Consider the following 72,089-nt stretch of genomic DNA (forward strand, 5'->3'; position numbering starts at 1 on the left):
GTCTTTGTCATTAATTTTTTCCAGAACAGTATAGTTAAAACATCTTAACATCTTAAAAAGCAAATGTCATGATTGACTATCCAATGGCCTCATTCCCAAAGCAAACAAAATTATTAGACCTTTTAAAATCTTGATGGATTCTATATACAGATCGTTTGACAAAGAGTGTGCAGGGAAATACATCTCTAGAATTTGTGTGCTTTTCCTCTGTTCCAACAGACTCTCTTCCTTGGCAGAAACAGGAAAGTTTACCTGCTTGGAGTCTGAGCCTTGTACATATTATTGCCAAATATTGTTCAGCCTTTATTTACTGCACTGTTCATTTAAACTGCTCTTGAATAGAAAGTACTTTATATATAAGTCATTCTTGCACAATTCTTTTCAATTGATAATATCTGTAGTTCATTTTAGTAACATTTTACAATAAAATATGAATGTACCACAATACACATCTGTTCCATCATTGCTAGAAAGAAGTACTCCACTGTTGGAAATGGTCCCCAGAGAGGCTCTGACTATTTGTGTAGTATTTTACTATCAAGAAAAGCAACACATTTTATTTGCCAATGCCCTGAAAGATTAAACTTCCAGCCATATCTAACAGGATGGTAAATATTCAGGGAGAAGAGGATTTCAACACTAATCATTCACTGGGAGCAATGGAACCGTAAGAGAAAGAACTGATGCTGATGAGTACTAATTGTGCTAATGAAACTTATTAATATCTTCTACTGACAAGGCAAACATTGGAAAGCTGCTGCTTCTTTGAAATGGATAAAGCACAGTAATTCGATAAATGTTCTTTATTTGTAATGTAATCTTCCCAAGCAATTTCTGAGCTTGGCTCTCATAAACCAGTAACACCCTAGTAAGCAATTTCACTGTAGCAGATAATTGTTTAAGTTGTTAAGCACTTGTGTAATAGAGAACCAGATGCGAGTAAATGTCCTGCATGTAAGGGTTGTGCTAGCCACCCCAGGAAGTACAGAAATGAGCCAGCTCCCCTTTCTTCATCTTCACCTGCTGGTAATGAAAGCAATTGGAGTAGTCAGTAACATTAAGTGGGTACTATTACTCCAGCTTTTCTTAAAGCCTTTTTTACTTACAAGAAATAGATCAAAGCACAAGAAAGCAGAAGGGAGGATAGTAAGGAGAACAGGATCCAAGGGAGATAATCTGAGGGAAACTAATCCATGAATGATTTTTTCCAGAATTGTCTTGAAGTCTGAAGAGGTTTCTGGGTTCATTATTGCTCTTCACTCTGATGCGATGACTTTTCTAGCCCTGACTATGAGAAATGTAGAAAGAAGAAATTTTCCATCATGGAGTGAATGCACTGTGATTTACCTCTCTTGCTGGCCTTCCTAGAAGTAGTTCTATACGTGTTGGATAGGAACTTTCCTTTGTCTATGGGATATTTTTAGTGTGTGTAAGTATATTTTTAGACAGTGTAAGTCTATTTTAAGTCTTTTATGTCATAATTATCCCAATTGGTTTATAAGCTTTAATACTTTATATTTCTTTAAAACTCCCACACTAGTGATATTATGAAAGCTGAAATGAAAAGATTATCTAGAAGTATCTATTCATTACATAGATCTAGTAAGATACAGCTACCAATACAGGATTAAATTGTTGTGTATTAACGAACACTTCTCCTTCCTTTTTTTTTTTTTTTTTCTTCTTCCATTTCTGAGGAAGAGTTTATGATAAAAAGTCTTCTGTGTTCCGATTTTCACTACCCTTGTTTCTGGAGTTGCTAGTTGCAACATTATTGCAAGAGAGTTGAGAGATTAAACAGTGAGTATATGATTTAAACCTATGTGGATGATATGCATTTTTTTAGACTCATATGTAATACACCATATGGAGTTTTCCTAAACTCATTGTTGATTTTATCTGAGTAACTAAAGCCAAGGTCATTAGGGAAAAATATGAAATTGTGCCTATTTCTGTGTGCCTATTATTTTTTTGCTAACTGAAATTTTAATTGTTTCTAATGGAATTAAACAGTGGACATTAGGATGCCTAATAAGCTAAATAATTTGCTTAAATCCAATTTGGATACTGTCCTAGTTACTATAGAAGCAGTATTCAGCATGCTGGATACTGGCATTGCTCAATGATGAAAAGGTTAATGCCATAAAAATTATGTGTCCTGAGACGGTTGTATCTTTTTAGCAACCGCCCACTCCATTTCCCTAAGGTTAGTTTTCATGCCAGCTTAGTGAGAATCTGATCCTGCAGCCCTTATGTTCTGTCCTCAGATCTCCTACTGCTTTTAATTTCTCTAAATTAACAGAATTTGGGGGGGGGCAGGGGGAAGACACCAAACTCTAATAATATTTTAATGTCTATTTCTGAGATATACTTCATAATTACAGCATTACCACAGTGCAGTCACTTCAAAGTAAATGAACCTTCTGTAATGTGGCGTGAGGAAGAACTGCGTGATGCTTTAAGGCCGTTAGAATAAAATCACTAGGTGGTCTTAAGAGGAGAGACACACTGCTAATAGTTCTGGCAGGTATCAGTTAATCCTTTCCAAAAAAGGAATGCTGAAGATATTTTATGTTACTTGAGTGTGTCCCAGTGATATGTCCTTCTCACCCCTCAACCGCTTGCCAGGCCTAGGAAGAGGATCTCATACGTTGCAAGCCACACTGTTTGTGCATCAAGTTCTCTTCATGGTGTCCTGCTGTCTGTGCAAGTACAATAGTTGCCACATGAACTGCTGAGCTGCTATGTTGTAATCCTTTTGCCCTGGCAGAAGCCCACAGAACGTCCCACTTACTGCATTTTCCCACAGGAAAACTGTAATTTCAACTTCTGATGTTCTTGCCAACTTTATAAGTGTACACTTGTACAATCTCTCTCCCCCCTCTTTAATCATTTTGGACATGTGATCACTTGCCACTTCCATTTTTTAGTACAGTTTGTCTGGAGTTCAGCTGGTTAGCTAGGTGAATAAGGCACTGAATAAGGACTTCTAAAAAGCAGTGATCAAAGCAAAAGACCTGTGTATTATCTAATCAAGCATCTATTTAATTACACAGTAACTTGACAGCATGCCCGAGTTATATCTTGAGCTTTATCTTAGCAATTTCTTGAATATTTTTAGAATATTCAGAAAATATTCTGAATATTCAAAATATTTTCAGAATATTTTTAGATAAGAAAGAATCTCAAGTATGTTAGTTTAATTAAGAGCTTGAAAACTTTGGTTATTAATAATTTTAACATTATTAATAATTTTAACACCAACGGTGGCAAGTTACCGCAAAGAATCTTCAAAAGCTGGTATATTTACTGTTACTCTGGCTCTTTACCTTTCCAGCTGCTCCTTGTGGTTCAGGATTCACTTCTCAAAGCAGTCAAAGCAGCAAAGGTGCTCTTTTAGAAGGGATTTTTGAACTGTTGAAGTTTATTTTTTTTCCTTGCTGCCTTCCTGAGTCTCCTTCTAATGCTTGTCAGTGAACATGTTGCCTGGAAGGTGGTTATGGTGTGTAATGATGACCAAGTCAAAGGGGTAGCCTCTCAGGTTATTATCTTTTTTTTTTTTTAAGGACCAATCCTGTAACAAGTTTTATATGGCAGCTTATTGAAGCGTGTATGTCTGTGTGTATATATACATATATACATACATGTATATGTACTTATATATACACACACACATACACGCGTATATATATATATCTTTCTCTAGAAAGGGGAAAATTAGCAGGTATCTTTGCTGCTGCCAGTGTAGGTAAGCAGATGGACAGCTTCACTGTACCAATTCACCAATTTAGAGGAAATAAGATTTTATTTTTAGATATGAATTGCAATAATCAAATGAATTAAAGTAATTGCAGTGAATCACCATTAAAATGGATTGTAGTCATTAAGATTACAAATTTGTGGGTCATAGTAAATCAACAGTAATTCAGAGAATCGCAGAAAAAAAATGGTTTGAAGGGACTTCCAGTGGTCATGTAATCAACCAATTTGCTCAGTGGAGGGCTGGCTTCAGTATCAGGTCAGGTTGCTCAGAGACTATCCCAGCTGAAGTTTTGAATATCTCTAAGGATGGAGATACCTTGATAGAAGGAAAATATCTGGATAATGATGGATGGAAGTGCATAGTTCCTCCAATGTTTGTTTTCACTGAATGACTGTATTCTTACAAATACACTTATGAGACCTGTTTGCACTGCAGGTCATGCCGTAAGCAAAGGTTGTCTCTTTAGTCCTGCTCTGAGCTTAGTCTTGTAGCCACAAGCAATATTGTAGAGGTCGCTTTCTGCAGCAGGTGGGGGGCTTCTCCAAGTGCAGAGGCATCTGTCCTGCAGTGGGCATGAACCGTGTGCTTTTGTGAAGCATACCAGTGTGGGAAATGGCTGCAAGGCACATTGTCACTGGTCTGCTGATCATGTGTGTGTCACAGGGCTGTACAAATGCTTTTTGTCTTTGTAGCTGTACTTCTTGCCATTAGACTTCAATTTTTCCTCTTTCCAGAGTTTTCTGCCTTTTCTGGTTGCTTATGATCAAGCTATAAAAGAAAGGATATTTTTCACAGCAAGGATTTGTGTGAAGACATGAATGTAACATGAATGTCTTAGTGTTGAATGGAAACATGTATTGCATGCACCCCTGTAGCTGTCTGGATCATGAATGATGAGGGCTATGCCAGGGTACAGGAGAGTTGTGTCCTGGGTGATGAGTATTATGAATTGGGCTTCGGGTATTTTTTATATTTAAAATTTTCAAAGTAACCTAAAACAATCATCAGCTTTATTTCTAACTTTATTGAACAATGACCTGTTAGTGATGTATATTGTCTGTAATTCTGTTTGGTAAATTGTGGCGCTTTTTTTCCTTTTTTTTTTTCCCTCTATTAAAACACAGGCTTAAGGTATCCTGAGCTTGCTTTTTCTATGCATTTCATATGCTTTTAATTTTATGAAAGAATGGATAATATCCAACTTGGGAATGGGTTTTCAGGTGTAATGCTAATGAGAAATGTCTGATATAATTTGTAAGAACATAAGTAGTTCTACCATACAACTGCTTGAGCTTATCCAGCAAGAAACTGTTGCTGAGAATGTATTGGACTGCTGCCAGGATGAGCTGCATACATTTAATGATAACCAGAGCTGGAAGTATGCAGTGATTATGGTGCATAATTTATGATATTAGTCTATTTGTCTTTCCCATTTGAGAGAGAGTTAGTAAGTGGGTTAATTTAATCTTATGTACAGACTTGTGCTTGAAATTGTCTTTGGAGTCTTGTATAATTTACCTGTTCATGATACTACAGTTCAGGGCCAAGCTTGGTTACGGAGAGAGAGAGAACTGCAAGTTTTAATATGCAGCTGACACTGAATCGATGACTCCTCAGTGTCAGGAGGAAGACCTCACACTTCCTTGCAGACTGCCATGCCAACGTGACAGCCTAATATCTTCTGCATGCCTCTGAAAGGCTTTTACCTTCTTCACCCTATGTATTTCAGAGTATTACATTCCCTAGATGAGGAATTAGCAAAAGATGGCAAGTGTGCAGATCTAACATTTGAAGTTGTACTTCTGTTTAAGCATGCAGTTTAAAAATCAGAAGTTGCATTCATCCAGGTAGAGTCCAGGTTATAAAACATCAACCCTACAAGCATACAGAGAATGATTTTTCACACAAGTTTTTCCTGTGAATGAGCAAAGTCTCCTTTAGTTAATACAGAAGTGTATCTCCATCTATCTGGTAATGTCAGCTGTTGTTCACACATCTCTGAGCAAAGTGTTTATTCTGTGTTTAAAAGCACTGAGTACTGCTATACTCCAGTTCTTATAGGTGGCTAAAGTGTAGGTGAGGGCAAAAATAACCACAGGATTATTGGCTGGATTGGCTGAGCATTTCTTTTCTTCATGTTTGTGTACTTTCAGACTGGCAAAAGTTTCATACTGACAACACAGAATCTTGATGAGTGGGCAAACATTCACTTTAAGTACAGCCCTGTAATGGAGACATACACAATATTTAACTCAGAAATTGTAATTAATCGGTCTCATTGTTTACAATAAAAAATATACACAAGAAGGCAAATTACAGCACAACAAGACTGCCATATTCAAATGAGTGAAATTAATTCAGTAGTATGTAAAGGGAGTTTTTTGAATTGGTCTGTAAAACCTTCAGGCATTGTGCAAATGTCTGAACTAATTTTGGACTATATATAAATCTAACTGTACAGATGCATACAGTGTACTGCACTGGGCAGGTCCATGTGATTTTTTTTTTCCACTTGACTGCTGCACCATGAATAAGTTAGTGCTCTGCTTATGTCAGCTACTGATTCATTAATCTGTTGTATCAATAGTCCAAGGTATTGCTGATTAACTCTGAAGGGGGGGGGAGGTTCCTTCATCAAAAGAATTGATAAGAAGGTGGGTGAATATTCTGGGTGAATGAGATAAGTATGTTTATGCCTAAATTTTGAAGTTATTTGTATTATTTTTATTGAACCAATTACGCCAAAAATTGCCAGGCTTCCAGACACTTTGTATAACATTGCAGTGCTGAAAATGTGTTTGCCAATGATGAAGACTTTATAGCTGTGGTAACAATTTTGTAAGTGGTAGGCTTTTTCCTGGGTTTTACCTTAGGTTAGATTGAATAATCTTTGTAAGTGTATTCAAATGTCAGGGTCTAGTTTCATTTCACATCGACAAAAGAGTATTCTGTATTTTTGTTGTTGTTGTTCTGGCAGCATGGTAGTAGAAGTGCTAATACAGGCTTTAGTTTTCAAGATTTACAGGGCTGTGTTACACAACATGCCTCCGGCATCCCGAATTTGCTGTTCTAACCTATGAGGAACTTGCATGCAATAATACTTTTCCTTAATGTGAAGATAGCAAGCAGTTTTATGAAGACTAATTATCTTATCGATGTAAACACTGACTAGGCAACTAATGTGCTGTGACTGCTACTCATTATATCTAACTCAATCAATTCATTGTTGCCTTGTCCTCCTCCTCATTTGTTTCATCTCCATCTGCTTGTTCCCTCATATATTTGTACTGCATTGTATGAGGTCCCCAAGCTTAGCAGGGCAAAATGTTGCCTTCTTTGGAAATAGGGTCTAGCTCTACATAATGCTGCAATACAAATGCAGTATTAATGCTTATGCTACTGTTACCTTGCCTTTTTCTTTTCCTCCCTGTGTGACTCATGAAAAGTATAATTCCTATTTTGGAGCTAGATTAGTGATGTGGAAGTGAAAGTTAAGAGTAAAGTTGATCATGTCTCACTGCAGACCTTTAAAAGATGGGTGCTTGTCTAAGATAGTCCTCAAAGCTTTTTTCATTATTGTGCAAGTGATATCATCAGAAGTTGGTATTTCTCAGTATGGAATGAATGGCACTTTCAGAGGATGATTCATCCTGCCCTATGTAGTAGAGCTTAGTCACCTACTGGAGTTGTCTCTGTATGTGAACTACATATTAAGACCATATGAAAAGCCTAGTTTAGGTGCTTAACTTATCCGAATCACATTGAGGGTGTTCCGGGATGCAAGATCCCGTTTCTGATTCTATGCTGCGCTCCTCCCTCTAGCAAATGATTTTCCTCTTGCATTATGATGGTCCTATAAACATAAATTTGAGTAGTACTTTTCCCTGGATTTAACGTTTTAATCACAGTTGGATGAAATTTGTAAAAAACAAAATAAATTAAAAAAATCCTCTATTGCAGATATTCCTTTGCTTCCCTGATTATTCTGTGGTCAATGCTCTTCTAAAGTTTTTATGTAAGTCTCCCTCCTGCTATTTGCCAATTTTGCCTGGATAAGCCAGGAGGTCTGTAACAATTCAGTTCATTCTGTCTCTTCCCTGCTGCTGTATCATCAATGTAGATGCAATACTCCCTTCTGAGTAGGCTGGTTTAATGTAATATGGAGATGTAACAGGGAAACGTCCAGGGGGTTGCCAGATGCTATCACTATGATAAGGCAGGAAAGAAAAAGGTAAAAACAGTTGGATGATTTGATATCAATTCTTGTTCTTCTTCCCATTGGGAAAGCTTTGAGTTGACTGTATTTCTTTACTGCCTTCTCTCATAGCAATATTTTGTAGCTAGAACATTCTGAAAAAAAGTGATGATGTAAAGCATGTGAAAGGTTAGTGAATTTGTTTTCAAATTGGAAATATATCTCTGTTATAAAGGTCATGATTTCAGAATATTACAAAACATTGAAGTGAAGGTTTCTCTTTGTCTGCACTGCTCTACATTTCTTGAGCTGATATTTCACTTAAAATTAAGTAGCAAATGAAAATAAAAGTATCAGGGGAACTTCTGCTCTGAGGTCAGTGGAACTATTTCCAAGAAAGTTAGTTTCAAAACCAGTCTGTCTGTCATCAAAGTTTCAACTGACGATTTTACCAATAGACTTCTGAAGCAAAAATTGTTGGTTTTGGGCTACTGTTCTGCTGTTTCTACTGCTCTGCTGTCATTGTATATCACCAATATAAATCAGCAGGGAATACTGTAATTGTGGAATATATTTAGCTGATTGCATTAGTCATGGGAGATTGTGTTCTTGTGCTTCTGTTTTGGTTTGATTTTAATACATGCTTGCATATTTAACTGTGCAACTAATACGTACCATGTTCATTATAATATAAAAAGTAGCTCTGGCATTACTTGATCAGCTAACTGCATATTCATGAAGGCAAGCCATGGATGTGCAGGCCATGATTACAAAGTATGTTTGCAACAATGGGAATTTGTTTATGAAAATTAAAGTAAATATTCTCATAAAATAAATATTCTCAACGTATAAATATGAAAATTAAAATAAAGATTTAATAAAATATTAAAATAAATATTATTGCCCTTTTGCCTTTCATAACATTCCAAGCATTGTTTGGAGGTTGGACCTGCCTTACCTATGTATTCCTAAGCATTTTATAAATTCATTACTGTAACAAATTGTATTCTACATAGTGCAACAAACTTCTATGAAGAGAACAGAAGCAAGTATCAAGTCCACATATGTTTTTTAACTGGTGCAAGTAAAACAGAGCCTAATCCAAATTTTAAATTATCAGCTACAAGAAACTAAGCCTTTCAGTTCTGAACCAGTCATTTGGCAATATGCAAATAAACGAACATGCCATTAAAAATAGCAAGGACAGAGCAAGAAATCTTCCCTAGTCTCTTACACGCACTATTAGTGCCTTTAGGAATGCTGCCATGGTTGCGCAATACTGCCAGAAATACCAATCTAGCACTGTATATAGGTACAAGAGAAAAGAATCTTGTCTCCTTCCAAGCTCTGAGAAATTACCCATACAGAACCACTCTGTGTCCCATGTATGTTATTCTGGAAAGTAATAAAACAGACAAACCAATCTGTAGTGTCTGTTAACATGGCAGATAGGAAATCTACATTAGATTGCATCATCCACACTATGCATGAATATCTACAGGTCCACAGTCTGATGCAATCCATTATAAAAGGAGCTATATGATAGCAGATCTTGCAGCTTGGGAGATGTTGCTAGTAGTAACAAAAGCAGATAGTAGATGGGCATAAAGTAACTTTAAACAGCTTTCTCCATGCAATTTTTAGACTGTTTTTCTTAGTCAGATGTGCCAATAGGTAAATATTTGGGGGGCAAAAAGGAAAATGCGTTCAATATGTGCAAATTCACAGTTACTAATATCCACTGCAGAAACAGTCACAGATCTACAGGGGTTTCAAAGAGGGGGAAAAAAATAAATTTTATCTACATTCTGCTTTCAATTTTATTTTTTTTTTTTTTGCATCTGGTCATCCACCCTGTAGTTGAGCCACTTGGTATTCAGTGAGGCAACCTGGCTATTTTTCACACATGATGATATTTGCACTAAAAATCGGAGCTGGAGAAAGAGAACAATTCCCTCACTTCCTCAGTGAAGCATCAAGTTGACCATCATTTCTGAATGAAAAACGGAGCCTGACTTTTTTATTTTATTTTATTTTATTTTATTTTATTTTATTTTATTTTATTTTATTTTATTTTTAAGTTTTTCGTCAGTGATCTGAGTCTCCTGTCAATGAAGCTGACTTTAAAACTCCTCTGTGACTTAAATCCTGTGTTCTCTGGTTTGCAGTTCTGTTAGCCAGTTTCCCTGTAGTGTCTGAAGCATGGGACACTAGATTCAGCCAAATAGATGTATTCCTGCCTGTTGCACACCATGTATTTGAATGACTGGAAGTCTAAATATTGTCACTTGTAGAGTAAAAGAGAAGCATGAACAAAGTCTCTCTTCATTGTAATGCCTCTTTAATTTATTTTTTTTTAATAGCCTATGCTTCATTTAATGGCATTCAGTATATACTTGATATAACATTTGTCATGTGTATCTACACAAAAGACAGAGCACTCAGGATACGGATGCGTTCCTGTACAGGCAGAAGTGTTAGTGATTTCTTTTAGCCTTAACAAGGGAAGGCCAAGGGTATTTCTTATGTCTACCAAGGCTGCAGAGAAGAAAGAGTCAGCTTCTTCTCTTTGTCTTTCCAGACACAGGAGGAGGGGCAGTGGGCCCAGGATGGGATACAGGAAATTCTGGTTTAGAGTATGGAAAAATTGTTTGACATGTCAGTGTTTGGACATGGAAACTGCTTGTCCTGGGTGGTTGTGGAATTTCTATCCTTTGAGATATTTAACAGGTTATGACATGGCCCTAAGCGACCTGATCTAACAGGACCTGCAATAGCTGGTTGGACTACATGACCTATAGAGTCTTTCCAAAATCCTTCAGTGATTTTGAAATTAGCTTCACAGCACTTTGTAAAGCAGGACTTCGTCCTCTAATTCTTATATGCAATAGTTTCCTTGGAATATCTATAAACAGAAGTTGGCTTGTAATAGACTGGGAAATTTAGAAGTATTTTATTAGCTAGATACTGGAACTTCATAACTCAGCAGTGTACTACTGTACCACAGCCACGGCAATCCTGGGGTGCTGTCAGTGCTCCTCTGGGGCACCTACCTAAATACAGCTCAAGAGCCACGTGCTGCTTGCTGCAGTCCTGCTGGTGGCTTTGGCCTTTGGATCAGGCCTCATAAGCTGGCAGTGTGGCTCATTGTGTGCAACCTGCAGGATGAAATTAAGGTTTTTACATGTATGGTAATGGGTAGTAGACTTTGCGCTGAAGAAGGGGGGAGAATAATCTCTGTGCTAGGCAGAATTCACCACAAGATGTCTCATGTCTCACTACATATAAATCACAAAGGTACGGAGCTATCCAGTTATGGTTGGTGAACGTAAGGCAAATGGCATGGTTTGGGTTATTCTGGGGAGTATGCTAAGAACACACAAAAATAGACTTAGAAGTGGAATCCAGACACGAAGACTGTGTTCTACAAGAGCCAATTAAAAATAGATACATGGAGACTAACATCACTGAAGGCGAACACAGCTCTCACAGGAGGAGGAAAGCGAACAGTTCAGACCAAAGTACTGCCCTGGAAGAATGATGACACGTTACAGAGCAGGGCTATTCGCTCCCCTTTGCCTTCAGTGAGTAAGCCAAGGGCAATCCTTCAGGCCAAGGTATCTCTTACAGGCCATGACCATCCGTAGCACATTTTGTCATGTGGAAGGAGTACCTTTAAGTAACTTCTGAGCTTTGGCTTTTGGAGGGCAGAGCAGCCCCTGTGCAGGTGGAGCCGTGTCCGCTCTGGCCACCGTGTATTCTCGGGGCCGTGCCCGTGGGGATTTCTAAGTGGAAAGCTTTTGGGGTCACTTGGGTGATTTCTCCCAGCGCTGAAACCGCCTCTTCTCCTACCCGGGGCTGCTGTTAGGGCCGTGACCGCCTGCTGCCCAGCTGCCCCTTCTCCCTGTGGCTTTGGCCACGACTCCCTTCAGCAGCGCCCCGCACCGCAGAGCATCTTCCACCAAACCCGAGGTGCGGGGGCGCTGCCGCGGCGCGGAGGGAACGCTCCGCTGGGGCTCCCCGCCGCCTTCCTCCTCCTCTTCCTCCTCCTCCTCTCGGGCCGGGTCCCGGCGGGGCGGAGCGGAGCCGCCCCTCCCGCCGCCGCGCTCCGCCCGCCCGAAGCGGTGCCGGTGCCGGTGGCGGTGGCGGTGCCGGGCCCCCGCCTGCCCCGTCCCCGCCCGCGGTGGGTGCCGCCGGGGAGCGGGGCTGCCGCGGCCGCCGGAGCCCCCCGTCCATGCGAGTGCCCTCTCCGCTCAGCAGCATGCTTTACTTCCAGATGGTGATCATGGCAGGGACCGTGATGCTGGCTTACTACTTCGAGTACACCGACACTTTCGCCGTCAACGTGCAGGGCTTCTTCTGCTACGAGGGCGCGTACCGCAAGCCCTACCCGGGCCCGGAGGACAGCAGCGCCGTGCCCCCGGTGCTCCTCTACTCGCTGACGGCGGGCGTGCCCGTGCTGGTGGTAAGCCCCGGCCGCCGGAGGGATGGGGGGACCGGCCGGGGGGCTCCGGGGAGGGCCGGCGGTCCGGGGGGGCTCCGAGCCCCGGCCGCTGCCGCCCCCCGGCTTGGCATTTATTTTTAGCGCCCGTTTATGTAAGGGCCCGGCTGGCTGCTGCCAGCCCCGCCGGGTGCAGCCTCCCTCGAAGCGTGCGGCGGTCGCAGGTACGGGGACTACCCGGGGAAGCCCGGCTGCTGGCAGCCGTAGGGTGGTGTTTCACCCAGCGCTAATTAAAAAAAAATAATCCTCTGTCGGTTTGTTTGTTTGTTTATTTTGAAAGTAGGCTGACCTGTGAAAGGAGCAAGGAGCAATTCTGCTCGATTTGGTCGTTTCCGTGTGTCACAGTGACTGATGGGGGTGCAAACTAAACCGGGGTCTCCAGTTTAGTACGATCTTCTGCCGGTCTTGTTTAAGAAGATGCATCGAGAATGAGTCTTATTGGTTTTCTTCGCTTTGGGGAAAAAAAGCTACGAGAGAATTGCTGAATGCACTATTTGCGTTGTCAGATAATGAGAACATTAGCATCATTTAATAATCCCCGACCATCCTGTGGAGCACAGACTAGGCAGGGGGGGGGGGAATGAGATGGGAGTACTGAACCATCAGGGATGGATTATATACAGACTCAGCAGGTGCACACAGTTACACATACACAAACTCCTTGTAAAGAGTTTGTTTTAATGAGCTGTTATCATTACAAATCAAAAAACCAAACCCCTTTACAGTAAGAGGAGGCCTCTTAAGGTAGTGGTTATTAGTTTCACCGATTCATTCCTTTTCAGGAAATTATCTAAAATGTGAGAACAGAAAGCTTCATCAAGCTGATACTGTGGTTAACTGCAGACGCTTCTGTTGTGCATCAATGTCTCAGATGGCATCCACTGTGAAGTCTTATGCACAGCTTTAGTGTTTGAGACATCAGGCTGCATTGGGATAATTTATAGCAAGTTTGTTCTTTTTTTTTTTTTTTTTTTTTTTTTCTTCTTCCCTCAGGAACGAACTAATCTTTAGCAAAAGATGTTACGTAACTATTTGGGTAAAATTTCCTTTCTGTTACAGTATCTGTTAGATGACCATTTTATTTATCTGTTTTCATGATCTTTTGAACCCTCAAATTCTGTTGAGATTTCCAAGTGCTTTTTGTTTCTTGGTAGTATTTTTCTGTTGCATGTGGCATTTGTTGTACTTTTAATTATATTTCTTCTGTTTGGCTTAGAACATTTTATAGAGCATGTCAGATATTTATGATGAGCATCTCTTCTTCCTAATGTGTGTCAGCAAAACGGATTGGTAGTTGCCATTCATTTCCTGGGTGTTAGATGATGACGTCAGAGAAATCTCCTAGACCTTTGGCTTGGTAGTCTTGTAATTAGCCTTGGTAAATACCTAATAATGGAATTTAGTGATGGTTTACTGTTCTTCCTCTCCCTGTTCCACTTCCTCAGGAAAATGAGATGAATCGGTTGGTCAGGGCATGGAAAGTCACATTGCAGGTGACTTTTGCACATTTTTATTTTATTTTATTTTATTTTATTTATTTTATTTTATTTTATTTTATTTTATTATTTCATGTAGACTTTAGCCTTGGGGAAGTCTCCTGACTTCAATAGCACTAAATCTAATCATTAACATTATTAAATAAAGGAAAAAATATTCAGGCTAGAGACAAAATTCTGACTCTCCAAGGGCAATCCTCCCATGCTTGGTGTTTCCATGGGATAACTCTTGCTCAGTCAGGCAGGGTATAAAAATTCTCTTTCATTGAAAGAAGCAGTGAAGGTGATATTTCTTCACCAAAGCTACTTGTATGCTTTTAGCGGTAGTGAAACTCCCTTACCAAGATTACACAGGGGTGAATTAGATTTTGTTCTATTTCGTTTCTATCTCATCTATGGAGGTTTGAACATATGTGCTCTGTGTATTTTTTTCTATAATTGAAACATGAAAACAAACATGACAAAGATGTATTTCTGCCTGTAAGGATACAAAGACAAACCTATGGAAAAATGGATTTATATGAATTAAAATATACTCTTGTTTGCAAAATCACTGTTGTTATGGAAAATTGTTTATTAAATGCTATGATTTGTGGGAGTGTTTCTTCCAAATTTTCCTCTTTCATTCCATTCTTTTGACATAGTGCTTTGGACATGTTAGTCCAAAGCTTCTAACTAGCTGTACCATTTTGTGTAATATTTATTTATTACTTTCTATTAGCTTGGCATGTGGAGTTAATGCTCTTTTGGGTGCTTTGAAATAGAGCATCAGAAAGTCTTTATCTTGATGTTCAGGGTAACTAACTTCTTATTGAATTTGGGCTTGTCAAACTGGAGCCAGGATATGCTTCAAGGTAACCCAGGCTCCCTTAATATGACTCAGTGATGGGTTCCTGTGCATTGAATTGTATTCAGGTTGCTCTAGAATGACAATAATTGGATTTTCCAAGTGACTGTCCTCTTCCCACATACCTGCTGTTCAAAAACTGATAAAATAAAATAAAGTGCCAGTAGTAGGATCCATCTTCATAAGCATCTCATCAGTAATGGGTGTCTTACTGCTTTGAGGCTGGCACACAGCTGCTCATCCAAACTCCTGTGCCACATCTGAGCTTGCACATCCAAACTCCTGTGCCACAACTGAGCTACAGTAGCAGACTTGTCCAGCCATGCAGTCAAGTGTCCACACACAGGGCAAAAACATGCACGTGCTGAGATGTAAGTAATGAGCTGGGTCATTTGACAGGGATGTATCTGCAAGCACAATGCTAATCCTGAAAGCTTTCAGGTTAGTCTTTCAAATGGTGCTGCCTAGTAACATGCTGCTGCAGCGTTGCTGCCACGCTTCCATTCTTGAGTCCATCTGCTTGGCCTTCCTTTCTGCCCCCTGTCATCCCAGGGCAGATGCAGCTGGTTGTCAGTCATAGATCTGCAGGATTTTGAGCTGGCAAATGGAGTCCTTGCACAGTAGCAGAGATTGCTTGCTGAACTGTAATGCTTGACTTGCAGGTGCTCTGCTACAGGGAAGTGAAACTGGGGCTAAAGGAAGGGAGTTTCATGCTCTGCATTTGGGGCTTACGGAATTTGTATGCGTCCTTTGTCAAATATTTCAAATATCCCTTGGGTCATGTAGTAGCTAGAGAGAAGTTAAATTGTTGAGCTATTCACTTCAATAGTAATCGATTTTATTGTCCATGGCTGCTTGAAGATCCTATAACTTCATAGGTATAACAGCAATTGTTGAAAGCCTGTAGCAGCAGTCGTTCTATAAGATGAGAAGAGCTTCTTCCTTTCCCTCTTTCCAGATGGTTTCCAATCTTTTAAGCAGGATACATTACATCATTGGTTTTCAATCTGTGTTCTCTGATGGATTATCTCTGAACGGTATATGCATCTGTTAAATCTGTAGCTATGAGTTCTTCCACTGGAGAATTTTGAGGGCCTGGATGTTTATTATTATTATTATTATTTCATTATTTTTTAGGCTGGAAATAAAAGCAGCTTGTCATGTAACAAAACACATGCTCCATTCCAATACTAGGCTATTATTCATGGAAGGTCTCCTAAGTCCTACCTTCAGGCATAGTAGTGCCTTGAGTGAGTGGATGCATTTACATCAGCAATCTTAGGCAGACTAACAGTAAAATGTTCTGCAAAATGGAGAAGGGGTTGAAATTGCTATCAGAAGAATGTAAAAGCCTGAAGTAGGAGATTCCATGGTGGAAGAGACTCCCACACAGGCAGTGTTCAAGTCCTTCCATTTGTCTCTGTGGCTCAGGTTGAAAGAGGAGTGCTGTCTGGGCATTCCTGTGCTTTTACTGTCTGTGGCAGTGATAGCTGGAATTCTCAATCCTTTTTTTCTTTTAAGTCAAATGTGAGGGTAATGAGCAATGTGCTCTTGATTTGAGTCTACTCAAATATTCAATAAGAAAGAAGTGGTAGCTGAGAGCTCAGTGCTATTTAAGCCATTTCCCAAAGTGCCACTTTTTGCTCAGTAGGCTGGTTGCTTTTTTAGACTTCTTATGACAGATGTAGCTTGGGAAATATACGTCAGTATAATCCTTTCGCTTCCAGTTAGAAATGATTTGTAAAACTGTTTCAGAATCTGGAGAGTGATCAGTTCTGCATTACTTCTTTCTGATAGATCTTACTATTTTTTACCTCTCTAAAATACTATTATCTGTGCTCAAGGATTCTTTCAGTGGCTACATACACTAATATGGATCACATAAAATGGAAAAAATATTTAAGTAAAAAATTGGTGTAAAACTCAATGTATAGGACCTATGATGTATGCTGACTGGTTCACAAAAGCCAGGAGGAGATAATGACACATTTAACTGTAAACAGTTTTATTATGCTAATGATGTTTGGTTTTATTTCCAAGTAACAAACAGATGATTGTAGTACTTATTCATAAAATATACACTTTTATGTGCTTAGATGAATTCCTAGCATATTCATATATTCTCTGTAAACCAATTAAAGAGTGATTTATTTTAGAAAATCCTCTTAATATCATCATTGAAAAAAATATCTGCAATTCAGGCAAAGTACTGTATTGTATTTTTTTTAAGTAGACTGGATGAATCTTTAAATTGGCACATCCCAAGCAAGGAATGAAGGTAAAGAAAACAGACATTCAACCTTCACATTAGCTTTAGTCAGTATTTTTTTTTCCTGACTGAACAATTGAGGAAGGAATTTTGAAGCATGGCAAAAAATGACAAAAGTGAGAAATGTCACATGTTGAATTTACTGTATCCTGATGCTTTAAGAAAAAAACAAGACAATTCTTTGAATAATGAGAAAGAAAAGCTTCCCTTTGAAGAATCAGCAGATTTCATGTCTCTCTTCTTTAGTGTCTTTGCTGATCTCTTTCCAGGCCTGAGCAGCTCAAGACTGTAGTTGTGCAAAGACCTGAAGGAGATGCGCTGCTTGTTTCTAGCATGTAGATAGGGCTGATATGATTGGGCTTGTGTCTGTTTTCCTCTTCCTTTTTGAACCTCCTAGTTCCTATTTTCCTTCTTGCACCTATGATTCCATGTGCTGTGGCATCAGGAACTGATCTGATTTTGTCAGACTGAGTTTTCAAAATGTTCCTGTCAGAGTAGCCTTTTAAGCTGTAGAGTTTACTTTGAAATTACTTTACTCTGATATAACTTAGTGTTGTACATGAAAAAGGATGCTGGCTTGGGATCCATGGCTGGGACATCAAAACATTCTGTTATCTGTTTGTTATAACTTAAGGGAAAAACACAACTTAAAGTTCTGAAAAAGAAATTTCTGGAAGTGTCCTCTGGGAATTTGCTGTGACAGGAATCTGAATTCCCTTCATACCTGAGAACTTTAAATGCTTTTCATTCCTGACCTCAGGAAAAAATAAAATAAAGTAAAATAAAATTAAAATAAAATAAAATAAAATAAAATAAAACAAAATAAAACAAAATAAAATAAAACAAAATAAAAGCAATACCTTCACAAATGCTTTTTCCATCTATTTTATGCTGAAATTTTCTCCTTCTTGGCTGATACAAAGCTACTTTAGCTTCTGTGGACACTTTGATACTATTGGGGAAAAAAAAAAAAGAAAGCATGGAGGCAGAATAAAAGACTTTTCTCCTGTTCTACTTCTTGAAGTAGAAGTGGTTTCTGTGCATCCTGAAGGAAACTAAGCTGTTTTGTCACTTCTGCCAAAAAGAAATCAAGAAAACTTGATAAATAATGCAGGGATGCACTGTTGTCAGCAGCTCTGTGTTACAGGGCAAAAAAAATCTTAGAATGTGTAGTGAGGTATTCAAGTGTTCATTTCTATATGCATCTTCTAGAGCAAAGTAAAGGAATTGGCCAACAAAAGTGTTCAGTGTGTCCAGCATTCTGTCCAGGAGCAGTGGGCACTTTTTCTATATATCTAGCTGCAATATTCCCAATAATGTCTTGGAAATTATAATGATAATGCAATGGAAGATTAGAATTACACATCCAGCTTCATATAAATTGGGTACACCAGTTTTGTCCTCTGAAATCAAACAGAAATGGTTTTACTTGTGCACCTTCTGCCTCTTGATATGTAACCTGTGTCACTAGTCCTGGAATATCTTTGATTAGTGAGAATTTAGTGACAGGACGAGGGGGAATGGGCTAAAGTTGAGCCAGGGGAGTTTTAGGTTAGATGTTAGGAAGAACTTCTTTACTGAAAGGGTTGTGAGGCATTGGAACAGGCTGCCCAGGGAAGTGGTGGAGTCACCATCCCTGGAAGTCTTCAAAAGACGTTTAGATGTAGAGCTTAGGGATATGGTTTAGTGGCTGTTAGCGTTAGGTCAGAGGTTGGACTCGATGATCTTGAGGTCTCTTCCAACCTAGAAATTCTGTGATTCTGTGTGATTCTGTGAATTTATTTGTGTACTTCTCTTGCTGGCACATTTGACAGCTGTGAAGACTTTACGTGAATAAGTGATTGCCAGAATACTTTGTTTACTCTGTGATCAAGTTGTTCCTGAAGGGCCCTTTTGTTCTCTGTCTTCATAACTCTCATTGAACCTGTGTGCACAAGTTCAACTTTTTTTCTTTGGTAGTCTTCTTCCTTCGTTTTCACATTATTGTTGTTATTGCTGCTTTTATTTTTAATATGCAAAAGTCGGGGACTTAACCACTTTTTTGGAAAGGAGGAAGGCTGGCAGAAGATGTTGATGCTGAGAGGCTATTTATATCGTGTTCTCCCTTTGTGAAGGGATAATTGCATTGCAACTTTACTTAAGAATAAAAAATAAATCACACTGTTAAGGTCTGCAGTAACTTTGTGTACCAGATGTCAGTATTGGCCTTTTGGGGCACATAGCAAGACAAATACATGGTTTGATAGTCTGATGCTGTTTTCATCCCAGCATATGACCACTAATCCAACAGAGCTGTAACCAGGAGAAACAATAAAAGATTCAGAACCATTGTGTTTTTTTTCCACAATCCTTCTTTATCTGTCTGTGTTCCTCTTGTGTTGTGATGGCTTACATGAACAGTGCCTGCAGAAGTAATGTTTCTACTTCCAATTGAATTTATAATTTCTGCCATGCTTGCTATGCACACAGCTTACAAACGCTAACAATCTCAGGTCCATATGCTTCATCCCTTGATGGACTCTCTGGATGTAAAGTGGCAAGCAGATGTGAACAAGGCGGACAGGGTTCTGTTTGCAACAGCTGAATGCCTGCTTGTCCTATAAATGATGCACTTATGTTTAAGTGAGGAAAATGTTAATCCAACTGATCCTGCACCATACGATTAGGGAATTTGTATGCATTGTTTGTAATCTGAAATATTAGGCTTGAGGTAATGATCAGTTGCTACACTGAGCAGTTCTTGCTCATTGTACATCATAGAGGATTGAAGAGATTGGTCATTTATTTTGCATCATATGGACACCAGCAAAGTAGAAAAGTAAGTAGCTTTAGTTGTGTTTTTCAGCCTTAATCAGTGTTTTTTTTTGCAAACAAAACAAAAAAACATTTACAATGTTCTTGCAGCTTCTCTCGGGTACATTGAAGTGCTTCATGGCCTTGGTTTCATCATGAAAAGGTTCTTATTTAGCTAAGATGTTGTACCATGTAGATTATAAGTAAATAGCCTAGCTGAGGTGGATATACCACATCTCCAGTACTCAGAAAACATCCCGTGGCGTGCTGTTTTAACAATGAATATCCTTTCTGAATATACTAGTCTTGATACTCATACATAGTAGCACAAATCTGCAGTTGAAGAAGAAGTAGAAAGGCATAATAGCATTTTCTATCTCTGATCAGCAGCAGCCTTGCTTTGTTCAGATCACTTCACCCAGCCTTCAGGTGTGAATATAAATATATAACGTAAAGCACTAAGAAATCTGAGGTAGAAAAATTACTGGATATAATAATGTATTTTAAAGATCTACTTGTAATCTAGTAAATTTTTCAGTAACCTCTTCAAAATTGAATCTTGATCTCGGATGCTAGTTCCTGGTTAGGAGGCACCAAAAATCTAAAACAGAAAAAAACAGTCCCTGGGTTAAACTCTAGTGAAAAATCAGTAAGCTGTGAATTAAACTTCTACTTACCATTCTGGACAACATACAATGTTACCTGTAATTTTGCATGTATTTTACTAATGTGTCATAATTACCCAGTATATTATATCATTATATATCAATATTATATATAATAATTATATGGCACTCTAATTAATATGTTATACATATTTATTAATGTACATTTAATTATAAATTCAATATGAATGTGTTCTAAGGGGTTTCATCTTATGGACAGCTTTTTTTCCTTCTCTACAAATATACTTGTTGCCTGTCAGCTATGTAGGGTCAAGGAGTATGTCTGAAAGCATTCATTGCTAAACTAATTAGAGTATTTCTGGGGGAGAAAAAAAAATAAAACTAGTAAGAACAGAAGTCAGCCCAACAGTATCCTGTTGTTTTGATTCTTTTTTTCCTCCTCTATATAACGTAACATTTTAAACCATTGGTTGTTTTAAGCTGGTATTTTTCATGCTGTCTCTAAGGGATCCGAGTCTTTTTTTTTTTTTTTTTTTTTTTTTTTTTGTTATTCAATCTCTGAATAATATTATGATAATTTTATTTGGTTACTTTGTAGTTTGTTTCTTTGTAAACCAAGAATTAAGTACACAAATGAGTATGTGGAACTCAGCTTCACAGGGATTTCTGTGACCAGTCCATACCAATTTAGAGTTCAGACATGACTGAATTAATTCTGCTTCAAGATTTGTTAATTATGGGTCAGCTGAGATGCAGTAACCAACCACGTGCCAACCTGCAGCCTGTGGGGAGGATGAGGTGAAGTATTTTAGTTTGATCTGCTTTAATTAAGACCAGCCAATACGTGCTGCCTGTTCAGATGTTGCAGGGCAGGTGCGTGGACTGTCTGTTAACGTGGCTCTGCTGACAAGTGGCGATGCCTGTGGTCGAACTGCTGCTTGCTGGTGTCTGACCACCCAGTCAGGCAGTTTTAGCACTTGCTAAAGGTTTGATCATATTTACATAGTTTGAACTTGGTGTTCAGAGCCTCTCTGCATCTCATTTTCTGCTTCTCCTGCTTCTACAGCAGGCGTCCTTGGACCCGTCAGGTGTATCTGGGCTCTGCTATGAGACTGCTCTCAGGGCTGTGGCTGTTGCATGTTCAACAGGCATGAGTCTGAGTGTCTGAGAGGCCCAAGGGAGGAGGCAGGAGCTGGGGCTGCAGGTATGCTTGTGTGAGTGATACTGAGGATAGCCCAGCCGATATGGTCCTCCTTGCCAAGTGCTCATGCTCAGCTGATACCAGCATTTCAGTTACTCACAGGGACTCTTTCCAGAACATTTAGCAAAGGCAGAAGAGATCTATCAGTAGGCAGACTGACCTTGGGGTATATAAGTAGTCTGTGGACATTTGCAGCTGGCAGAATGAATGTCCGAAGCTGGGCTGTGAGTTCTGTCAGGCTTTGACTTGTTAGAAAGATCTGGTCACCCAAGCATGACATAGATTAAGACTTTACTGCCTTCCTGTCAAGTGGCAATTGTCAAACTAGTCTTCTCTGTAAAGCACTTCAAGATTTATGTGTGGAAAGAACTGTATGAGAGCGAGGTATGTACTAACTGTTAATTAAATATTCAGTGCTACCTGGAATAGTAGGGCTTTCCTGAGATGGAACAATGTATGTGAATGAGCAAGGTGCTGATAGAATCTTTTTATGGAGCCATTGTAAGAGTCAGAATTGCAGTTTTACTAGGTATTTCTTTTGTTTATGAATTAATTTGTGATGGCTGTGTGATTTCTACAGTGGAAGAAATCATAAGACGGAGTCTATCTCTGAAACAAAATATATATATATATATTTTTTTTTAAGTATGTGTGCATGTACAACACGCAGTCAGAAAATGATCAGATTTAGGTGTTTGATTTATATCCATAATGTAATTTACATTTTTAACCTTGAATGCCAATAGGAAATAAAATGCCTGAAAGAATTCCTTTGCCACACCAGAGTAACTAAGAAGGTTGTTCTGTTACTGAACAGGTGATAGCACCTTTCAACACAGCATACTTTGAACTTCTGTTTCTAGCAAAAGCTTAAATTTCTAAAATAATGAGATAACATCCAACACTGATTAAAAACACAATATATGTAAATACATTTACATAACAACAATGTATTTTATCAAATACTCCTTTATTGTCTTCACAGAGAAGACAAATGCCAGCTCTTACAAAGCCTGCCTTGAAGAAAGTAGTGTCAAAACTTCACAAGATCTAAAATTGTTAAATAGATTCATTCATCCTTAAAACACTTCTCTCACCACTTGAGCTTTTTTTGGAGATATCTGATAAAGCCAGCAACATGTTTAATATTATTTTACAGTTCTATGCAAAGGAGTTGATCCTTGTTAAGGTAAACCAATATGCACTATTTTATGAGTGGAAGGAAATACAGGCACATATTGACGAAGAGTAGCTGGGCTTTTTTTTTTTTTTTTGGCTTGTAGACTTTGCAGTTAGATTTCAGAATACCATTGCATGCCTAAAAGAGCTGTTTTTATCCTCTGCTGTCTTCACAGCAAAGTATACAATCTCCCCTCTGTCTTGTAGGCATTTCCTGTACTAGGAATTTTTTGCTAAAATTTCCCACTCTTGCTGCTCCTGTTTCAGCTCATTGGCTGCTGTGGTAATGAGGGCACTTGGGACTTCCTCCTAATTGAAGCACTGCATTGTGTAAACTCCTAAACAGGGTCAGACAACATAGTGTTGCCAGCTGCACATCTGCAGCCATCTGGATTTGTGGCAAAAGCACTAAAATAGACATTGTGTAGCAGAGGTGAAAGAGTGATGAGAGTGGTGCAAATCATATTTGCACAAAACTGCAAAGTAAATGCCCCATATTTGATCTGCAGTATATGCAGAATCATTATTGAGATCTTGCTTCTACATTAATACGTATCAAATAAAGACAAATGGGATACGCTCTGTGAAGAAGCTTGCTGCCTCATTCCCTACAATTGCACTGTTACATGAAGAGATAAATAATCATTAAAGCCTCTGATACTCATAAATAGTTCTCTGCTCCCACTTCTATGTCTTCATTAAGATTCTGTTTCTAATAAACATTGTTATTGTAATAAATGGATATATTCAAGCACTCTTAAGGAGAAATAATTGCACACCGTCAAATTACAGCTTTCAAGACTGAAGACAGAGAGTCAGGTGAATGGTCAGGATTGTTTTCTGTCTGTACTTATTAGTTGTTTGGGGGGTGCCTAGATAAGGGATTTCTCTTTTCCTTTATGATCCTTTCTCACTGATCAGCATCTCTCGTGTCCTTTCCTGTGTGTCTCTTGAAGTCAGTTCGGGTTTGGGGCTGTTTCATTCAGTTGGACTGCATGTCATGGAACGGGCAATACAAGGTGTGGTCCCTATTTTTCTTTGCAAGCTTTTGTTTCTTCATTTGTGTGTTGGCTTTCATGGGCATTAGAAATATGGGTTTGCTTACTAGGTAGTTTTACTGCTGTTTTTATGCTGAATGTAAGTATTTTGTACAAGTGATGTGAGACAGCTCAGAATGAAGTCACAGTTCTAGATGAATGCTTTGCATGTAAAGGCTTTCAAAGTGTTTTAAACTAATTTTATAATACCACATGGATCCTTTACCCTAATTGCAGTGTGAAGACTATAAAGTATTACTTAATAACAGTGAATTTAAGGTAATATACTTACAAGTGAGCATTACAGTTTTGGATTTTACTTTCTAATTTGCCTGACTTGTTAAAACTCCTTCCCAAACAGGTAGCACTGCTCCCTTCTAAAATTGGTAGGGCTTCCTGGTTTTATTTTAATATCTTCTTGGGATGAGATTCATAGTTGAAAATGATCTTCCCATTTTGTCTGCAGTATTCCTTTTATTCTTTTTTTCTACAATGCCATTGATTTTTCACAACTAATACAGACCCTGTTAAATTTAGCAGGGATGTTACCTTCAATTTTTAACTCGAAAAAGGTAATGACCTTAATGCGTTTGTTTGGCTTAAAATAATTGTAGAGGAAAAGAAGCTTATATAGAGGTCATTATAACTGGAGTGGAGTTAGTTACATGCTTTCAAAGAAAGCTGTTTTATTGCAAAACTAGTTTTTAATAAAATTGTTTAATAAAAATGTATAAAATTGTTTTATTGAGCTATTTACATAAATTTATCATAATAGATCAAATAGCAATGGCCAGTAATAAACCAAAGTCAAGAATTACAGGTGTAGGTTTTGCATTCATATATTTTGCCACAGTAAGCCAAAACACATTTTTTTGGAATCTCACAGGTATTAATCATATGTGCAGCCTGTTTTTTCCATAGTTACATTAAAACACCAAGGTGCTTGTACTGATAGGGTATTTGGCCCTTTGGTTTCAGTTGTATGATGAATATGGCATTTCAGTGAAAGTGGACTTCCTTGAACTGATCTCAGGAATAATGTCTGCATAATGTAGCTTGCCTTGAGTAGAAGTAAGATAGAAGCAAGACAGTATGAAAAGCAGGAAATTCAGATAGTGTCCTTCCTCCGAGCCTCTGAGAACAGTTGGCTCCAGTCATATACTGACTGTAAAACCACTAGTCTGTGACCAGAATCTTTAAGAGATGCCTTTTACATGATTGGTTTTTATTGAAACAGGGATGAAAGACCATTTATTTTGAATTTTGCAATTGAATGTTGATCTTGAATAGGAAAATGGAGTTGTGTAGATTACCTAGGGTTTAAAGCATGAAGTTACATAGCTGTTGGAAGTGATTGTTGGTATGGCTAACATTACTACTGGTATTGTGCTCATCAAGGAATAATGCTTTCAATATGTAAAGAAGGGTTAAGAAACAAATCTCTCTCAACAGACAGAAAAAAAAATATTGCTTTCTTGGATAGCCAAGAAAGTACAAAGGGCCAAGGCCAGGCCATAAGGAGACACAGTCTTTTTCACATTTAGCACTTGAAGTCCAACAGAGTACCTAATTGATACGACTGGGTGCAGGGTTGAAAATCACGTTGCAGTGATGCTGTATGGAATTCATCTTCTAATAAGGAAGATAAATGATAGGGTTTTGAACATGCTTGTTTTTCCTTTGCAAATATTATGGTATTTTAAAGGTTGAAGCTGAGCACCTGAAAAAAAAGGTGCTGAAAATTTTGATGTGAAGTTGCTTTTCAAATTCCCTAATGACATAATTACATTAAAGCAACTTTTTTTTTCAAGTATCACTGATAGATCCAGAGAGTAAAATTAATTGCTCTTTGATCAGATTAAAACCCATCTTCCTAACTAGGTCTCTTTGTTGAGGGAAGTATAGAGCTTGGAAACTTTGGATAATGGCATCTTCAATATTTTTTTTTTTAGCAAAAAGAAAATAAGGAGAATTTAACACTTATATCAATTTCTCATTTAGATAACTTATCTAGTGTATTTCAGCCTGAAATAATTTTACTTTTTGGAACATGAATTGATTTTTTATGTGCTTTTAGAAGGCAGATTTGAATTGATCCTTCCTCTCCCCATCACCATTTTCAGATCAAAATAACTAGTTTTTCTTAGATGATGGGAATTTTCTCTAAATTAACATTTGTTGCTTTTGGATATTATTTTTTAAAATTAGAAAAGCTTTGTTACATGGGGAAAAAAAAAAATTCTCACCTAAGTCTTTTACCTACTACCACTTGGAAGGTGTTCATTGAGAAAACTTCTCAGTAATGTGGAACTGTGCCAGCACTTGGGTAGTTAGGAGCCAAGTGCCAGACAGTTCTTTGGCCTCCAACCAGCCATGTTAGCATTACTTAGCTTGCTTTTCTTGTGTCCTGGCCTTTTCTAACCATTTCTAAATTTCGAAGGACTACAGTACAAAGCAGCCAGGTACAGTTAATGTCTGTACAGGTAATGTACAGTGGTACAAAGCATTCAGGAGACATGAGTAGGGGATGTGGGGCCAGTGCTTCCCCCTGGAGCCGCTTGCTCACCCCTCTGCAGGGCATCAGAGACTGGTCAAGCTGTCACGCCACGGCTCGCCCTCTGCAGCGGTGGCACACGGCTGTTTTAACTGCACTCAGAATAGCAGGGGCCTGGTGACTACTTCTCAAAATGATCTTTTACATAAGCAAACTTTGCTCAAGCATTGTGTGTAGGTTTCCAGCACTAGTGACAGTGCTGCCGTGCAGATGCTGCCTGTCAGATGACGCAGGCAAACTCTAGAGGAGAAGAGATTTACACGTATGAGCAACTGCTCAGTTAGGAAAAAAAAAGAAGGGGAGGCAGAAGCCTTTATGGACATTGTACTTAAGTATTTCATTTTTATTGTGATATGATAATAAAATGAATAAGGAGAGACACTGAGAAGTGAGTGACAAAGCTGGCAAGGTCTCTGTGGTTACATGCTCCCAGGGTTACCTTAAAGCTTGCCAGTTATTACTGCTTGGTTAATATGTGCCTTCTGCTTTCATACAGCATTAACATCATTATGAAATGAGCAACTTATACCATTGTTACATACTGACTGTATGCAATGTATCACAGAGAAGTAAAGGCTATCTATCCGTGTCAGAATTAACATTACTATTTCGTGGCGTATAGCCATACTGCAAAGAAATCATTAAATAATATTTCACAATTAAACATATAACCTTATACTGGTATTTGTCTTTTGTAAATGGCCATGAATACCAAGACCTGTATTAAAATTTTGATTTTTTTTTAAAGAAGAGTATATTGTTTAAAAACAAAATTTGCTAGAAAAAGACTTACTGCCCTCCCTTCTTTTCTTGAGAAAAGCAATTTTTTTCCTATACTTTTCCCTATATCTTCAGAAGTTGATATGCAGTATGGTGCTGTATCTTTATGCTGAATGCAAGAGAGATATTTTCTATTTAATCAATAGCAGACATATTATCTAAGATTTATTTTTTCATTTTCTTCAAAACTCCTGGTCATTTTTTGCTACAGAAAATGCGCTCCTGTGGAAATCAACCCAGGCATTTGCTGTCAGTTTAAGCAAGCAAGAAGCAACGAGAACAAGAAAAAACACAAAGAAAATGGCCTCAAGGGAAAGCTCTGCATAATGAACTTGAAATTGCTACTGCTGGAAATACTGTTTCTGCTTTTCCTGCCAGGGCTGTTACCTCACACAGCAATTTTAGCTTAAAACAGGGAGTGGAGCTTATCTACAGCATCACTGAAGACCAAGGTTTATGCTGCTAGATTTTCCAAACTCTAGAGACCACTATGCTCCGTGGCATGTTGATGGCATTTTTAAAGGGAAAATAGGCCAGGCATAGCCATGGGCTTGCTCAATGGTAAGAAGAAAAGATAATGAACACGAACAACAAAGCTTATGAAAGCCACATTTTTAAAGGAAATCTACCCCCACATTTTTCCAGTGGGAAACTCGTAAGTGAAATTAATGGGGAGGCCATGCAACTTAAATGATAACAATTTGTTTGGAGATACAGAGATAATTGCCAAGATTTTAGTTCAGATTCCCAGCTTCCCATCTGCCTGTGAAAGTAGTACAAGGAAGTTCATTTTAGATTAAAAGGCAAAGCTGTAGGCTCAATGAGATCTCCTTTACCATGTTATGTCTTGCATATGGTCTCACAGAAGTCTTGGTTAGGGTTTGAATCTTGCCTAAAGGAGAGAAATACAGTGAATGAAAAGGAGACGTGAGAAGAGAAATTACAGTGCACAGCACTGTCAACAGTTCTCCACTCAAAAGCTTCAGAACACAGATGAATATTTAGTAGTCTTTTTAATGCAATAACTGCTTTTCAGTGTTACTCATCCATCTGAGCAGTTGCTGTAGCTACAGCATAACCCAGAGAATTGGCAGAAAGGGAACCATGTATTCTGCCACGTTCCCTGGCCCAAATGAAATATTTCATGAATGTTTGTATATCCAAAAGCAGATGATAGCAGGAAAGGCCTATGAACGTGTACACACAAATCCATTTCCTAAACCCAAATGCAGATGGTCATTATTATCAACCTTAGGTTTCAGAACTTTCTTGTTTAAATACATGAATGTACCCTCAGATATCTTGTCACCAAATGCATATTTAATCCTAACTTGAATCCTGGAGTTTTATAGAAAGTTATGTCATATAAGAAAGGTTAGTCCATAAAATAAACCTCATTAGTGGTTTAGTACTCTAGAAGTGCTGATTTAAGGTCATTAGTTTGTATAGGTGCTGGCTGTTAAAAATCTTATATGACTCTGGGGAAAGCTTTTTTAATGGAGTCAGTTTACTGGAAAATCAACAAGGTCAGGGCTGCTCTAGTTCTAATATTTGGAATGAGTCAGGTTTGACATTTCAAGTTGAGAAAACTCTGAATGTAGAACCAAGTTAAGAATATACTGGAAGGATGTTTTGGGGAAGGACAAATTAGATTTTTAAACTGACATGCAGTGCTAAAACTAGGAACAGTTTGCCTGGATTCAGAAAAATGACTAATACAGAAAAAATCTGAACTTATTTGGGAGGAAGAAATCAGCGTAGGGGATGTGTGCAAAACCTTTAAACATCCTGTGCAGTAAACAAGGATAGGGACAGGTATTTTGTGTCTAGAACTAAATATATTGCTAGTACAAAGACACCATGGGAAAAAAAAATCAGCTAGTAAGTTAATCAGGAGCTAAGAGGTGAAAGAAGAAGCGATATTAATTTTAGATCTCAGATGTCACTCCTCCTAAGCCGAGTTCCTGTCTGTTGAAAGGGTTGTCACATCGCCGAAAGGATATGATTGCCATGGAGATGATTAGAACTTTTCCTATGATTTAGATTTTGCTGTTAAGTCTATGGTTAGTTCTTATTGCTAGTTACAAAGAGTGTATTAATACTAAATTCAGGTGATTTTTTTTTTTTTTTTTTATCTCAGGTGATTTTTTGTGTTCTTTCTATTACACTTCATTGTGTGAAGCAAGACTAAAGGTATTCTGGACAGTATCATAGGGATGTAGTAGAACAGGGAGCTGATTGCTGTCTGTTAGAGCTTGGGCCAATGCCCACAGGATAGTATTTCTTGTCTTGCTGTTTTTTGTAACAGCTATGTATATTGCATTTTTATCTAAGGACTGGGAAAGCTATATATATATGTTCTTTAGAAAGCCTGTACTTTGTACTGTTACTGTTCAGGTGAAAATTGTTCTTTGTACTTCAGTGCTGTAGCTCTGTGTCAAAAGGTTTTCTCAGCCTTTGGGAAGGATGTTCTTTGCTTTTAACAACTGTTAAAATATCTGTGAGCTAAGAATTTTAATATATGTTACTCTTCATAAAAACTGTAGTGATATACAATAGTATGCACCTGTCAGACAGAAGAAGGTAAAAGACACCTCCAGTATCCTCACTTTTTATTTCACTGCAAATTATATTTCTGTACCTGAATTTGCATAGCTCTGTCCAAAAGGTTGTTGACAGAGCTTTCAGATTCTCTATAGCATTCCCCACTGTCAGTTTTGGAGTATTTCAGAAACTCTTTGCCCTGAGACTCATTGAAGAAATGCACATGTTATTCTCTTGTCCTAAATAACATTTATTGACTTGTTACAGCTCACATATGGAGAGCAAAGGGCAGTACTGGTCCTTGTGATAGAGGAGATAGAGAAATTATTTCCTCCTGGAATATGCCAGGCATACAAATCACAGTAAAAGGCAAGAGGGAGATGGTTGTTCCTTTCCTCTACCCTCTAGAGCTGACTATTGCCAGTGGTGCCAGAGAGAAGGGTAAAAGGTTGCACTGGGTCTCCTGGGACTGACTGTGGTTGGAAAAGATTTTCCTTCCGTTCTGAAACATCACTGGGCTGATTACTGAGATGAGCTGTGCTTGTGGAGAAGGCTGGAGGAAGGGAGGACAGCTTGTCTGAGCTGCCAGTACAGAAAAACACAGAATCTATATTTATTGCCAAATTCCAGAAGGATCAAAGTAAAGCCACAGAAGCATAGAAATGAGTGCCTGTTGTGCTCAGTGGTATATCCCACCCAGATTGCTTCTGAGGGTAGTGCACTAGGCCTGCTATAGCAAATATTTTGTCATTGCTGAATTCTGCCTTGTTCTGACCCTTGCACCTGTAAGAACATTTTTGTTCAGCTAAGAACTTGAATACTGATCCCTGCTATTCTTGGAGCGGTGGGTTTTCTTCATCCACGTCACCATCAAAGATGGGAAATGTAATAAGAGGAAATTGTTGCTAGCAGCAAGGAACCAGATACAGCTGATGAAGACAAGTTGTTGGAAGTGACCATCTCTTTCTGTATAACTGAATGAGCAGTTATTCCATTTGCTGACCCCAGCTTCCCTGCAAACCAGAAGGAAAGAACCCTTGGTCATGATCAGCAGATTTAGAGACTCTGCTCAAAGCAGGAGAGTTGACCATGCTGGCTTCCCTTTTTCTTCTTTATCGTTTGGAAATCTGCAATAATTTCACTAAAATTTATTGGGTTTGGTGAAAAAAAAAAAAAGAAAATCAGTTAAGTGAGAATGTTCAGGTTGCCTAGTCCCTGATGTTTCAAGGGAGTTGCTGTGACTCAACATAAAAATCTTAGTGTTTCAATTCTCATCTTTATGAGTCATGTTAGAATTGTTTTTGGTTTTGTTTTGTTTTTCTCATGAGAGCTGTAGGAATTATTGGGATGAATTCATGTTATCATTGTCACAATTTTGATAAACTTGGATTCAAGATTGAGTTACATTTCATAAGTGTACTGATCATTTACTACTTATAGGTAAAAGAACTGTACTTCAGTATGCAGAAAATTTTCTTGCATCAAAGTATTGAGTGGATACTTGTTAGTTCAGGTACTCACGTTTCTGTTTCATCTAATAAGGCCACAAGGATCTGAAGCCAGAGTAAAGTAATAGAAGACAGCTTTTTCTCTGACAAACTGAATTTTGCTTGTTAAACGCCACCACAAAGTTATTTTTATTTATGCCACATTATTTTTGAGAAGCACTCTCCTCCTTTGTGTGTCTCAATTTAGCCAAAAGTCATTTGTATATATTCAAGAATAACTAAATAAGGTCATTAATTGCATTCTTCTGGTTGACAACAAACTGCGTATGAGCCATTTCCCACAGTTTTCTTTAAGCTGTGTGCTTGTTTTTTTAATATATATATAAACAGTCCTGTCTGTAGAACTGTTCATATCTATAGTGATATATGAAAAGATTTATAATCTTCTGTTGGCTCAACGGTTTAGAAAACCTAGGCAATTAATCTGATTTGACAACATTATTTCTTGTATTTGTGTAGCATTAATGCTTTAATTTGCTGGTCTTCATTCCTGTTTAGCAGTGTGATGTACCTATCAGTAAACTTTAATGCTATATACACAGAAGAGAGAAAGCACCGTTTTATTTATTTATTTATTTATTTATTTATTTTAAGTCCCACAGTGAACCAAAGTTAGAATACAGTGGCCATCTCTACGCTTTTTGATTATACGTGTTCTACCTGCAGTAGAGCTTCAATATAAAGCTTAGTAATAAGGCTTAATACACGCTTATGGTTTGTCCTTGGCTATTAAGGTTGAATACCATAATTGTCATAAGTAAATTAGGAGTCATGTCTTCCTGTACAGGTAAATACGTGTCTTAGAGGGGATATTTTACATTCAAAATCTGTATTTTTCTTATTTGTGAGTGTGTGAGAATTTTTAACCAATTGTATTGTTCATGAGCTATAGACAAGTGAATTTGGTTTAATGAATAGGAAACAGACCATGCTTAATGTTAAAATATCCATGGCGACGCTTTGTTCAAGCTTAAGAAGCAAAGCTAAAGCCAGACTAGATAAACTTAGGTGGGAAAATATGGATCAAACCCTATTAAGTATCTACTGGCAAACCAATTCTCTGTTGTGACCTGGAGCTGTCTTGTGAATTTTTCTCTGCGGTCCAAAATCTGGAACCCACCCATGTGAAGTGCTGAATGTTGGGGAAAGCCATGTCGGAAGAGAAAGTGTTCAGCATCTTCCAGGATTGGCGCTTACTTTGGTCCCCGTACTATGCGTTATGAAGCTTGTTTTTCTTGAACTAATAGTTATTCTTTTTTCCCTCTTTCTGAAAACTAGGTTATGTTTTGTTGATTCCAAGTCCTGGTTAGAGAAGTTCGTTCTCTCAGTGCAAATAAAGTATAGCAAGCCATATGGCCTATTTTCCTCCTAAGAAGATTAACTTACAGAACTTGGATCGCTTATGTTGTGTTTTGTGCTGGTTTGGTTTTGTTTCCTTAAGATGAGATTGCCATCTCTGTAATACTAGTATATTTTATTTGCTGTAATCTGATGTACCATTTTTCTCCCCTTTTTCTCCTCCCCCTAAGATTATCGTTGGAGAAACTGCAGTGTTTTGCCTACAGTTAGCTACAAAGGATTTTGAAAACCAAGAAAAAACAATATTAACTGGAGACTGTTGTTATATAAATCCACTGGTGCGCAGAACCATCAGATTCCTTGGTATGAGCAAATTAATGTTTCCATTTTCTGAGTGATGAGAGTAATCAAATATGTCTTAAATCTAACGTGGGGAAAATATTCAGTGTTTCATGTGTAGTCTTAACTTGGGTGCAGTGGCTTCTTTCCTTTTGGGGAGCAAATTAAGTTTCTTGGAATTTTGGATAAAAAAACAGTTGCAGAAACAGCAGGAAGAATAGAAAAAATTGGGACCATGAGAGGCAAAAGACAACTGCTGAGCTCTGACTAGGGTGAAATGGAGAAGGGAAATATCCGTATGCCATATCTATGGTCAGTAGTTTCCTTTTGGTTGTACACACATACAGCAGCCAAAATTGAGGACGTTGGGATATAAACGTATGTCTGAAAGCAAGCACCGTTTAGGTACTTTCCCAGCCTGGAGCATGTATTATAATCATTGATAGAGGACTGAATGAAATCCTTGGTCTGCAGAAGTCAGCTGTAACAAAACAAACAAACAAAAAACCCCAACCCTCTCCCAGCTTCAGTGAGTAAGAAATGTCATGCTTTCCACTTATTTCATGGAATTGTATTTTGGGGAGGGAAGTACCACCACAAACAATGTCTGCTGAATATTCCCAGATGCTGCTTTTTAATGCATACAGGGACGTCATAGCAGGGCTCTCTGTCAGTTATTTGCTTCTCCCTTATATCTAAGAGAAGCAGCTGGAGCACGAAGCCCCGGGGCAGCTGATCCTCGGTGTGCCCCTGCTGCTGGGGCAGGAAGGGGCGTACAGCTGTGTCTGTGCAGCTTTGTGCGCAGCCGTGCCCGCCGTCTGCGAGCACGATTGCTCACTGTCACACAGGAGTGCTGGAAGTCATTCAGGGTGAGACTGTCTTGCATAGATGCAGAAGGGGGGCGGGAGCGATGCGGAGGAGCTCCTCCTGCTCCAGTTGCTCCGTGCAGGGGCTGTGCAGTCAGTGTCAGTGCTGCCTTCCCGCTTGGTGGGCCCTCCTTGCTCTCAGAAGCAAAAACCAAAGCTGGTGGGAGGGCAGGGATGCACAGCGGCCTTTGCACTGTTCCACCAGGCAAGGCATCACTACCCATTATGCTCACAGAAAGCAATGTGGCCACCTATTCTGGGGCAGTGCACATCCCCAGGGCTTGCTGAAAGGGCCCTCCTGTGCAGTGCCTGGGCACAATCCTTTGCTCACTAGTGCCTAGCTGCTCAGGGTGAATTAACGTTAGTGTGACCTTGCTGACCAGCCAGAATACCAGTGCTTGGTATTCCAGTTTTGCAGAGGAGAAAAACCTGACCTTTAAAAATGCACATGCTTCTGTGGCATCGTGTCTGCTGTGGTGTGCATCCATTAATGTCCTCATCCTCACGGTGCCCCAGGAAGCTGGGAACTGCCAGAACTCACACTATATTCATAGGGAGTTGAAGTATGGGAAGGGCAAATTGATTTGCCTATGGAAATACAGGAAATCTGTAGCTCAGGTGGAATTTAAACACACATCTGCTGGCTTAGTCTCCCAGTCAGAGCACTGTGTTTGCATTTTTTTCCAGAGCTTGTTTTCTGCTTCCAAAAGGATAGAAAGAGACTTCAGAATAGGAGAAATCTGTTTTCTTTTAAATCATCAGATACATGCATTCCTTTCTAATGAACAAGAAGTACATATGCTTAATGCTTTGCTGATATGTCTGACTAGAAATATGCTTTAGCATAAGAAGCTCCTCATATATATATATATTTAGCTCATTGTGTTGATAATATGATTAATATGCCATGCGTAGAGTTGTACACAGTAGCAGGCAGATGAAGACAACTCGTGCATGATAGTATTAAATTATTCAGTACTTCATCTTCCTTACAGATGAGAGAGAAAAGAAAATGTCCAGTACGTGTTACATTTTTTTCAAGTTTCCTTACCACTTAGACCCTGACTTCTCTGGTTCTGAAACAGACTTTTGGGGTGAAGAATTTGCCTTTGTCACTTCTGTTTAGTGAACATAGGCAAAGGCTAGATGCCAGCATAGCTAGCTACGCTGAACAGGTAGAGACATGTGGCTAGGGGGCTCAGGAAGGCAGGCTGTTTGTATGAGAGGTGAGCATACTCCCCTGAAGGATGGAGAGAGATTGGGTGTGTGGGTATGTCTCATCATCATTTCTGTGGTTGTGTAGGAGATTATAATCTCCAACATCATCCAGGATCTTTAGGGTACAGTCTTGTCTCTGTACACTTGGGAGTTGTTTGTGTTCCTAAATGGAAGGAGCTGATTTGTTACTGCAATAAATATTATAATATGTTGTCCTGGAGTGAAATTGTCAGGATATTTAACTCTTTGTTTCCCTCTTTAGGAATTTACGCATTTGGACTGTTTGCTACGGACATCTTTGTAAATGCTGGACAAGTAGTAACAGGGAATCTTGCACCACATTTTCTTGCACTTTGTAAACCCAACTATACAGCACTTGGATGTAAACAGTATACACAATTCATCAGTAGTGCGCATGCCTGTACGGGAAACCCAGACCTTATCATGAAAGCCAGAAAGACATTCCCATCCAAAGAAGCAGCACTAAGCGTATATGCAGCTATGTATCTGGCTGTAAGTATATTGTGCTATTTAATGTCACTATAATTCTGAGAGTACATGTCTCAAACTATTGGTGGGGGGAGGAATGGAGGGAAAATAAAGCAACTGTTGAATTTTGGTTTTCTGTATGCAAACCTTCTGTGTGTTACTGTGAAGCCTTTGAGAATTTGATTCATTGACTTCATTCTGACAGTTACAGATGTAGTGGTCCTCTGAGCCTTGAAAGCTAAGGAAGTGTCTAGGGCAATGCAGAGGGAGGGTAAATTGTTCAGAATGGTTATTGGTGTGTAGGATAACCATGTTCTTGGTTTACTTTTTCCTTGTTTCCAGAAAATCTGGGAAAAGGCTGTGCTAGGTGGTAAAGAAAAAAGGTAGGGATTATCTGTGACTGGTAGTAGTCCCTTTCTGTGTTTTATCTGAGTACGCATTAGTAGAATTGCATGTGGCTTTGGTGGGGTAAAGGAGAGGAGTGGGCACATGTAAGTGATCTCACAAGTTTTCTGGATCTGTGCATATCCATAGGTACCAGAATTGGTATTTATAGGTACATAGGTGCTCAGGCTCTTATACTGCATTTAAGCAGGCTACAATACGGTCCATCCTTTCTTCCCTCTCTCCTCTCTGACACGTGGAGTGATGAGCAGGGCTGGGACAAACTGCTGTTCACTGACTGGCATCAGAGCTGGTGCTGGGAGGCAGGTGAGAGGGCAGTAGTCATGAGTCTTGCTCAGATAACTCAGTGCAATGTTCCCTGCCTTAGTCTGGAGCGCATGTTGTGCCTTTCACAAGCAGAAGAGCATTTTCTTAGTTGACTGTTGCTAGGGCACCCCTGTGGAAATCTTCCACCTGACCTGGGCTTGCAATTGCGTTCCTTTATGGCCCACTGGAAGGACCCAAGGCTTCCCTCAGTGTCACTGGGGAGCAGGGCAGGTGTGTGCCTTGCTGGTCGTAGCAGCAGTCATCCCTTCTGTGCCCGGAGTGTTTCAGCAGTGGTCTGTGTTGGGGTGCATGTACCTATGTGTGCATGTATGTATATACACACATATATACACACGCTTCTGTGAGTGTGTATTACTTATGTGTATTACTTTTGAGCATATATATTTAATAAACTGCCTTAATTCTTGATTGATCTGGAAGCTGATACTTGTCAGCTGATACTCGATACATGGCAAAGATCTCAAACCATCCACAGGCAATGTGCCAATGCTGTTCTTCTGGATCTGGTTTTAGAGACAGTTGCTTAAAATCTGCAGCCCTAACAGCAACACTTATCTGAAGTTCCTTGTGGGCAATGCCACCTAGAGATTTGGATTATCAGTTAGTACAGGAGAAGTGTTATCTGCAAATAAGAGATGAGCAATTAAATTTTATTCTAACTTGAGGCAAGTGTAAGACTCCTAATAGTATTGTCTTTATTTGGGGAGATATCTGAGGCTTTGCTTCACTGAAACATACCTCTAAATTTGGTGCAAGCTATTTTAGAAAATATTCAGCTTTCTACATTTTAATTGCTCCTATTTTTCTCATCCATCTGCAAAGTTGGATTTCCACTGTTGCCATGAGTCACAGTAACTAAAGGAAACCAACTGTTCAGCTGCTGCAGAGCAGAAAAAAAATAGTATAAATACATTTTTCTTTTAAAGTAGGCATTGATAAGGCCTAATACCTCATGGTTTTTGTTATGAGCTACAGTACTTCAAGCAAATTTTATGGTGTCTCTGGTCAATATATGATTAACAACATCAAAAGGGGAAAACAATGTGATCTATTTAATGACTTCATAATCTTTCCGTAACTGTGGAAATGGATATATCCCATGTCACTAGTTTATCATTGCGATACATGACAGTGTCATCACTTAACCAAAGCACTGTGAACTGCAGACAGGATTTCTGAGCTCTTACGGGCTGCCTGAAGAAATTAATTACTGTGATGTATCAGCTGAGTGCTAGCCTGAAGATTTAGGTCCTTGCTGCAATATTGTCACTCTTTTAAAAAATAATAATAATTAAAAAAAAAAAAAAACAGTTGCATTTTTTGCAGCTAAAAATACTGTTTGTTACACACCAGGGAAAGAAATGCAATGTTCTAGTATCTGAGGTCATGTCCTTACACTGTCATGATGTTTATTGGGAAAGTTGGCCCTGAATAACAACTTTCTCATCATTATTCACTGGAGAGGAATATTTAAACAGTAGCCTAGTCTTTGTATGAGCTGTGGTACAAAAGTTATTGAGAGCACGGACATAAAGACCTCCATATACTACTCAGCTAGTAGCATGAGCATATCCTTTCTGATACAAAATGTGCTTTCTTTTTGGTTAACAGAAATATCTGGGGGAGAGAGAGGGATTGTTTCAGAATCTTCCCTGGACATTTCAGCCAGCTGTGCACAAAATGAAACCAGCTCAAAGACATAAGCAGGCAACAAGCTGATCCAGCGTCCTTGCTTTCTGAAGTGGTGACGTAAACAGCCAGGCTTCACTGATCAGTCATATTTCAATGATCAGCCCATTTGAAATCAAAACCTATGCTTTATCTAATAATTCCCTGGTCTTGTTCCATGTAAGTGCAGCCATGTCCTTATCACCTAGCATCTGTGCATATTGTCTTGTTAACAATAGGTTTTTTTCATCTAAGTTCTTGAGTTTTCCTTTTCCCCCCCCTCCCCTCTTTTGTGAGTGGGTGGCTGCTATGGTAACTTTGAATTCCCCTCCTGCTGAAAGTACAGGCTTTTGCAAACAATTGTACTGCTAATATTTAGGCCTCTCTGTAGTGTTTGTCTCCACTGCTTTCTCTCAGGACCTATCGAGACTCAGCAGCTGAAACGTTGAATGGCAGCACTATGGTTAGATGTTTTCTCTACCCTGCTCAAAATGCAGATGCTTTCAAGGTTCCATTACTTACCTTCTTCAGAGTTTTAGGTTTATTTATCCCTAGTGTACCAAAATCTTCATAATAAACTACCATAAATTATTCCAAAATCTGTACCTTAGCTGGCTGGATATTTTCTTAGCTGTCTGCTCAACTCATCTTAGATCTCGTGTGTGTGTGTGTGCATGTGTGTGCTGAAGTTCGGATAATAAGTTGACTGCATCAGCAGTCACTTCTTATCAGCATTGCAATTCACCCTTTCTCAGCTGAACAACATCTGCTGACATAGGTATTGAGGCAAACGTTGTGGGTTTATTAAATAGAATATAATTGTATGAGACACATTTTAATATGCATAAGCTGACACAGCCTGGATGATTAGAGATATATTTTGAAGCAGCCCTTATGCACATACTTTTTTTTTTTTTTTTTTTTTTTTTCTCCACAACTGACACGAAAATGAGAAGTCATGAGTCTTTTTTTGGTAGGATTTTAAAGTGGTCTATGAAGATGTAGTCAATCTATTTCCATGGATTTAAATATGAGACTATGACTAACAGTTGTCCTTTGTTGCTGCAAACCTAGGGGATTGATCATTGCTGGCTGTAGTTTAAAACAAATTTTGTTTAATTCTACAAAATGTTGCTTTTTCTTACTGCGTTGGATGAGCAGTAGGCAACTAACCTATCCAAAGCATGATTTTTGGACTTGATGCTATCAGATTCATTTCAGACCTGTTTTGGATTTGTAATGATAGAGGAGCAGATGTAATGATAGAGGTTTAATGTTTTTATAATAAACATAGCCCTTAGGTCCATGGGCTGCTTTTGTTGCTCTGTACAGTGAACCCCTGGCCACAACTACAGCCTCAGGCAGGGCTAGCAGATGAAGCTGACAAATAATTCTTTCCCATCTGCAGAGCTTTTGTTGGGACCTTGATCTTCTGTTCTGCAAGGTTCTTGCTTCTGGACGTTGCTGTATCATCCCTGTTGTTTAATGTGTTTATAAGTCACTGGGAAAAGACAATGCCGTCTGGGTTACAGTGCTGGCAAGGTGATGATGACACTGCCCAGTGTTGCTCCTTGATCCAGTCTTTAGGTGCAGGTCTCTGCTCATCTCTGAAGATCTTTTTCTTGAAGTGCCCATTTGGGTCCCATTCAGTGGGTAGCTGACAGGGGCATGATGGGCCTCTGATAGGCTTTAAGGGACTATTGAGTTGCAACAGAATCTTGGAGTCTGGTTTGTTGTTGCCTTTTTAATTTTAATTTTATTTTTTGAGAAGTTGAAGGATTAAAGGATTTTGGAAGCTTTTCAGGGACAGTGTTAGGAAAGTGGGATTTCTTTTTGGTATATGGCTCAGTGAGTAAAAGTATCTGCTGACACTGATTGTACAGCTCTTCATATATTGGATGCTTCACACTGGATAGCAAAGTAACGTTACAATTTGGTTTGGGGATTTATCTAAAGACCTCTGGAGATTTCTTCTCAGTCAGTTCTTCATTACAATTCAGTCACTCAAGATAATGACCTCTGTAGACTGAACTAGTTCTAGTTAATATTTGAATGTATCTTACTGTCTTGATAAGTTGAAGAATACCTCTTCCAGTTGCTTAAAATTACAACTGTGCGGAGTTCTTAGTGGGACACTTCATAGTAAGTTCCAGAATTCCTAGAACTTCCTTTTCCTTTTGCCAACCCAGGCCTCTGACTTTGAAACCCAAGTTTCGCCAAGGGTCTTCAATAATTGCTGCAATGCATATCAAGAAAACTGGAGAAGTCTTCAAAATAACTAAAATTAAAAAAAATCTTCAGTGGGCAGTTTGGGTTGCAGTGAGGCCCAGATGATTTTAAGGATAGGACTGTGGTGGTTTGCTCTGGTAATAATTTGACCCAGTAATTCCTTCCAATCAAGGAAGCTGGAGGGCTTTTATATTACCAGGCAGGATTCAAACTAAGCATTGAACTTGGTTGCAAACTACATCCTAGCCCACTACTTTTCCATGTTTTTGATCTCTTACTATCTCGTTTCTTGTTGCTGTTACAAATGTTGAAAACTGTGCATTCCTCAGGTGGAAGATCTGTAACTTATATTACTTGCAGGAGTCTTTCTTTTTTTTTTCTTTCCTTTTTTTTTTTTTTTTCTTTTAGTGCTATTACACTATAAGAGCAAAACAAAACATAGTCATGTTTATTTGGAGTGCTGCCTGGGACAGGTGCCTGTACAATGATTCCTCCCATTTCTGCTTGTTGCTTCATGAGTCATTTTCCTCTGCCCACTAACAGACTGGTTTGTCCCTTTGTCAGTACCCCCTGACCATCTGCTTCAAGGGGAACCAAAACAGCAAGCATGGAGGGCATCTGCCTCCCCACTTCCTGGGACACGGTCTGATTGATCAGACAGGAAAATTAACCCTCATCCTGGCTGGTGTGCCCAACCTGACGACTAGCTCCACTCTAACTAAAATGGACCTTGCTACGTTTGTGTCTGTGTATGGAGCTTTTCTTCCAGAATCAAGAAGAAGAAAGCTACTTAATTACATTTTATTTTTAATGGGAATCAGATCTTTGACTGAATTGACTGATAAGTCAATTAGTACTAGAGCTGCTAGAGGAAAAGATTAGAAATGTACGTCTGTGAGTCCTGACTTGCCGGATTCAGTGTTTCCTATACAGAGCTTTGAAAACATGTAGACTTGTCAATGTCATATTCCAGTAAGAGAAGTTTGCTCTCTTTCTCTTGATTAATAGAATACCGTCCATAATATCTTGGAGGCTCACCTTTAAGAAAAGATAAAAATGGTACCCATGCTGGCAGATCCCTCTGGTTATTGTGAATAATGGACTGGGTATGGCAATCTTGCCTCTGTGCATAGGAGGGGACATAGCAAATGGGGTCTTTGTTAGTCGCAAGAGGCACAACACAAGGCTGCAGTTGTTTCTGCTTGCTGAGTGCTTTGTCTGAGTAAAGATTTGAAGGACATGCTTATTTTAAAAAGAGTTACTGAGAATTTTCTGCAGATCACTCTTCAGTTCAACATTTCTAATACAAAGCTGAAGTTTGACTGAAGTACTGAAGAATCAGCTATTTACATTGTGTTTTGACTTCATAAAAATTGAGATCATCTGCTTGGATGATGACTAGATGTTATAGAAATGAAATACATCACTAAGATTTCCTGGGCATTCAGAATACTACACTATTTTCTCAAGCACCAGATGTTCTAACACACAGTGTTAATGTTACCCAACAGTGGTATCCACAAGTACAGCGAGACTCGCTCAAAGAGAGGGTTGCTGGGTGACTCAGCATGCACTGTCCTGTAGCTTGAAGAAAAGTTGCTGGGGCTAAAGAGCTGGAAATGAAAGCTGCAGTTATCTTATCAGCATTCCACATGGTAAGAGCAACTCACTAAAGAAGAGAGTTTGAGGGGGAAAAAAAAAAAAGAAAAAAAAAAAAAAAAGGACCTAAGATGAAAGGCTAGTCAGAAAAAGGAGAAACACTATTTCTTAAATGAACTAGGAAGGACAAAGGATAACTGTGGGTTGGAAGTACAACCCTAAACTTTTTTTTCAAAACTTTGCACTGTTTGCACTAGTTGAAAGCATGCTATTAGTCTGCTGTTTGGCACATAAGGTACGTTGATGATGTAATGTGTGTGTTGCAGTACTCTGCTGTGATTTTAATCTGCCTGCTTATGTTAGTTGTTTTTTTTCCCCCTTATGCCTTGATTATTTCTCTAGTGTCATTGAACAAAATGACTGGCAGATGTTCTTATCAGACAAGCTCTGACCACTCCTTCCTTCCTGGAGGTTAAATTACCCTAACTGTAACCACACTTTCTGATATTTTTCTTGACTGGATTATTGCAGCAGTGCCTAACTTGTTAGTGAGCCAATTCAGCTGAAATTTCAGATGGTGAGAAACAAGCCAAAGGGCTGCCCGTTTGTTAGCTAGAAAGGTACCAGTTTGTTAGTGCAGATTCATCTGTTTCCCTTTGCAATTCAAAGTATTGACATTACAGTTTGAGTTTCTAGTGAAACCCCATAAAGAAACTTCTGTTCTTCAGTCCTAAAACCATAGCGTTTTGTCTAAATGTGAAGGATTTATGGATTTTGGTGGCTTAGCTGCAGAAGGATCTTCTACAGAAAGTAAGTACTTTTTTCCCTCTCAAAATCCTATTCAGCTGAAGTATTACTTTTCAGGGTGAAACTTTCAAACAGCCTTAACACCAAGATTAAGTATAAACAGGAGAATGGAAGTTCAGAGCTTTGAAATTCATTTCTCCCATTGGACCATCAGAATTTGGGAAGCACTGGCTTAAACCCTGTAGTCCTTAATGCACCTACTCTTAGGGCAGAAGAGCTGGTCTACTACCACACACTGCTTTTAATTCAGTTGTACTGCACAGGGACAGTTAGATGGCAAACAGAGCTAGGCATTTCAATTTCTTGGAGTTTGTATAAAAGTTTCTGTATTTAGATTGGTTTATGTGGGAAATTAGTACTAAATATCTTCAGTCAGTGTCTGTGAGGTATGGGATTGTGTCCATCCAGCACTGGTTAAAACTATTACATTTTGTTTATATAAGTAGATGCTGATATCTAGTTCAATTTTCATTGCTTTTTGACAGTGATCTTGGAGGTCTCTTCCAACCTAGATGATTCTGTGATTCTGTGAAGTCTCTAGTTAATAACATGGAGAAGCCATGTATGAGGAAGAAAGGCATTTGCTAGTAAAAACCAGGCCTTGATGTAGCACCTTTCAAGAGAAGATCTCTTGCTATTATTGCTAACACCGGGATATGAAAAGTCAGTCTACTTCTCTGTATAAATAAATGCGTAAATTGAGAATGATAGGATAGAATTGTCTAATTATTGTGTTCTTTTGGGGGTTTTCCAGGTTCACATAAGACATAAAATTACTGTGGTCTAACTCTTATTCTGTAAGAAGAGTTTCCTCTGAGAAAAGAGTGTGAAGACTTTATCTTGTGTAACACTTTTACTTTCTTGGTTCTTTATATCCTCCCACTCCTGAAGTTTCAGAGATTCTCTTCACCAGTTAGTAGAATATATTGTCAATCAGTCTTAAACTTTCTTCCTTTCTACTTTTCAGATGTATATCACCAGCACAGTAAAAGCCAGAGGAACAAGGCTTGCAAAACCTGTTCTGTGTTTGGGCTTAATGTGCTTAGCTTTCCTTACTGGAATCAACAGAGTAGCAGAGTATCGAAATCACTGGTCAGATGTAATAGCAGGATTTGTAATTGGAATATCTATAGCAGTGTTTTTGGTAAGTGTATATTTGTGTCACTTCTGTTGGAAAAATATCAGTATATTGGTTTGTATCTCCTAGCAAGTATTAGTAAACTTGACTTTTCAGACAAAGGTGGTTCTATTTTTTTAATGTATCAGTTTCCTTAGATATATTTACATACATTCAGAAATACCAAATAATGGGTTGATCAAATTATCTGTTTCGACTTTCATGTAAACCAGACTAATGAGTTTCAACCAATGATTTTTGCATCAAGCCCTACTTTAAGCAAGTACATATCCCTCAGAATAACATTTATTCATAATTTAATTTATAAAACATTAAATACAGTATAATGATAACTACGCTGAATAAGTTGTAATTGATATCTACACTGAATTAGTTCATAATTTTCTGGCTTTAAAGTAATCTTCATGCTCCCTTTGATTTATTTTTTTTTCCATACTAATTCAGGCTTAAATTGAAATTCTAAGTTATTCTCAATCAAAAATTCTTGTTTAGCTTCTTCCTTTTCTGGAGCTGTGTTGCAATACGAGATCTTTAGTCACAGGCCAGTGTCAGTCAGAGAGCTGCCATTAATCTATTTATCACCTTCACCAATAACTTCAGTGCAAGACTATAGAATGAAATACTTACTCCTCCTTATTGCCTGCAAGTTTGTCTGTCTGACAGCTTGTATTAGTACTAAATATAACTTTGAAATATAACTGATTTTTTTCCCCATTAAATTTCTTTTGATATTGATTCTGGAATCTCAAGATCTTGATCTCAAGATCTTGGATCTCAAAATTGGCGTTGTCTGTGAACTCACACAGGAATGGCTGAGGTGGGCATTTTCACTCATCTGATACATGTGAGGGCAGCTTTAGGTCTTCTCTAAAATATACTTTCTGGCACTTCCAGTTGTTTCCTTCAACACAAGGTATCCTGGAGCTGTATTTGTTTTTGCATTTTTAAGTTTTTGTGTTGTGTTTGTGCCCCTAAAGTTACAAAATAGAGCACAAAAGAAATCTGTCTAGCACATTTTCTTATCTTTTGTGCTGTGTTGCATAAATTCATTTAAGTAACATGACATCAAATTTAGTTGTGTTTTGAAGATAATATAGTTGGCAAGCATTGTCTCGGCTGAGTGTCTGAATTAGTAGAAACCTGAACAAATTGCTTTATGCCACATTACTAAATGCCTATGTGAGTGTCACTACTACACTGTTGGAATGGAGTTCAGATCAAACCTTTTGGTGATCCTTGCCTTTTTATCCTCCCTTTCTCACTCTCCATTTGAGAAATTCTTTGCTGGTCAAAAGAGTTCTGTACCATTCTTTGATGGTGCAGGCCCTTCAAAGGCATGTACATGTAAGGTTATTACCATATTCTGCTGCACGTGCTCTGGATGTTCGTTCATTCATACAAATTGCTAATAAGTAGTATTATATTATTTAGCTTCAGTAATGTATTTGCTTTAAGAGGGCTTTTTGGTTCTGTGATGATGCATGTATCCAAAAAAATAATTTACTTAAATCTTTTGTTATGAAATATTAATTAAGAATTTTCTGTAAAACATGAACTTCATATTTCAGTGTTTCTACTGTAAGCTGTGACTAAAGCTAGTGTCAGTTCTGCCTAATTACAGATGTCATGATCAAAGCTGAAAAAATGAGTTGTTCCTTAGCTATTCTGTTTACCTCCTAATCCCTTCTAGGTTGTTTGTGTGGTAAATAACTTCAGAGGACGTCAGCCAGAACATGAACATTCTCATATGGATAATCTGGCCCAGATGCCCGTGATCAGCATACCCCGAGTAGAAAGCCCGTTAGAAAAGGTAATGTCTGACTTTTTAAAAAAATGTGACTGAAAAATATGATTTTAGCTAAGAACATACTGGCAATACTCTCCTGGGTAGGCCAAGATGTTTTGCATGAGTAAGTACTGTGCTGTTTTAAAAGTTATTTTAGTTTCTTGTAATAAAAATTTCTGGTTTTGCAAAGATGATGTTGTACTATGCAAATGTTAGGTAAAGCTATATGTGAATAATTCTTTGAGCAAACAACCTCTGAAATAGCATAATCAAATAAAGAAAATATTTTAGGTATTTTTACTAGAAGGAAAGTTAGAGTTACTAATGCAAATTTTTAACACAGTTCTACTTTCTAATGACTCTGTCATTAAAATCTCTTTTGTTATGCCAATGTTTCAAGATAGTAAACAATTCTACTGTTTAGGGCACCAAAATTATGTTTCTACGGCATTCTTGCAAACCCATGTTACCACTGATAATTTTTCATATTAAAGCAAGAAGAAATATTTTAACCACTTCCCAGCCTGGGTTAGTCACTTGAAAGTGGTAGAAATTGTCCTTTAATAAGAATTGCTGCTAGCCCTAGGTTTGTTATGTATTTCATTGAAGGGAAAGATTTCTTATCAGAATAATCGAACATGCCTTTTTGAACCAAATGTGTCTAAGCTACTTCTGCTGATATTTTGTCATAAGGAGGTCACAGTATCATTTGATTGAACAAGCATTTAGATGATAAATGTGTATCTTCAAAATAGTCCCTTCAGTAAGCTCCCTGTAAAATGTCAAAACAAAACAAGCTGTCAGTTGGCCTAGGACATACCATATTAATAAGCATGTCTTATTTATGTGCTAGGCTCTCCTACAATAAAAAAAATAAATAAATAAATAAACAATTATACAGCTCAAAAGCCATCACAGATCATAAATGTATATTCTGTGCAGATTCTACTTATCAGAGCAGTAGTTTGTCTGCTGAATTTTTTATTTTTATATTTTCTGGGGATAAAGACCTCATGTTATTTTCGTGTTTCTAGTTGATTTGACACCCTCTTATCCATGACAAACAATGTTATTTTTATAATACTTGGCCTAGGCAAGACTGAGATGATGTGGGGAAAGCTATGGGAAGGATGGCTGCAGGAATTGCCCTGCTTGAGGATGACTTGGTGAGATCTCAGTGTATGGCTTCATCTTTCTCTCTGTTGCAAAGCATTTCTTCCTTCAGATGAGATGGGAGGATGACTATGTAGAGACTTTGTGTTAGGAAATGCTTTCTTCTGTTTCCCCCTCGGAAAGTTTTGAATTGGAATTAGCAAGTAGTTGATGAGAAATCTTTTTTTTTTTTTTTTTTTCCAAGTGCTGCAGGTGGTGAGGTGTGGTTTGTTTGTTTCTTTTGTTTTTGTTTAAATGCTTAGTCTAAAGTTTTGGATACAATCCAGGCCCTATTAAATGAAAGTCACTAGGAGTAATACTTACATGAAACTAGGGTCTAAACTGAGCCATCTCAATTAACTACCATCACTGGAAGAATTATTAATATAGTCTTTACTTTTTAACTATTGTCTTGTTTTACATTCTTCGTTCTCCTCTAGAAAGATTGGTGTTAGATGATTTGTGTGATACTCATATTTTGCCATGTGCAAATTAGCTTTCACTATATTTCAGTTAGGGCTGTTTTAATTCCACATTCTGAGTGTGTATACATTCCTATTTGGCATATTTTAGATTTTTTTCTTTATTGTCAGTCTGCAAGCTCCTGTGGCAGTATTAAAACCAGCTTACTATCATAAATTAGCTGTTAAGAATAACAGAACCTGGCTGACTAAAGTTATTGTGGGCTAAAGGAGAGCTGGGATGAAGCAATGCAGCTCTGTTACTGGTATTTAAAAATGATAATCATACGGGCATTTGGAAATAAGCAATTTAAAGATGGTGTCCTAAAGAATGACTTCATTAGAAATCCGTACCACATGGGACCTCTCTCATTGCAATTGTTTTAAATTCACCAACAAATGAATAAGCACATGGTACATGGCATAATACACAGACCTGGAAATACTTTGTTCTTCTGTTTCCAGATCTGCTACTTGTCTGTTGCAGTGTTTTGTTTTCTTTCCTGCTGGAAAACCAATGTGCTTGGCATGCTCTCTGTGCTGCCACTGTCTGAGCTCTGGTGGGGGTCAGGAGCCACATATGAAGTGCACTTTAAGCAGGAATATGTGTACTTGAAATATTCTGAACTGCGATTCTGCTGGTTAAGGGTAGATCACTGTTTGCATGACACTTCTGTTTAATTGTGGTGCATGCAAATGATGAAGCTGTTCTGCATGGGTACCCACTTCTTATGCACTCAAATAAAACATAGTTGCAGAGTGTCTCCTTGAAGAATCCTTGCCAGAGCTGGCTCAGCAGCGCAGACTTATTGCTTTCACCTTAACTACATTCATCCATGGAATTAATGAAAAGATTGAAAGCCAAGAAACCTCATCACTCACCCATCTGCTCTTTTTTCTCTTCTGTCTCTGACCTTCATCTCTTGTACAGTAACTTGAGTTTGTAAGCAGGCCCTCTGCTACAGAGGGGAGGCCCTATTCCCACCACAGCCAAGGTTAGAGACACTTGTTTTTCTGTTATAAGGGTTCCTGGGAAATAGAGGGATGTTCTGGGTGGCACCCAGAAGAGTTTGAAGTCCACCATCATCCAGTGCAGGCACAAATTTTCCCTATTTCAGGGGAGACTGACACCTTATTGTTTCATGCCAAAGTCACCTGAAATTGTCTAGGGCTTACAGAAGGCTGCTAAATGTCTTGTAGTAGCTGCTGAGCATGCTAGACTTTTTCTTAGAGGTATTCTACCTTTGAAAAAATCAAATACAAAGGAAATATGGAGCATTTTAGGATGAATTGAGGCAGTAGATAAAATTCTGATGGTAAGAAGAAAAGAAAAAAAAATGTGCTGGGTTAGGATAGGCATTATAATTCATCTCCTATGGCATGAGATCACTGTCTGATCAACAGTGCTCTCTGCATCTGTTCAATATTATTTATTTGCACAGTACTCTGTTCAACTGCTGAGCTGAATTTATCCCCGAAGCCTCTGCTTGGCATCCCTTTGTAGTGTTACTTCTGTCAACAATGCCTAAATCACATCCCCAGACACAACCGCCGCTCTTTTTTACCGTGAGATAGCTTGTATTCCACCCATGTGAGATTGCTTCTACTCCACCCATGGGACTGACTCTAGCAGACTGTGAACAAGAAACAGGTAGTTTACAGTCTTTTTACCTTTACAGATGGGCCAGCGGTGGTGGTGGTTGTTTTTTGAGACACAGTCATTTTTAGTGATGATAAGTAGTTGGAATTCCTCTCACAATATACGACATTCTTACATTCTTGTTGCCTATCATACCAATCAGGGCCAATTGTCTCAAAAGTCTTATAGAGTTTGGCACCGTAATTCTTGATATACTGTGTATGTGCCAAAGGTTATGGTGGAGATGAAACATTTTAATTGCAGTAAGTACAGATATTGTCCTGGATCCCTCTTAAATTAGACTTTCAAAACTGTAGAAGCTTTTTTCCGTCTATAACGTGTTTTCTGTTTACTCCAACTTGATTGTTCATGAGATACAGAGGTCTTAAGCATTTTGGTACTAAGGGATCTTTCACTGGTGTGTGTGCTTGTGTACGCGCAGTGTGGTAGGGCAGTCTGATCTGGTCCCTGGGGCTCTCTAGTGAGACCGATGGCTCATCACTGAACTCACAGGCTAAATGCAAAACATGAGCACGTTTTAGGTCATTGTGCTGTGATAGAATGGGAGAGAGGGCTTGTTTTTATTGCTCCAAAATATTTTAGTTGAGAAATATCCAAATGCTGCTGTGCTTTGTGTCCACAAGTGTACGTAGGTATCCCTACAGGCAGTGTTTTAATACATGCATGTGTGATTTCAGGACAGCTTGACAAGAGCTCATGTGCTTACATTAGCCTATGGGCAGGTTTTCAAATTTCTGTTGTCATAGTGGTTCTCTTGATAATACGTTATGTTAAAGGAGACACAATAAAACACTGTTTCACACACAGAAACACAAACCCAGAAGAGGCAGCTGAGCAATTTTGTTCCAATCTTAAAAATTTGAGTAGGACATGAACACAAATCTTTCTGCTTTGATCTGGTTGTAGGGAATTGTAAAAGAATTATCTTTATTTGAATGCAAACTGTGATCACAACATCTAACTTTCAAATGAAATATTTAAACGTAGGAAACGGAACAATATATTCAATGTGAACTCCTCAAATATACATGTTGTAGGTGTTAAAGAATCAAGGTATTAGTAACAACCAAGAAGATCCTTTGCAACAAAACTCCTTCAAAGCACGCATCATTAGGTTCCTCTCCTGGATATCAGGAATGGACCATTTTGACCATCTTCACATAAGGCAATAAACGTGTGCAAGAGTGCACTGTGTGTTTGTGTACGGAATGAAAACAATGTGTGGTGGCAGCGTTCTGTGCAGGTCTGCAATGTTTTAGATGGGGAATTTCACTTAAACTCGTTCTTTTCTCTAAAAACATGGCTTGTCCAGCAAAAGCATAAAATAAGCTTTACTGACCAGGAGAATTTTATGGTAACTAAAATATAGTTATTACTGTTTTTGCCAGAACTACTACAGTGCTGTTTTTCTATTAACAAACCCTACTGAGTGAAGAACTACAAACAATTTTTCACATTCTTGTTTTCAAAAATAGAAGAATCTTTAAGATGATGACTATTTATGATTATTTATAATTGTATCAATGAGAACAGAACGGAATTTTCAGATTAAAAATGTTAAATATAATGAAAACTGCAAATCAGAAAGAAACTTGGTAAGTATGGACTTTTTCAATTATTTAACATTATCCAGATATGGATAATTTCCCCCAGGAACCTGCACTCAAGGCTTAGCCTTTTAGCCTTTCATTTTTCTGTTAGTGGTGTGAGAGCATGGTTATGAAGCATGCCTTGTTTGCGGTGCTGACACCAAGCTGATGCTGTCAATTTAGAATGAATAATACAAAATCTGGTGTGCCTGTCTGTGAAACTGCTGCTTGTGAGCAGCCCCTCAGCATGCTCTAATTCTTTTGAGTGCTGTAGGTGAAATCATTTCCCTTGAAACTGGAGAAGCTGAGGTCTTTCGTGTGTGGGGGGGGGGGGTTTGTTTTGTTTTTTTGTTTGTTTGTTTGTTTTGTTTTGTTTTTTTGCTTGTCTCTTGCATTTGTGGAAATCTTTGGCTTACAGTGATTAGTATCTCACAATGAACTCTGTCACAGTGCATCTGAGCAGACGATGGATGTTGGTTTGTTTGCTTGTTTGCTTTCCTGTGAACTGTCTCAGTAAAGCTTATTTGTAGTTTTGCATGAGAAGGTAACATATGAAAAAGCGTGAATACATAGTTCCATGAATCAATATCAGTGATTCTTGCCATTAGAAAGTCATTAATTTTGACCTAGTTATGTATTATCATGCTGAACCCATTAGAAATGAATCGACAAATCTTCACTAGAGTCCAAATCAATTGCTTCGTGACTGGGAGCTTAGCGTTTCTCTCTAAGAGTTTATTGTGGAAGGCAGATTTTCTTCTGTGTGATTCTGTTCTGTGCTTTGCATATGCTTCCATGGATGGTGACCTGCTCAGTTTGAAAGCAGAGATGGCAGGAGTGAGAACCACATTCACCTTCCTTAAGAAATAGTTACCAAGCCATGAGGCACTCAAAAGACCATTTGGTTCCTGCATCACTGGCAAATGTATGCCATTTAGAGAAAGGAACACAACGTGAAAGAATTAATTAGGATAAATAACGAGAAAAATATATTTTTCTTTAATTCCTCATTTTTAACTACCTTGGTTATCAAAAAAGTGAATAATTTTAGAATGTTGCTTGCTTAAGTTGACAGGATGATTTGGGAATCTAAATGAAAAATAAAGTAAATACAATGGAGAAAATGGCATAATGTCCTCATAGCAATTCCAGACTCATGGAGGTTGCCCAATGCATCCTCTTTCCTCTGCTGGAAGCAGAAGATAGCCAACAACTGAAATGCTTTGAAATGCTTATGTTTTATTTTCCAATTAGGAAATCTAATTTTGCTTTTCTTCTTCAGTGTCAAAATCTGTAAACACTGACTAATGTCTAATATTGTTTACTGAAAACACTTTCACAGAATGTCGCATGCTGATTGTTTTCTTTCCCGATACTTTTGAAAAATCTGCTGTCTATGGTTTAATCATTGTTATTCATTTAAAATATATTCACTCTGCTTTGGAGAAAAAAAAAAAAAAAAAAAGTACATGGTTAGTATTTGGTGTTCCTCACCTGTGAAAACTGTCACAAAGTGCAGTGAGGATGTTTCTAGAGTGAAAATCCTTAGTACTCAAAGGAGGAAAAAAAAAAAAAAAAAGAGCTCCTCCTCCTGGCCACATTACTGTCATGGCACAGGGAGAGGAGCAAAGCTGCCAGCCTGCAGGGACAGGGGCAATAAAAGGCAGCTCTCCCGTGCCCCCGGTTGGGCTTGTATGTAGATTCTTTTCTGAAGTGTGAAAATCGAAGACACTCGTCCCTCTTCCCCCTGGCTCTCTGCAGACTGATAGACAGATATCCATTTCAAGGAAGAATTTGTGTGATGGCCACTGTTTCTCTCCAGCACTTCCTATGGTGTGGGAGTTTCTGAGGGACTTGGAACAACTTCCCTTAAGTAAGAAATTGGAAGTATAGCCCAATCTCTAATAGTTATCTAAATCCCCAGTTTCTTTTCAACTTGCGGCTGCCTCCTCTCTTCTCCCGACTTAGGCCTGCTACAGGCAGTGAAGGAAGGTGATGAGGGAGGTCTGCAGTGCTCCGTGTGGTTGCAATTCCTTCTGGGTGCCCTGGGGCTGAAGAAGAAACATGTGGCTTAAAATGTTGACACCCTTCATTCCTTTTACATATTGCATGCTTAAAAACCAACCACACAGAAAGACCGAACTGGTGGCAATCAAGGATGCTGTGTACCAGCAGGCAACATATGGTTCCTTTGGATCCTACATGTTCCTACACGTTTGAGTCTTCCAAATTTCTGCAGAGGCACTCGCTTAGGTTAGAGCAAGAAAAAGCAGCAAAGCTCTTTGGGATTCTAACAGCTTTACTGTGCAGAGTCACATGTAGCATCCTGAGACAGATATCTGAGTTCATAAGGATTGTCCTGTTGAAGGAAATAGACTAACATTGCAAGTGAAGAGGCCACTAGTGATTCTGAAGAAACTTTGAATACAGGTCCTCAGCTGTTGAATGCTGTTTTGTTGTAGCACTTCACTACTTCCTTCCATGCTATGGAGCTCATGGGAAACAATTTGCATTTTTTTATTTAAAAAAAAAAAAAAGCAACATAGGAATTGTTTTAACACTGAAATAGAACATTATAATCTGCCAGAAACAGTCATTTTCATTTTGCTTTCAATTATATTTTACCAACAAAACTGCAGCTAATTCTATTATTCACATTATTTAGTTAAAAAATGCATGTAAAACTAAAATATTGTAGAACTGTCATACCTAATTGCTTTGTTCAGTGTAGTTATATATACAGTCTTCCAGCATGTAACAAAACTTGGCTGTAGGAGTGAGTGAGAGCACTGCAATAAAAAACAGTTTTCTTTAAATCACCCTGCAATACTCTGCAAGCATAAGGCTGTCACTAAAGCAGGAGGTGCAACAGTTTTCACAATGGTGACTGATGTCTACCTGTGTGGTTTCTGCGTTTTTATTTGTTTCTTTTTTTCCTTTAACTCACAGAACCACATCACGGCCTTTGCAGAAGTCACATGATGTTGATGCTGATGTATATTCACTCCATTGGACTTCATCTCTTTTCACAGCCCACTCACGATAATTGCAGTGTATCAAAAATAAGAAATTTTTAGAAGTCCTCTTTCTGACTTGATTTTTACGTCATTAAAATGATACCGACATTTTGAAGAATTCTTAAATATTAGAACGTCACTTTACTTTCTATAAAAAATATTAACTATTTACTTTTTGACGGAATGAGACAAACTGAGCACTAATTATATTTATCTGACAATACCCTCTATTTTGGCTTCTTGTTTTTTAATGATTCATGCACCTATTCCAACAGAACTTCATACTTTGTTTTGAATTTGATTTTTAAAATCTGCGTTTTTAATTCAGCATGAACTTGTTTCCATTTGAGGCGGTTTTAGTGTATAAAAACTAGAAAAATATTATGTTCTGTATGAAAATGCTGTTTGCACATTGTATTACGCTGTATTCCATGTAAGATATCATTCAAACAATATGTTATATGTAAGACTGGTGCTTCTGCTTTTGAAGAGAAAAAAAAAATATGCCAATTTTTACTGTAATAAGTATTGTATCATAATTAAAAGTTTATTTATTTGGATATTTTCCTGACATAATTGTAGTTGAATTGTTGTTTTGTAGTTCTTGAATGTCTTGAATGATATATATGTATCTAGGTTAAAAAGAAATGAAAATAATATAGAAATTTTGATCATTGATATATCCTTTATTACTAATGCTATCCCATGAAAGGTTAAGGGCTCCATTCTTAGCTCAGCATATCTGATAGGAAGCCCTGCTAATCATAGATCACTTAAACAAATTGCTCAAGGAAGCCGGCATCTTCTCCTCATATTTGTTGTACACACAGATATTATGCTGGAAGAATGGGGTGCTAAGACAGGAAGAGGGTCACAGACTTTGTGAGGAAAAGTGCAAAAGTGTTTCTGCTCTCCATTTTCACATTCATGGGAAAGTGGAAATGGCTGCTTTAGTTTACTTCAGATGAATAGGCCAGGACAGGCAGAATTTATCTCTAGGAATCTCTCTATCCCTGTTTACTTTTCAGGGCCATATTCTTGCAAAAAATCCTCTGTCAGTTTTTATGGTACTGACAGATTATTTATTTTTTTTTCTTCAACATCAGGTGATGTTATCATATCACTGTTATCACTGTGAAAAATCAAATTGAGCCACCCCTTCAAAAGACAGCCTAGCTGACTATTCATAGTGAAGTTGTCCTATCAAAATTAAGAACCAAATGGATTTGGATCTTGGAGATGCTGAAGATACTCTCAACTTCTGCCAGAAAGTTTTCCTCTGGCAGCAGCAGTTCTGACGCTAACACTATAGACACATTGAGAACAGTAACGTTCAGTGTGCTCCGCTGAAACAAGTATAGCATTCTAGGCCTTAAATTTTCCATAATTCAGTGCATTTCCTGTGCATTAATCATTGGTAGAAAATGTTTGAAACATACGACTGTAGAATTGGGTATATATTTTTCTATGTTGAATTTAAATGCTTTCCTGTATAGTAACACATAGTTCTTATTTTTATTTTAATCTCTGTTTTAACTAAAATGCAACTACTTAAATATTGCTTGGCAAGCAGGGCAAGGCCAAGTTGTCTTTGAGTGCAATAGAATATATCATAGAATATATCCCATGAAGTCATCATCCTAAGCTGAGAATTAGAGAACAAAGAAATAAATTAGTGGGGGAAAAGTCCTAGAATAGAGCCCTTAGCTACAATAACGTTACTTAGGTGATTGAAGATCCACCTTTATTAGACTACCAAATGTGTTTACAAAATTGTAGTAGGTCCAAAGTTTGTATCACCGTGTTAGGCACACTTACCCTTATTCTAGGTTAGCTATTTAGGGTCCAAGGTACTAATGATTTTTGTGTGCAGGTTTAAATGAAATCCTCACTCATTTTTGCATGGTAGCAAACCTACATTTTTTTTTTTCTTCTTTTTTACTATCTGATTTATTAGATTACCAAGAGATTCTTTTATGTTAAAAGAGATGACTCTTTTCCAGTGTACTGTATATCATCAGCTTGTAACTGGTCTCTTTCTCTCTCAGGATCTTTCCCAGTCAAATATTTGGGTTAAATTTATCATTTTATCTCTGTGAACCAGCAGTGAGAAAACAGAGAGACACTCTGCTGTATAATGTATTTTTAAATAAAATAATTTTTCAATCATATATAGTGTATTTTTTGAGATATCTGCTGTAGATATATTTTGGTTGATAGCTTATGAACAATGAAATTATGATTTTAAAAGTCTACTGCATTTCATGATGTATTTTCATAATTAACCAGGAATTCCCACAGTTCCCTTCCCTTAGAGGTGGTTCTGGTGAAATTGAAAAGCAGGAGGGGAAGAGCTGTATTGCAGAAGTGTCCGCTGCCTGTTGGTGAAGTTCCAGACCATGCTTGGCTCAGGCCAAGCTCCAGACCCTGCTTTGATTCATTTGGAGAAGAGGCAAGTTTTTACCTCTCCCACAGCTGCAGTGGCTCCACTGCCCTGGAGCTAGGGCATTCAATCTGGACCTGAAAACTTTCAGTAGGAAGAGTTTGTCCAAACAAAAGTAAGTTGTCATTTTCTAACTAACATGGCTTTTTGGTAGTTGTTCTTTAAAAAAATCCCCATGAAGAGGCTGACAAACAAGCATCATCCCTTGTTCAGAGAAGATTCTAGCTCAGAGTGGTTCCCAGTAAAAATATGTTGTTTGAACTATTTCAATGGTTTTACATGCGTCTGTTTTTATGATTTGTGGTGGACCTTCTGTTTTTATGATCCTTGCAGACCTTTTCTGTGTGTGTGCTTCAGTGAAACAGCTCTGTTCTATTTATAAATAAGGTGCTTAAGAAGCATCTCTAATGCTATATGCTGCTGTGTTCCTAAAAGTGGAATTCATAAGGCATATGGGGACACCAGCTGGGCTTGTATCCATACCATTTTACATTCCCTTATACGTATTCTGTTGTTTGTTCGTAATCATGAACTGCATAAGACATACGGCGATAGCATCTGGGCTCACATCTCTTCAGTTTTTAAAAACATTTGCTTTAACAATATGTATTAAGAGAGGATATCATTGCTATTTTTCAGCTGCAATTTTCTTTGCTATTTGCTGTTACCTTCTAATTTTGTTGCTGTTCAAGATCACAGTGAGTGTGACAGTCCATTTGCACATTATGTTAGCAGGGAGCTTTTATACTCTTCTGAAGTCTAATTTTGGTATTTCTGAGGTTTTCCATGCAGAAAGGAGAATGCAGTATATTTTAGGAAGAGACGACCTGAGTTCGTTTTGACCAAATCACCAAGTTACATTCTGCCCATCTGGATTGCCTTGGCCTTGGGGATGCTTTGCAGGAAGGAGGGCAGAGGGCTGAAGTAGGGTGAGCAGGCCTCCAAGGCTCTCAGGCCTTTTGGTGCCCAGCAGCACTTCCCTCTGAGCACAACCACGAGTGTTTTCACCAAGGTCTGCCTCTGACAGCTGACTTGACCCCCACATGCCAGACTTTCCAGCCATTACCCAGCACCTCTCATGCTTGGGGAGCTGGACAGTTCAGGTGAGATACCACTCTCTAACCCTGAGGCACTCTACAAGTGTGACTGCAGCTGGGGCCAGCGGCTGCCCAGTTTTCTTCTGGACAAGCAGAAAGACAAATGGGGACCTGTCATGACTTCATCTCTTCAGCCTCTATGTTTTCTCTTCTCTCTATGTTTTCTGTCTTTCAGGGACTTCCACAAAGTAAAGGAAAGGAAAGCTTCACAAATAAACTGTCCTGAATTGCCCCCTGTGTGGACAAGACCTAAGCCTTTTATTTTCCCAGAGGAGCTCTGCTGTTCTAATATCTTCCCCTAGTGACTACAGACAAATAGTTTTGCAATAGTCAGCCTCTTGAAGTCATCTCATCAATAGAATAATCATCCCTAAATTATGCAGCTGCTGGTGGACTTGTGCATTGAATGTGATTAAGAATAGCACACTGGAATTGCCTGAGACTACTGAATCCATCCTCTGAAATGGGTCTTCAGAAATGACCCCAGCTAAGACTTTTAGCTGCCGAAACCCGATTCTTTGCAGCAGTGATCTCATCAGACAACATTCAGTTCTAAATAAAAATAAGAACCCAAACCCTTCTGACAAATCTCGCCCTAAATAACAGTGCTACACCTAAATATACATGTATACTCTCTGTATGTAGAGGGAACTTGTGGCCTTGCTGCCAATCTTTAATGTGATTCTGAATGAGATTCTTTGGTTCCTAGATTGTTGTGAAGTAGGCAGATAACCTTAAAAAGAGAGTAAGAATACCTACAATTGTAAAGTAAGAACTCAGACCTACAGAATGAGAAAGGGATGGAGGAGCAGGGAAAATACTTTCTTACGCTCATTAGCAAATATGCTAATTTCAGGTAGATTTGCTGTGTTTTCCTAATTTAAAATCTCAATAGTGTAGTGGATGGCATTTCTGTGTTTTTGAAATGCTGCAGCAGAGAACTGCTGTTCTGTCTGCTCTTTCTGCTAAGAAATTATCTACTGTTTCATCCCCTTTTCCTACTGTTGCTTAAAGAAGCGGCTACTATTCCTTCCTTAGCAACCTCTATTTAAATGATAGCAACTGACAACTTAAAGATACTGTGTTTGACTATTCTAAAAATGAGTCTGATGCAACGAGAATGAAATGCTCATTTAGGAAAACAAAGCCAAAACCCTTTTGGCTCTCATTGAAGGCAGAGGGTTTGAAGCTAGTCCTAACAGGAAACACCAGGAATAAAACAAGTCCCTTGCCTTTTGACAGTACTTTGCAATGTTGTTAAGATGAGGTGTTAGATCTTTTTTGGGATTAATACCCTGTCTTTCTGAGCAATTAGAGAAAACATTATAAAGGTGCAGTCTTGGAGCATGCAGTATTCCAGAAGGAAACTGAGAATGTCCCTGCTTGTGTTATATTTATTCTACAGAGTCACACTCAAAGATGGTGAAGCACAGTGCAGAAGAGGGGCATAGAAAGACTAAAACTGTGTGTTGTCTATGGAGGGTGAGAGCTTTGCAGCATGAGTCTTTTTCAGAAATAAAGCAAATGAATGAGGACTTATATCAGCTGATTATGTGACAGAGTTCTGTCATCCTGGATCTCCTGTGGGAATGTTGTCTACTTACAATGTATACGTTTCAGTCAATTACCATTTTTTTTAGAAGAACAAATAATCACAGGATGTTTGATCTTCAGTTCTTTGTCAGATTAAGAGAAGTCGGTACTCCCATGCCATTGGACACTATGCTGCTGCTTTTTATTTGCTGCCTGATGACCTGCCTTCCAGCATACTTAAGGTAAAAGACTGTATTCTGCTTTTTGAAAGAATGAATTTGAATTTTTCTTCATGAGTCTGTGCATCTGTGTGTAGGGGTTAAGAAAGTCTCTCTCATGGTTGTACTTTCTTTAAAAAATTTGGATTGAAACTTATTTCTGTCTGTATAATGCTATAAACCTGAAAATAAAAGCTGTTCATACTTGAGGGAAAGGGTTACCTACAGGCTCAAAGGAGGAACCAGCTCCTACAGGCCTTGAGCACTGCAGTGGGAGACACTTCAAAGTTTCAGTCACCTACAAGGCTCTTTGTGGCCTGCTTGATCTGAAGTGAGTGGTTTGATTCACGGACATACCACTTCACTGTGGTGATGGTTTCATTTGAAAGGAAGATCACCAAGGAACATAACATATCTACACAAAAGAAAACAGTACTAAAACTTGACTCTTCATCCTCACAGGCCTTCTGTGTATCTGCTTCTTTTATTATATGGCTCTGTGCTCTGTCTTCGCTTTTTCACTCTGCTTCTGGCATCTGTCTTTCTCATTAATGTTACATAGTGCCATGTCACATCATATAATAACCAGTGAGTGCAGACCCTACAGACAGTGGTCTGGCAGACATGTTACAGGCACAAATATGGCCTGAATTTGTGACAACAACCCTAACTAAGGGGAAGGGAAAGTTGTGCAGGGCTGTGTTGTATTATACTTTCTGTAATCTAGCAGAAAATAAATTGGTCAAGAAAGTCCTCAAAAAAGGACTGCTCTGTGTATTCTGTTTTGTGTAGTTCGTGGTGGGAGTCAGGAGCCTTATTCTGGATTTAAATAGGAGAATAGGAGACTTAAGAGGCAGAATGGGTATTTTTTTTTTTTCAAATTAGATCATATATTTCTCCATTCTTGCAAATGCATAGGGTGTTTAAGAGCGCTATGCCAGATACAATGGATGGCCCTTTCCAAAGAAAACTTCTCATGTGGAGCTGCTCAAAGAAAATCACCAGATGACACAAGACAACAGGCAAATCCCAAGGATCATTCCTCCCTTTCAGCCTCCTTGTATCCTCCTGATTGAGAGGTCTCCTTTTTGAAACCCACACTCAGCTGCTCAGGCTTTGAATTATACCTCAAATGTAGGCCACCAGATATGAATCCAGTTCCTCCTCTTCTCTGCATCTCTCCTCTCATCCCCACACCAGTCTGCACTCATGGACCATTAGCAAGACTTCAAACACAGCTTTTGCATTAGCTGTGAGGAGGACCCAGGAGAGCTGCAGCTTGCCATGTCACTGCTGTTCTGCAGCTGGAGCTGAGATACACAGCCATTCTCTCTGCTGCGGGGGTAAATGGAAACCAAACATTTTCAGCAAGACAGCATATGATAGGAGACCAGGCTGTGTTCTTTGTCGCTGATGATTATTTGCACATTTGTATTATTATGTTGGTGTTGTTCTTTCTGATAGACTTAGTTGTGACAGGAGACTGCAAGCTTGTGCAGATCAATGGTTAGCCCTGGAACAGAGAAACGCTCTTTCACCTGCCAGATGGAGACTGGATTTATCATGTGAATTTATCAGCTGTGTCTCCCAGAAGCTTTAAGATGTCCTGGCATAGCCTGCTTCCAGGACAGTATGTTATCAGAATAGGCTTTCAGTCTGTCGTTTCTTATTTCTTTAGTATGAGATAGATGTGATTTCCATTCATTCTTTATAACAGATGCCATCTTTTATATATATATATATATATATATATACACATATATATATACACACACACACACATATATATATATGCCTGTATCTTATTCTTTATTACTTTTTGAACTTACTCACTCTCCCATATTGTTCTTTTATTAATTTTATTACCAGACGGCATAAAGAACTTTGCAGCATAAGTTAATTTAGCTTTACAAAAATTCTATTTCCCTTCAGTGCCGTTCCTCTCTGTTGAGTTTTACACTTCAGCAGCGTTTAAATGCATCACATTCTCATTGTTTGTTGTCGATTTGCAGTTCAGCATTTGTCTTAGAATGTACCATGGACAAATTAATGACTTTTTTTGTCCACTTTTTACATCTAGCCTATCATCTCCCTGTTGTAGCAGTGGAACTGGGAAGTTCTGCTGGTTTGTTTGTAATTGGAGGTGAGTGTTGGTTTCAGCATGGTACCTATGGTCAAGAAGAAATGTGAGACTTACCAAAACCAAGGAGAAATTTCCCTCTCCAGGCAGCAGTGTTCTCATGGCTCTCCTTGTGTTTTATCAGTGTCTGTGTGGCTCTCCTGGTGCAGTCACGCACGAGACAGAGAAAGCTCAGTCATAGGCAGGAGTGGTTCTTTTGGAGCCCTGTGCTCTTGTTCAGTACTGTGGTCACAGTGATAGCAATATTGTGCTGTTTTGTCCAAATGCTTTGGACAAAAATGCTTTGGTTCTTTATCGGCAGGGGCAAAGTGAATTAAGTAATGCCAGAAACACACAGCCTGATGCTTTTTCACTTTCTGTTGTCTACCTCTTCATGCAAGCATACAATGTGCTGGTTTGTCAGTTCAAGTATTGCCTTATCTGTTCTCACATCTGTCCTTAAGATACAGATGTCCATGTTTTTACCAAGGAGGCAACACAAAATTGACTCTCGTCCCTTGCTTACTCCCATCCTGCGGTGATTCCCCTACTACTGTTAGTCCCAGAGACTTTGGTTTTGTTTTAACAAAGACCGATATGCAACAGCAAGAGTACTGGTTATGAATGAATTTGCCTTCTTACTACATATTTGGCTACAAGTGTGATGTGTGGTTTATGTCTTTTAGACTGTAGATACTTTGCTACCTGTATCTGGGCCTGCAAGCCACCTCATCAAGCGGAGCTTTTATCCCTAGTGGGACCTGTAACTATTAACAAAAATATTCTATAGACATGTTTATCTGTCTAGGTGACTTCCAGGATCCCACTGCTGTGCACAGGATCTGCGGGTATGGAGTGGCAGTCATGGTACAGATGTGCTCCAACCAGCCTGTGAACATGAAAGAACAGGCCAGGATATGCGAGACTTAATGCTACAGAATGTTGCTGCTGTGAAAAAGAGTCTTGTGAAAACAGTAAAAGGACAGAGAAAGAAGTTTAGCTGAAGATATTAAGAGCTATTCAGTTATTAAGATTCTGAAAGGGAGAATTTGGGTACTGAAATTAAGCAAAAGAGATGAAAAATTTCAGGACATCTTCACAAAATAAATAAATAAAATAAAAGCTTTCCAAATAATTTCTTGAAGAAACCATATAAACACAAGAAAATGAAAATATCTGCCAGTTTTCTGAGACTAAGCATTTTGCTGTGCTATCCTATGCAGAAAATTAATCTGTGATCAGTGTGGAAGAGTATAAATTGATTATATTTACAGGCTCTATTTCTGTTACAAATATAGGTTTGTTTTCTGACCTGCTGTTCCATGAATAGAGCTCATCATGCTCAGTATGTGCAATCAAGTGGAGTTTTGATGAATAAGGATGTGAAGCTATGACTTCTGATACCGGCTAGATAAAAAGTAGTTTAGGAGCTAGAGGTGATGGGTAGGGAATCCGTCATTCACTATCACACAGTCACGCTCCAACAAAGAGAGATTACAACCCAAGCAATGAATTTGCTTGGCAGTAGAAACTGCCATTGTTAGTAAGGGCATTACAATTTTTAATTACTGCAGTTGTGAAGCTTCAAGATAAATGAACAGACAATTAAGATGCAGTTTGACTCTAAGTATCACAGTCCTGATGTTTCTCACTACCCACCTATTTCTGGAGAAGTCTAGGAAATGGATTTGCCAGACAGAGGCTGAGGAGACATGAGGAAGGTTATTCTACAGTTGCACGAGTGCTCTCTCAGCATTTTGTCTCTACAAGGTAGAGCCCCATTTATCAGGCAAGGTGCTCTGCCTTACAAGACTGTAAGTATGAGACATTGCTATAGAAGGTTTCACACTGGGGATCAGCACAATTGGTTATTGTGGTATCTAAGTGGCAAGTGATTTGGGCTTGCTGGATTGTTGACCAATACTGTCGCCTAAGTAATTAGAACATTTTGCAGTTTGACTACTTTTCAGCCAGAACAATCGATTTGACTGTTATGCATTCAGTTTGATAGACGAGGGCCTGATCCCTTGGCTAGTCTTTCCTGATTCCAGTGAAATACTGTTCATCGCCCTGGGGAATCCACTCCTAGGAAACTTGCTCTTTTCAGTAGTGAAGAAACAGCTCTCAGAAATGAGCATTGCTCATCTCCATTTCTGTGTTCTCCTGGTCTTTGTTTCTCAGCTACTATCAAAGAAGCATGACATTTCAAACAAAAGCAAAAATAAGAGTTGAGCCTAAGCTTCTCTTCCCCTATTCTTTAAAAATGGTATTGTAAAGGTCACCTTTGGTGCAGCTGTAGGTTTTTAGCAATGTCTTTTCCTTTTCTAAATGCAATTTAGCCTAAATTTCAGGCCAAGATCTTAGCCGTTTTGATAAGAAGACCTGTAGTACATCTTGTATTTTGGCTAAACTCCAGTTATATTTTGCCTGGCTTAATTTACTCAGTGCTGCCAACAGAATGACATAGTTTTCACTGCCTGTTCTTCTCTTTGGTACTGTGTTGCTGTGCACCATTAAAACAGCCAATCCAAGGCAGCCACAGAGCAAAAATAGTAATGGCTAAAGAGCTACCAGGCACTCAGTGTCCAGTGATGCTATGCTGGATGGTAATTGGGGCTCACTGGATAAGGGGATGTTGTTACCACAGTCCTTAGACAACTTCCACAAGAATGATAGATGCATAAACTGTGTCCAGACTGTTTTCTGAGCATGAAATTTGCCTGAGGTTTACCCTGTTCGGAAACACTTTCATGAACCATGAAGGAGAACCGTGAGGAGAAATATTAACCGTAAAGCTCCTTCTTTAGACAAAGAGAGCCATAAATTCATTTAAAAAGGCAGCTAGTAGTTTCCTGTATTTCATATTTACATATTCTGCCACCTACTTAGCAGCACCTTTCCAGGTTTGGTTGAAGTCTATAGCAGAGATTGGTGGTAAAGATTTCTCACACCTCGGTATCAGTCTTACTTTAGAAAATAAAATTAACTGAAAGATAGTAAAATGAAGGCATGAAATGAAACACGTTATTTTAAAGTGTCAAGGCACAAGGGGAAGGGGAGAGTACAGAGTTGGGAATACAGAATAGTGTGTTTTATGTGGGACACTTGGTCTGGAAAACACTGAATATGAGAATTAGTAGCCCGTGCCTTAAAAGTCATTCTGCATAGAAAGATGACATTCTGGAGTAATGTTCTAATTCCTATTTTGTATGGAGTTGTGCTTTATTACTTTGTAAACTCAGAGAAGTTCTCTAAATGCTTCTTGGAACTTGTTACTTTTAAAAGTGTATGGTTTTATTTAATAGGTATTAAAAAGGTATTATACTGATGGATCTCTTTTTGCTTACTATGGACTTGTATTTTGCCTAAACAAATGTTAGTAGAATTATCTTCACAGAGCTAGCACAGCTGTCTTGGTCTTTTCCAAACAATTGGTAGCAATTTTACCTTCTTTCTGTGTCCTTAGGCCAAAGTTTTTAAATGCATTTTAACTTTTAAAAGCTAGTATTTTTTCAAAGGTATTAACTGCCCATGTCTAAACAAATGAGACTATATCTGGATGAAGCAGTCTAACATTAGTCTGAACTCTTTGTATTGGTAGTTATGAACTGATGGGGGCATGACCTTACCAGCAGCAACTTGAAGGACAGATTTCCCTTACTTTTTTGGCTCTACACAGAGAAATATGATTTTATAGGATTCTGTGCTATGGGAGTACATTATTGTGGGAGAGACACAGCAAAGGGCTTCCACACATTCTGAGGAGCTCAACTAGAGGTTTTGGATTCATCCCAAACTCTTGATGAGCTCATTGGACACAGACAGCATAGGCTGAAAGCAATGAGAGTTTCGTCACTGACTTAGCGGGGGCAGAGGCATCCTAAACAGTCCGTGCAGAACGGATTATCTTGGAAAGGCTCCCAGGAATGAGGAGTATAAAAGCAGAGATTATGCCTCATTCCAGCATGGTGGTGGAAAACTGGGCACCTCTGCAGGAGGCAATTTGTTTGGGCTGAGAAAAGGTGCTTATATACCATAGCTGGGGGATTTGCTGAAGAGTCTCTAGAAATGTCAAAACTCATTAGCTTGCAGTGGGAGTTAGACAGATTAACTTTGGGATGCCTTTGAAAAGCACAGTCTGTGCTATTCTTTTGTGAATTTTAAGTGGCAGGTCTATGGATTCTGAAGAGTCCCTTCTTGAAATGGTCTCTTCATGATTTTTTAAAATCCATTAAGTCCCATATTGAAATATTGCCTCTGAAGAAAAGGTATCTTAATTTTGCTTCTACTGTGTATTGGGAGATTTCTCTATATTACAGGGCAGCAGGAAAAAGCTAGGCAAAGTTCAAGCCAGGAAACCTAGTTCTGCAGTGTACAACCATGCACTTAGCACGTGTTACTTAGTAATATTACTGCTCCTTATTGTATTTGAGTAAACTTAGAAAAGAGAGAGCACAGGAATTAATTTGCTAATACCTTTGATGTTGCCTAGACACTTCCAGTTTGGATAGACCAACGTATTTAGAAAGGAGAAGAGGAGAGAGAAGAAAAAGTTGACAGAGCTGAATGCTTGTTTGGCATGTAGGCTGAGGGATGGAGATATAAATAAATACATGTATGCACACATACATATATATATCTGTATATTTAATGTGGGTTATCTATGGAAACCTGTGCAAGTCAGTGGGAAGTGAAAGTCTGTGACTCATCCCACCGCTAGTGAGCAGGCATCTAAGAGGAGTTACTGGAGGATGGATGGCCCTTTGGAGAACAGAGTGTCCTTCGTGCTTTAATTGCTCACAAAGACATTGCAGCATGGGTGATTATTCATTTTTCCCAGTGCCACTAGTTTTTCTTAGTGGTGAAATAAAGCAAAGGCTCCTATATACAGGGATGCTGATTTTTCAGAGCCAGAATAGTCACTGTCATGATGCTGCTGAAAAAAATATTTAACCTGCTCTAAAGCTCAAACTGGATTTTGACTGTCCTATCAGTTTCCCATACTTCCTGAATAGTTGTCTCATACTATCGTGATTCAGTCATGAAAAATAAGTTCTTCTCATGAAAAATAAGTTCTTCTATTTTAAAAATACATACATAAATGTAATTTGGCTAAATGAGGTACCTATATTAGTTCTTGAAAGCCATGTTTCCGCGCTAGGGAGATTTGTCAAGTTACAGACCATGGAAAGAAACAATTTAAAATGAAAATGCTATCAGGCATTAACTGTGAAAGCACCAATGGTTCTGCAGTAATAACTTTATCTTTGTGCCTGCAAGCAGTCTTCTAATGGAAAAAAAAAAATATTAAATTGTGTTTTTGACATATTATGGCATTTCCACCATTATTGCATTACAGAACAATACTCCTGTGTTAGAGAAAAATCTGTGTGCTTATGTGTAAGCATGAGAATGTTTCTCTGATGTTCAAGAGTTCATTTTAAAATGCAGTTTTACTTTACCTTAGTAAAGTAAAGGCCCTTGCCACTAGTTATTTATGGAACCTAGCAGGCTATTGTTAAAAATAATTTTAAATGTATTTGTGATAATTTATGTTTCTTCATCCAAACAATTAAGCGTTTTATTTAATTTATAGAAGCCTACAGTGATTAAACTATAAAGAACCAAATCATGCAAAAGCAGAGCATCTTCTATAATGCAATTAATATAATCAAATTCCTTCTGAGACCAAGGGTAGATCCTGTATCTATATCTCATATTTGTAACAAATCAACCCCTGTAAACTTTGTTAAAGTACTGTGACTATAGACTATATAATTATTCTGGTTATCCTTTTCTTGTTTCTATGCAACCTACCCGCTGTGCTGTAATTTAATATCAATAATGTACAATATTTTTTTTATTTGGTAATGTGTACACATTTAAAATAATGCATGAACAGCGCTCCGGTGCTCATAGATGATTCAGTGCAGTGCTCAGAAGTGTACTATTCAGTTCTAATATCATCTGCAGCTGTTATAATGGTGCATTGTGCATTTGCAGGCTGAGATCACTTGGAAATAAAAACAAGATTCAAAATACTTCTGAGCAGTAAATAAGCAAAGAATTATGTTCTACATGCTTGTTACTGCAGATGCTTTTTGGTTTACAGGTTGTTTCAGAACACCTTGGGGCTTACCTAGTAGTTTACAGCAAACAATGCCCAGTTAAAGTATATAGTTTTCCTCCATACCCCACCTTCCTGAAACAGTCTGGTAGGTGAGGAGCCAAACAGAGCACGAGCAGGCTTTGTTTTTATTGACTCTGTGTCAATAAATTCTCTCCGGAACTATATTTGCTGCCAACTGAATATTTTTTTTCCCTGCAGGATAGAAAACAAAAATCACTTTTTAAGGGGGCAGGGAGTAGAAGGAACCTTATGAGTTGAATAGAAAGAACCAATGAGATGGGGAAATTACCCTTACTCAATCATCTATCTTGTGCCATTTTTACAGCTATTTCCAACAAATTACTGAGTGTTTATTTTAATGGTTATTGCTGACATTAGTGAGCGCAGTGTACATTTGCAACCACTTACAGCTACCCCTGCCCATGGCTGTCACAACAGGCTTCCTCTATTCCACAAAGTCATTCTGGGCTTCTGATCACTGATTTTTCCACCGTGGTGATTTCCCTCTGCTTCCCCTTCTGTGATGTGTGTTTCGCAGCTGCTGCATGTCATGACTCGAGCTGTGGCCCTCTCACCACCCACTTTGTCCCATGGCCACCACGCTGGGGATGTAGGAGCTTGGCCTGTGTGAATATGGAAAGCACGGGACTGTGCTGAAGCAGGTTTCCAGCTGCTGGACAACCCCAGTGTTAAAGCCAGCTGTCCAGCAGTGCTGTGCTCCCTTCACAGCTGTACTGTGACTGTGGTGGTACCTGTCTTCAGGTGTGTGCACCTTGCTCTGCAAATGAGGATATGGAGAAAAAATTATCCTCGTTAGGGTGTTGCATTTTGCTTAAATGGAAGAGACACAAAATACTTTGTCTAGAAAATTGACTATGTCTTTATCAAAGAAAAAGAAAATTATTGAGAGAAACAAATACTACGTTATGAGTCCCCATACTCATTTGGGGACAGAATCTCCACAGAAATTCTGCCTCTTAATGCAATAGATGAACACTTCAAGTTGAGAAAATGAAATAAGACTATCATCAATTTGTGCTCTTCAGAACAGAGTAATGTCACAGAAATGACTACATGAATTGCATAACTCACACAATGAGATCAGCCTTTTTTATTCATCTGTGCAAATCTGTGCAAAAATGAATGTATCCATTATTCAGGTAAGAATTTTGCAAACCAGACATTTCCTTCCAAAGGAATTCTGAATCCACTTTGGAGTGACAACAAATAAAAGAGGCTATGGTGAAAGTCTGTGAGTGAGAAAAGGAGAAGCCACAGCTCCTCCGGAGGTGTTATCATATGTACAAAGGATTTTTTCTATGAGACAAGCTTAAAATTGATGACTTTTTAAATTAACTCCAGGCGTCTATTACCACAGGGTTTTGTTGAAGCTAAGAGTATGATTCAGGAAAACAAATTAGAAGATGGAAATGTTCATGATTATTGTAGATAGGATTTCAAGCTATTTACAATGTAATTAAGCTATTAGACTGAGGAGCTAACCATAGCCCTGAAGAGAGGATTTATCCTATAGGATTATTATTTCATATTTGCTCTTACCCAGCCTCTTATGAAAATACAGCACTGATATCCATCAAAGAGAACACACTGGACTACACAGATTGGGTTTAGTCTACATTTCCAAATCCTGCATCAGGATTTAGCTAAAAAATGACTTAATAGCAATGTTTAGTATTTACAGTTTGAACTGTTCAGATTGGAAGTGAACAAATCAGTAACGTGGCATTAATTTCGGCTTTCTGCCTGACCAAATACTCAAACACTTCATACAGATAGACTCTTGGTTTGGGTTGTAGAATTGGTTTTGGTTAGTGATAAATATCCAAGGTGAACTCTTGTTGTAACAGAGCAATATTGCAGCAAGTTTGGCAAACGTTATTTGTATAGCTAGCAAATAATGTACTGAATGTAAAAAGGTAAAGAAAATAACACAGATCATAGCCGGGCATCATGTGAGGAGCGGACGTTGGAGTCATCGTGGATGACTCCATGTCCCCCTTGACTTTCATGGCTGTTACAGTAGGCAACAGCCACAGTTGCTCTGCATTTAGCAGCAAGGCATACAAATGCCCCTCTTGGTTTCTGTTTAAGAAATAATGTTTGTATTCATTTAATAAGTTATAGTAGGAAAATATTAATTTAAACATGACAGGACAGGAAGGAAGCTATAAAGAAGTGAGATGCAGGCAATATCTGATCTTTCTATAGTATCACATTCAACATTGGTTTGGTCTATTAGTCCTCTGCATATGTTGCAAAACCCCTCTTTTATCTCTGTTCGCTGGGATAAGCAGTGGGGGAGTGGACTGCAGGCTTGACATCAGCTTCTTTGAATTCTTTGAACTTTCTTTTTGTTTAGCATTGCTTTTTACGGATTTTCTTTGCCATCATCCAGGATTCTTTCCAGCATTAAAAGCTATAGAATTTTATTTTCAGTAGGAGTGTGAATAGTGTTGAATATTTAATAAATTACAATAAAGTGAAAAGGCATTATTTGTTGCAGTGCTAAATGCAGAGGATCAACTGTAGAATTAACTGATTCTACAGATTACAACAACATGGATCACTGGAAGGAGAAATCATGGCTGTGGTGCAGTTAGTGAAAGTGTGGTTTCAAGGCTAGATGTGTTTAGCAGATGCTGGAAATCAGCTGTAATCTTAATGTGCTTTGCCTGATTTAGTTTTAGTTGTATAGCTTGTAACACAGCACGAGTAAGAGGTGTGCTGTGAAGAGACCGGATCAATTTTCCTATTGATCTGCAAGCCTGCTCAGGGGCTGTGACTGCACCTGGGCCTGATGCTTTTCCAATAATTCATAAACAAAAATAATAGACTGCTGTATATCCGATTAACCCCAAGCTTAGCTTTATGAGGAACAGCAGTATTTTAATAAAATAAATACATTGTTATCTCTTCCACTGGGGTTTTTCCTTTGGAAAGATGTGGCTCTCTGAATACAGCGTGTGCAAATTGAGCAGACTTGACTCTAACGTCTCAGGCTTATTGCATAACAGATAGTTTGCCACAAGACCCAAGAGGATGATGTTTTAGAGCAAACTATTGAATTCCTTTGGGTTATCATTTTGAGGTGGTTAATTACATGTACAGCTGTAACCCGAAGGAATTCTGTTCCTTTTGGCAAAGATTCATCAATGCATGAAATTGTACAAAACACTGTGGATTTTCATACATGAGATTTCCTTGGTTACTTATTGCATTTTGAAAAACCTTCCTTACTTGTATTTCCCTTTGTAATTGTTTCTGCTATAGGAAAAGTAATGTGTTCAAAGGCAGTCATTTAATTTTGATAACATCAGAGCCATAATATTTTTGTTTCCTTGTGATCAGATCTGTTTGTTTCTCTTAACTTTCAGAGGAAGCACATTCCCGTAACAAATGCCACAGGCTGCAGAGTCCTTGATGTTAAGATGCTGCCCTGATTAAGAGCTAGGCAGGCAGCAAATTAGAAGTGCTGATCCTCAGATGCTGAGCTGGAACTCTGATTAGTCACTAGCAATAACTATAAAAGTCATATCAAAATATCTTCCTCGCTCGTAGATAAATGTTGTGGCACGCCTGTCTCTTTTGCAGTGGTCCTTGCTGTTCTCTGCAACAGTGACCTGGTGCCAGAATGCAGTGCAGTGGTCAAAAGCAGTAAAGAGGGGTCCATGAAACATTATGCAAATTATGTAAGGATGAAGGAAATAAAATAATACATAGATACAAAGTGCCTTGCGTAGACAGCAGTTTCTGCAGCTCACCTTGGCCAATCTGTTGTTTGTTTGTTTGTTTTTAATCATGTAACAGTTTAAACAGTGATAACAATGTGAAAAAGTCAGTAGTATTCTGAACAAAATCTAATTTCAAAGTGGATCTACTTTACGGTTTAATTTTAACCTTTAGCTGCTTGATTTACTTGTTAGTTCCTGGGAAATCCATCATGTACTCAAACAGCGAGTACTGTAAATTTGGCGACAAGGAAAAAAAGAAAGGAAACCGCATCATCCACATACATAATGTAGCTGAACCCCTGATTTAAATTCAAAGCTCAATTCAGCCTCAACTATAGAGCTGCAGCTGGCACCTCATAATATAAACACTTAAGTGGCCTGTTGAATTTATCCTCAATGTCCACAAATGAAGCTATAAACTTTCTTTAGAGCTTCACTTCTGCTTCAGTGCCTGCCCATGATTTAGATCTGCAGACTTCACAGTAGCTCTGTGTTTCCCTGGCTGGGTGGAAAGTCCCATAGCAAACCTGCAAACATCCCGTGTATTTAGTTCTCTGCAGCTGTGCAAACAGCACAATGCATTTTCAATATTCTGCTTTAAACATGCACATGGATAATTGAACTTCAAAGCAACAGCTCTGCTAATTCTTTTATGAGCATGCAAATCAGTAGTGTGACTTCTCACCAGATTGGGAGCTTAATGGAACAATCAGTCTGATCGAAACCCGCCCCAAGGCGTGAGCACAGTCGGGGGTATTTCTGCAAGGCTAATCCATGCTTTACTCGCTGGCAGGGTGCAAAACCAATAGTAGCCTGCAGTTAGCAAAGTTTTCATCTTTAAATCCAAATATTCCAGCTACCTCGCCTCATAACCTACATTATTTCAAGAGCAACGGCCCTGATTCTAGTATTATTTGAGGAGATCAAGCATGAAGATAGCAATTTAGCCGGGGGGGGGGAAAAAATCAATGTCTCGGATTTGGTATGGTCAGATGGATTATTTGTTCAGTTCAGCATCTTCTTTTTCAGTAAAACCAAGCTTGGTGGTTGTTAAAATACGTGACGTGTTTGTCTCCAGTATCTTTATTTCCTGATATTCTTTTAAAATGAGCTTTAACTTGATAAATACTTGGCATTTTCTCCTGTGATCATTACCATTGTACAGCCAGTTTTTAAATGAAAGGCTGAAAAATACATTAGGTGCCTCAAAGCCAGCCAAAGCAATTTACCATCTTGTTTTCTAGTTCACAGAAACAGATATGGATGTTTAACTTCTGGCTCTTGGGAAGCCCAACTTTAATTAATTCCATATAGAAAGTTAAGGCCCAAGAGAGAGATTCAATGGTGCCTTCACACGCTTGCGTATCTCCACACATACACCTAAATCAGCTGAAATAAAAGATTTTTAAAAAGCAAGATATTATTGTGAATATTTGAAAATAAGTGCAAATTTCA

At 38.5% G+C, this 72,089-nt stretch overlaps 1 protein-coding gene across 1 annotated transcript; it reads left to right on the top strand.

Moving 5' to 3' along the window:
- Positions 1-12,192: 12,192 nt before the first annotated feature.
- On the top strand, positions 12,193-53,307 carry PLPPR5 (phospholipid phosphatase related 5; the record flags this gene model as incomplete). Its single annotated transcript, XM_084291095.1, has 6 exons — positions 12,193-12,423; positions 32,823-32,955; positions 35,278-35,528; positions 43,507-43,683; positions 45,368-45,487; positions 53,275-53,307. 6 exons carry the CDS (start codon positions 12,193-12,195, stop codon positions 53,305-53,307), a joined length of 945 nt encoding a protein of 314 aa, XP_084147221.1.
- Between the last annotated feature and the right edge of the window lie 18,782 nt (positions 53,308-72,089).

The sequence above is a fragment of the Netta rufina genome (assembly GCF_964035555.1).
Source record: "Netta rufina genome assembly, chromosome: 8".
NCBI lineage: Eukaryota > Metazoa > Chordata > Aves > Anseriformes > Anatidae > Netta > Netta rufina.